Raw genomic sequence first — 72089 nt, 5'->3', positions numbered from 1 at the left:
TGTAGTCACATCATCACACAGATGGAAAAACAAAATGCGAGTCAGGCCCAATCTGAGAAATGTGATTCATATTCCCTGTGAAAAGATAAAGCCCAGTCCCACTGAAACTAGTCTGAAACTTGCTGTGCTAAATATGTGATGTGATGATTCGGTCAGGGCACAGAAAAGGGAGTGCCGCAGGGCCGAACGGAAATGGCGCAAGTCAAAGCTCCAGGTTCAAAAAGAGATTTACAAAGAGAAGCTGAACATGTACAACCTAATCTTATGTAGAACTAGGGAAAGATATTTTTTCTGAAATAATTGGAAGCTGCAGTAACAACTCGCGTGTCCTGTTTGCCACAGTAAACAGATTAACAAACCCTCCAGCTCAGCTGCCATTAGAACTCATTTCCACATCCAAGTGTAATGAGTTTGCATTATTCTTTAATGACAAAGTTCAGGGCATTAAAAATGCTATAAATCCCACAATGCAAAAAATTACCCTAAAACCACCAAGACACTTGCATCTTGCACTTTGCACCAGTAACTGACAAAACTGTCCATGAGATCATCACCAGTCTGAGTTCATCTACATGCTGCCTCGATGTGTTACCCACCAGATTTCTAAAGTCTGTGCTGAACAGTTTGTTAGCACCATTCACTCACATAGTTAACATGTCGCTTCAATCTGGAACATTCCCAATGTCTTTGAAAACTGCGGTCATAAAGCCTCTTCTAAAGAAGAGCAGTCTTGATGCCGCAGTACTGATTAATTACCGGCCCATCTCTAATCTGCCATTTTGGGGCAAAGTCCTTGAAAAGGTTGTTTACCAACAGCTCACAGATTTTCTCTTAATAAACAACTCATTTGATGTTTTTCAGTCAGGTTTTAGACCTCATCACAGCACTGAGACTGCTCTTGTCAAGGTGACAAATGACATCCGCCTGAACACTGACACGGGCAAAGCCTCAGTCTTAATTCTGTTGGATCTGAGTGCTGCTTTTGACACTGTCGATCATGGGACCCTCTTACAGAGACTAGAGGACTCGATGGGCATCACTGGCACTGCCCTAAACTGGCTAAGGTCCTATCTGGAAGACAGGAAGTACTTTGTTGAAATTGGTAGCTGTGTCTCAGACCACATGACCCTGACCTGTGGAGTGCCCCAAGGGTCAGTCCTGGGTCCCCTTCTATTCAACCTCTACATGCTGCCGTTAGGTCAGTTGATACGCAGTGAAAATGTGTCCTATCACAATTATGCAGACGACACTCAGATCTGTGTTTCACTATCGGCAGGTGACTATGGACCAGTAGATTCACTCTGTCACTGCATCCAACAGATCAGTGTGTGGATGCAAAACAACTTTCTCCAGCTGAACTCAGACAAGACTGAAATAATCGTTTTTGGCCCACAGAAACAAAGAGAAAGTGTTAGCGGTCACCTCCAGAGTCTCGCTCTAAAACCTACAAACCAAATTAGAAATCTGGGGGTAATAATGGACTCAGACTTGAACTTTAATAGCCATGTCAAATCGTTAACATCAGCAGCTTTTTACCATCTAAAAAACATTGCCAAAATCAAAAATATAGTGTCAAAACCAGATTTAGAGAGACTTATCCATGCGTTTGTCTCCAGTAGATTAGACTACTGTAACGGCCTGCTCACTGGCCTCTCCAAACGAGCTGTAAAACAGCTGCAGTACATCCAGAACGCTGCTGCTCGGGTCCTGACCAGAACCAGGAAGTATGATCACATTAGTCCTGTTCTCAGGTCTCTGCACTGGCTCCCTGTGGCTCAGAGAATAGACTTTAAAGCAGCTCTGCTTGTGTACAAGTCTCTCCATGGCCTAGCACCAAAGTACATCTTGGATATGTTAGTGCCATATGAACCATCTCGGACTTTGAGGACCTCAGGGACCGGCCTCCTGCTGGTGCCCAGAGTCAGGACAAAACATGGGGAATCTGCGTTTCAGTTTTATGCAGCTAAAATCTGGAACAGTCTTCCTGAGGATGTGAGACAGGCTTCTACTCTGACAATGTTCAAATCGAAGCTAAAAACAGTTTTGTTTAGCTGCGCATATGACTGAAAGGATTTTTTCTTTGCACTCTTCTCTTTTGTTTGTGATTTTATTAGTTTAGACAATCAGTTGGATTGATAATTTTTAATTTATTTAATTTTATTATATTTCTGTTTCTGTAATTTCTTTGTGATTTGAATGCATTTTTCCTGCTGTGTGAAGCACTTTGAATTGCCTTGTGTATGAAATGTGCTCTACAAATAAACTTGCCTTGCCTTGCCTTGCCTATTGTGACCTGAGTAATCACGATTATCGATTAACCAAATAATCTTGACATTTTGGTCCTTTTGAGTCCTGATGTCCACTTGGTTTGTTCCTGTTAATCCAGATTTAGTCCCAGTTTAGTCTCAATTTTGATGTTGTGTGTTTGCAAGTGTAAACACTCCCTTAGGTGTGCACATTTCTAACATAATTCATTGTGAATCCATATTGTGCTTAGAGTATTCGCTTCTCTCCCAAAGATCATTGCCTTGAAAACAGAGTTACTGCAAAAGAGACATCACCTGAATCGATCCTGACGCGACGTGTGGAGGAAATGAGCAGAGATATATCAGAGCGGAGGACGAGGAGAGCGCACAGAGAGAGCAGTGATAATCGATAGGACCCACAAGATGTGTCCACAGCAGGCCATTTATCTCCAGGACAGAGGGGCAAGGAGTCTCACTGGTGGGACGGCCACAGCGGGGCGGTGGAGGCTGCACTCATCACAGTTTTATTAATGAAGACATGAACATGAAGAGGAATCTGAGGTAGTCATTTCAGACATGTGCTAAGGTCGAACAGGAATTATATGTAAATGGTGTAATGGGGTTATAGTACTAGCTAATTATATAGTTTCACTATGCAGTCCCCTATGTATTGGAATAAATTATACAATGGAATTACAGCCTGTCAACAATAAGTTCATTCAAAATGTTCTCTCTCTGATCCAAACACACTCACACGACATCACACATGAACAATGCGACCACACATCTCAATCAGCAATGAGCATTACATATTTACAGTCATGAGTCTTATAAATACATATTTACCTACCATTTTCAGCCTTTCACTATTTCATCAGTCCATAGATTACATCATATAATTACGTATCATACTAAACTATGTTATTTAGAATTCTGGGTTTTCTGCTGCATAACAGGAAATGTTTGGTCTGCTAAGCTTTTGATTGATTTTGTTTTTAGAGCCTAAAAACAGTGCAAAAAAATACCAAATGTTAAGCACATTCTCTTGTATAAGACATCTTAATCTAATCTGAATTTATATAGAATAATTTTAGTTTGAAATGTTTTTATATTAAAAGTTATGGAACATTTCTTGACACATACACACACGTTCTCATGAGCACTAGATATCCATTTATGCAGATTGTTTAACTCGTGGTACAAAGGCAAGGCAGGCTTGACTTCCTTCCTGTTTCAAGTTAGAGACAATAGCTTCTAATGTTCATGCTTGTCAAGTGTATTTTTATGCTTATTGAGGCTAACTTTCATTCTAAATATATTTCTTTGTATTCTGTTCTTCTCCCGTGTCCTTCAGTTGATTCAGCCTCCTGTGTGTTGGGTACATAAGGACTGTCTGTCTGGTGCTGCTGGTCCCTCTCTCTCTCACTGAGTCCAGATGGCAGCGAGGTCTCTGCAGTCTGCCTCCACAGCTGAGAGGAGGAGGACGGATTACTGGGCTAATCGCTTTCAGACCGGCTCATAACCGCTAAAAACATAACTCACTAAAAATATAAATTAAAAAATGAAAGGATTTTAATCATGAACAACTTTATATATACACATGAGCATGATATTAGATGTAAAAACAGTATCTAATGTAGTACTAGGTTTAACCAATAGAGGGCAGATAAACATTGAATGAACTGTTCAGATTAAAAACCATACAAAGCCTTTTCAAATTCAGAATTATAGTTGACATAGCAGTTTCTATTGGAGTGAAGTGCACAATGCTGATGTAACAGGATTTTTACAGGGAACATCAATCACTGGCCATTATCTGGATTTGGCAATCTATAGAAGTCGTTTTTTTTTAAATCCTCTTTTGACATTTTTGGGGCGTTCGTGTTGGGCGAGATTTGTGCACAGTTCTGAAACCTCTACAGAATCTACAAACATGAGACATTGTGGTCATGACGTGTCGTGGTCCTTGGTGTTCATTCATGAAATTGCAGGAGTCACAACAAATAGGATTTTTGTTGTTTAGTTACACTTAGATATAATATTAATTTGCTTCATTTTACATTTATCAACCATGATATATATATATATGTTTCTGCAGCATTGTGTTCTGGCATTATCCGAGGAATCATTGATATTTTCCAACAATTATATTTTTCTTGCAAGTATCCATAGTCTCATCTGAGGTGATTGCATGCATACGTTTCTTACCTTCTGCACTTGATGTGAAGCTGCCTTGAAAATGTAAATTTCTCCACTATGTAATTGATAGTTCCTCTTTATCAAGTTCCTCTTCATCTTATTCCTGAGTTCGATTAGGCAGCAAGTGAACATTTTGTCCTAGATTGTTAAAGGAGACAAAATATGCTTTATTCAGGTATTTAGTATTGAACTATAACATATAAATCATCATGTTATTTTTTTTCATTGTAAACCTCAATATTGATCTAAATCGACTCGAGTAATAGAAACAGAATCATCGACTTCTGTTCAAAACAGCAGAACTGATAGTGACAGTGACACTGTAGCAAGCATCAGATTGTCATTTACATGTTTTGATTTTTGTAAAGTGGCTACATGACATTTTAGAACCTACATGTATTTCTTTGAGTCATACCTTTTCCAAATAATCACAGAGATAGGGGGTAGGTGAAAACAGGACTTTTCTGAGCACTTGAGCCTCAGTTCCTGGACAATACAGGATTAAGCAAACATGCATAAATTAATGCACACAAAAAATGAATTAATAATCTCCTTTTTTATACAAAACCTCTTTTACAATGCATCTGATGTCAAACAAAAAGGGTTCAAGGGGGAATAATGTGGCATGTGGGGTCAGATTTTTGGGCCAGTGCGTTGCACTGAAGGTCAAATTGCTCAAGAGATTTGTTGATAATTCAGAGAGACAAATTAAAAAGAGCATCACGGTTAGTTTTGAATGGGGTTCTGTTGTTCTGTCTCATCATACATTGCAATTTACTCTATATAAATGCAGTCACAATGCTAGACAACAACTGCTGCCCGAGGTGTTGTAATTGTCCCATCTGCCACGGTCAAGGCTGGTTAACCAAAAGATAGAGACAACAAGCTCTCAGTGACTGTACTTTTCACTGGAGACTTTTGGCCATTGACAATCACATAGTTTATTATTATTCTCAAAAACACATCCAGCCACAGAGGTCAGACTTTGACAAGAGTTCATCTGACACTAGTGCAAACATGTATTCATAGTCTTTTCACATACAAAGTGATGGATGCTCTGTCCTCCTGGCACTGGTGAATGTGGATTAGTCACGTGAGGAGCAGAAGGTGGGAGATACCACTGGATGACACTGGACACTGTAGCTAGGCTTTGTGTTCAGTGAGTAGAGAGAATCTATTGTCCTGCCCATTTATGTGAAATGTCCCTGCTTAGCAGTTTAAGTACTGCAGTGGAGAGCGGGAGCTGCAGAATTATGGTCTGTTTATTCGCATATTGATGGAAACTTCTGGGGTGGTATTTTTCATGTTAATATTATAACTACCAAACTGTTTTGTAAACTAAACGTTGTAAAATATTTGTAATAAACAAACAGTTGGGTTCTTTGTGAAGTTGACACTCTCTAGTTTTGACGTCATCTGTTTGGTTTATTCTAATAGTAAGTGAGAGCAAGCTATGCTTTGAATAAAAAAATGATTTCCGATCCTGTCTAGAATTTTTAGGATTAATGTATGAACTGACAGACGGTAGACGTAGCATCTGCTGTATCTTGACAATTCTCATTTCAAAGGTGAAGCGATTCGCTTTATTTATTTTTATTTTTATTGAAAAAAAAAAAAAAAATATATATATATATATATATATATATATATATATATATATATATATATATATATTACAATCAGAGGAGTTAAGATTGACGTCCTTTAGCGATACACGTTTTCTCTGTAACTATCATAAGAAAAGATCAAGTTTCTAAGCCCTGGGTAAATTTTCTTCAGTATCATGTTCTGCTTCAATGCTGAAACAGTCTTTAGTTTGCAGTTTTTCCCACCAATCTGGGACTATTCTGCTGAAGTAAGAGCTGTTATGACTGTACATCTAGCTGACGTATTGTAGATTAATGGTCTTACTTTGTGCATAGTGTGCACAAATGCATTGATCAGAGCGGGAAGCCAGGACCTTTTACAAACTTATGAAGAGGCTTTAAACAGAACAGCTGAAAAGCAGCTGCTCTTACTTCTCCCTGAGCCGCCTTCTGCCTTCAGACAACTGTGTTATTAATCGATAAACACACATTTGCATACCATAATTATCTAGAGTAAGATGTGAAAAAATGGGATTGCTTGATTGTTCTCAACCCAAGGGCACGAGGCACTAATGAGGAGCAGATTTCTTTCTCAATTTATATCAGAGAGACAGAGGCATCATAATAATTATTGAACGTTCCTAATCTCTTCATTGCACTCTCAGGTGTGACGATGAGTATTTGCTTGCAACAAACAGCAATTGTAGAACTTAAACTGGATTGTTTTTCTCCTGTTTTGGATCCGCAAAGACCCAAAGGCACGCAATAATTTATAGTAGTAGTTAAGTAGTTAAGTGCCAAACAAAATAAATCAAAGTCATATTCATCGTGTAGTAAGGTTTACAGTGCCGTGTTTCGTTTTTGTGGCCTTTGTTCACCTCCTCACCATTACCTTCCTTTGTCCCTCAGTGTATCAGATATTACTTTAATCAGACTGAAGCTGAATCAGTATCGATTGTACCGCGTTAAATTCATCACGCTGTCAATATCCATGTTTTTCCTATTGACTTCGCTGTGTTATTTCCTTATCTAGTGAAGAGCAGGGAAGGTTTACCAGCACACTAATAGGCATCCTGTCATCGCGAGAGCAAGGAAGAAAGGCCCATTAGAAGCAAAGGAGAAAAGGGCAAAGAAGGAATAACTAATGAGATGTCACATTTGCAGCCCAGCACCAGAGAGGTAAGTACTTATTTCCCTGTGTGTAGCTGTAATGATGATGCTCGAACAATTGGACAAGCGTCGCCGCAAGTCACAGCCCAATTTGTTTGGTGCACCTGATCCTGATACGGCGTGAGTCGATTTGTCTGTTTACTTTAATCATGGACAGAAAGGAAATGCAGACAAGACGAGGACGGCGTATTCAAAATGTGTAAACATTTTTGTATTACCCTTGGAATAATGTGATTAGTACAGTTAAAGCACAACTAATACTGCATTTTGTCTGGTGGGAAAGTATTGTAATACAGCTTTTATACAATCTAATTCTATTACTACAATTAAAATTATAATTGTTGCTACTATAATTACCACCACAGTGATTACATAAAGTCGCTTCTCCAGTAACGCTTTTAAATCAGGTTCATTAGTAAACTATCAATAAGGCATTAATAAGCACGAGTTACTTGTTTGTATTGTTTTGTCTGCACTGGCTTCCTGTGGCTCAGAGAATAGACTTCAAAACAGCTCTACTTGTGTATAAGTCTCTCCATGGCCTAACACCAAAATACATCTCAGACTTGTGTGTGTCATACGAACCACCTCGGACTCTAAGGACCTCAGGGACCGGCCTCCTGCTGGTGCCCAGAGCCAAGACCAGACACGGAGAATCTGCGTTCCAGGTCTATGAGGCAAAGGTCTGGAATAGCCTCCCCGAAGACGTGAGACAAGCCCCACCCCGACTGTGTTTAAATCCAAACTAAAAACTGTTTCGTTTAGCCGCGCCTATGACTGATTTTACCTGGTTTTTAATATTTTAAAATACTACATTATTTTTATTCTTTACTTTACTCTGATGTAAATTGTTTTCCGTTTTTATAAACTGCATTGTGTTTTTAATTAATACTTGTTTTAAATTGTGTTTTAAACACTGTAAAGCACTTTGAATTGCAGTCTGTATGAATTGTGCTTTATAAATAAATTTAATTTGATTTGATAAGCATTTACAAACATTTTTCACTTGATTTTTGAAAATAGTTTAGTAATAATCTTATTTATGCTGTACATTGTTTATTGTTTTTTCAATGGCTTGAATTTAAATTGTATTATAAGCCATCTACAAATGCTTTATAAGTGCTGCACAAACAGATAACTAATGCTTATTAATGCCTTATAAATAGTTACTAAGGAGCCTTGTTGTCAGTGGTGATATAGAATTGTCAAGACTTTTGGCCAACAAAGGTCAATTCGAAACTATTTCTAAATGTTTTTGTGCAAATTTCATGTGTTTTCTCAAAGCTCGGGCTTGAATTCAAAGCCTCTAGGCAGAATGTCACTATTGACGTTACCTATATTCCTAATAACTTCATCTTCACACAGTGTTCTATCATAAAAAAAAAAAAAAAGAATAAAACTGTAGTCATCTTCATACTTAAGTAAATGCAATCAAAATGTAACTCATTATTGTCATGAACTGTTATTTGATAAGAACACACTTACATCATCTCTCACAGAACAACATCCACTGTTTCAACAACGGTATTACTCCTGCTGCTACACACCCATTAGCACCTGAGTAAAACCACTCGTCATCTTCCATTATGGTGTTTTCCTGGCCCTTTGTGCACAGAAGCTGCTTGGTCGTAGCTGGCACCCTGAAGGGAGTAGCCAAGGTGCTGTTGTATCCAGGACTGCACCATTGAGTCAAACCTGCAGGGGTAACAACGAGGGAAGGAGTGGACTTGTCTGCACAAAAAAACAGCCCTGGGGACGTGATCCAATTTTGGACTCCAGCGATTGTCAGCAGGTTTCATTTGTGACCTGGCAACGCATCTCCCCAAAGGTTACCAAGAAGGAGCTGCTTCAAATGAGCCCTGGGACGTCTCGCTGTCTTATCAAACACTAACCTGAATGTTGTGGAAATTAACACGGGGCAGATCATTCTAATCATGATCAATGATATCTTGCACCTGCTTTTGCCTCTGATGATAATAGATTTAGTTCACCGCCTCCGTGTTTACATAAGTGTGTGTGACGGAGGCTACGATGTTGACTGACCCTTTAAAAGCCAGCGAATCAATGCACGGGATACAAGGATTCATCTGCAAACTGGTGAATATTTACATAGGCTATTTGAAAAGTATTCATGGAGAAAGAATGAATTGTTAACTTCACCAAGCATGTCTGCAATTAACCAAAAATAATGGCAGTGCTTACTCAAAAGCACTGTAATAACATGGTAATAGGACAAAAATAGCAAACAATATGTGAAATCATTTGCTGCTTTGTTTTCTAATGTAAACCATCCTCTTTCCTCTTCATACAGGGTTTAGGTTCATCAGATTATCATGGAAATAAGTGGAATGGGATATTTAATTGCTGATAAAAACTTTCCTTACCATGTTATTTACTTCCTATTTGTGCTTGTTACCGTTAAATTGCCGTCTATTTCACAGTGATTGGTTCGTCACATCCCACAACAAATGACACATCTACTTCAGCATTCATCCATCATCTCAGCCTCATAAACAATCATTCATGGTAACAAAGACAAGCTCTTAAATGTCTGCACATGGATTTCAGAACGGGGAAAAGTTAGGACAGTTAGCGATCAACACATTAAAACTAAAATAATGCCGTTTCTGAATGGTGAAAAGTCCTCAAAATGTTGCTTATTCACACAGGAAGCTGAAACCCATGAACACGTGACAGCACTAGGTCCATGTTATAGTGCTACTGAGGCGAAGCACAGATAATAAACCGGTAATGGCTCATTGCCTCACCGATCTGTTCAAATGAATAACAATTGCTTTATAATACGGTGCGTTTCTATTGCTTTTCTCAACCGCTTTATTAACCCAGGCTATTGTGAGAAGACAGAACACCCCAAGGTCGACGCCGAGTGATGTTTTGACGTCAAAGGAGCGCTTTATTATCGGTGCGTTCTTGACACTTCAGCAGATTTTGAATGAAGCGGTGATGCATTATTTAGAGGTGAGAGATTCTATGTTCTTGCAGAAAGTATAAAGTGTGCACCCGAGGCATAAACTTGTCATTTTTGCAAGCAAAGTTCGGAGGTCCGTTCGTGGTCGTGCGCAGCCAGGGGGAGCGTGGGGGGGAAAGGCTCATAACAGTGAGCAGCAACAAACTGTCATATGATTGGAGGTTACCATGGCAACTGATCCCAGCAGTCAGCCCTTGGAAAGTGAGTCACATGAGTAGATGAAAGGAGACAGGAGGCATATATACGGCTGCAGTTGTAGCTCAGTGGTAGTGAAAGTGGTAGTGTGTGTTTAGAAAAGGTTGGGTCATGTGACTGGAGGCCTCAGGTTCACGTGTGCTTCGGAGAGGAAAGTCTTTTGATTGTTTCTTTATAATGAGAACTCACACCAAATCTGTTTTTAGAACTACAACTAATCAACAACGTTCAATTATTTGGTACACTACATCTTAATTCATCTTAAAAAAGCATGAAGAAATAGTTTATTAAGAATTATTCAGGCTTACTAACTGCTTAATTAAGGGGTTAGGATAAAGCAATTCTGTATCATTTTTCATAAACTATTTTTTCATTATTAACTAAGTATTTTGCTCATGCTTTATTAAGGCTAATAAAAGCGTAATTATTATATAGTGTTACCAATTTCCTTTTTCCCATATATAAGTTTATCAGAGAGGTTGAAAACCTGGTTAAACGCTGCTGTAGATTTGAATTATTACGTTGTAAACAGCCACTTTGATGCACTGCACTTATTATTATGTGCATGTTTCAATCAGAAATCTTCTTGTCTTGGCCATTTTCTCCTATTGTCAAACTTTCTGTAAATCTTACTGATATTTGCCCATTCTTTTGGTTTACTAGCACAGGCTACTATTTAAAGTAAGAGTATTACTTTCAGGAAGTGGAAAGTCACCTGCATGATTCCATGGAAATACAAAACTTAAATCACATTGAAACATTCTGATGTTTTATGCCATAATATGGAATATCATGGTAAAAGAAACAACATTTCCATGGAAACAGACAGATGAAATATAGCCTGCATGGTTAACTCTCATTTAAATGCTGCACTAACACATGTTCAGTAATGTGTCGTGTCCTATATTAAATAAAATAAACATAAAGATAATTAACGAGGCTCTTCCAGAACAAGGTTTGTGGAGATGCAGCTCAGATGACAAAGATGTGTTATTAATGTTCAGCTGCCCCATCTCAATATAACTCTGCAGTTATCTGAGCTCTGATCAGACTTTGTGACAGACTCTTTTTCACTCCCACTGAGATTATCTCCAGTGCTGTGTGTAATCTTTCAGTTTCTAAACTTTTCAGACAGTAACATGTGTTATAATGTGCTGTACATTTCTCACATAATGTCCCACGTCATAACGGTTGACTGCAGGTGGGTAATGCCATCCCACATTTTTGTAATATGTGTAATTTCCTTTTTTTTTCTCAGAGAAGATCCATGTGGGCCTTTTCATAAGAGTGATGTGCATTGCATGATGGGTGTTTTTCCTCCCACTACTTGTAAATGTATGTGTTGTCTTTGGCTGAGTCAACACCACATGCCTTGTCTCTTAAGTTGTCCAATCCAAACATTAAAACAACTAGATAACAATCCAAAATGTCATAGTGATGGATAATAAAGCATAAAACGGCTTCACTGTTGATAAAAGCCACCCAGAGGTGCGGGAGAGGACGGTGCAGGGCTGCCAGATAAATCCAAGAGCAGAATAAATTGCTGGTGTCAAAGAGAAAAATGACTGTGCCACAAATTATATTCACTTGACAACCATTAAAGAAGTTGACTTTTCACGCCTGTATCAGTTCCCACCACGGGACATTGTGGCTCTGCCTGGCACGTGTAAGAGACATTCAGATGATGTCAGGGAGTCAGGTGCTCGCATCATGTCGCTCATGTTGTTATCGATGCTTCACATCATCCACCTGAGAACACTGCAGATGTTTCGGGATCATCTGCTGACGTCCTCACCAGGCGTGTGACTCAAACCTGCGTCAGACACCGTCGTGACTTGCCATAGTAATTCTACCGCCTCATGGGAAACCTGTTTCACAGCCCACACCACGTGGACGCTGTGTGTATGTGGGAGGGAGACGTCGGAGCTGCGCAACATTCGTGCACCTCACTTTCCCCCCCGCTGGTATTGACACTGAGCAAAGTTGGAGCAGGCGGTGTGTTTCTGCGTCAGCCTCTCCGCGCCATGCGCTCTGTGAGTGACGGGGAAGCATCTCTCTTTGCGCGCGCGGCGATGTTGCGCACGGACGCGGAGACTGAATGAAGATAACGGGGTTTAGGAGTCTTTCTGCCACGCTACAGCTTTAACTGCCGTCATAAAGGTGAGTACTGACCGGGGATTTTACCTCTACACATGACGGTTCCATCTGTGTGGTTGTGAGATGCTTTAGGAAACAGAGTGACTTTCCATTGTGCATCAGTCAGATTCACAGCGTCATCTTTCACCTGCCAAATGCCCAACTCGCTGCTGCACCGACTGCGACGCGCGGCTCACAGAATCCTCCCTGATCGCGATGATTGCTTTAGTGCTGCGTGTGCGGCCGAATCCGATGCTCTAAATGGCGTATCCGTCCGCCGCGTGCCGTGTCCCGTGTGCTGCCCGCGTGCATCTCTGCATTAAGATGTGGCGTTGACCTTGGGCAGGCGTCAGAGGTTGCTTCCTCCAACAGCGGCTTTGGGCCTGACTGGACTCGTCTGGGGAGCTTTAGCAGGTATTGTTAGTGCTCACCTGGGCCGTTCACCTTTCCTGTGGCTGGCTCGTGAAATGACTGTCAGAAGGTAACTTGGTACCAAACCTCATCTCTCAGACATTGTAATTGAGGCACCTGCTGTGTGTGTGTGTGGGCTATAAAGGCGTCAGCTTTAGACGCAAGTTATTATCAGCCGTCCTTCAGGGGATATCGTGCTGTCTGTCCATTTAAGATGCTGAGGAGAGAGGCCATTGGTGCTGCTGCGGATGGGGTTTCATTTTTGCAGGAAGAGTCATTGCTTAGCAACCAGACTGAGATAAAAGTAGAGAGCTCATCTTTGTAGAGAAGAGACAACCTGTGCTGCTGCATCATAAACACCCCTGAGGCTGCGGGTACTGTCTAATGTATATGTAAGGTACAGATATATTTTACATATATTAAACTGACTGCTTAGAAACTGCTCGGTCACACTTTTCCCAGGTGTTAAAACTCAACACAGTTTACTGGACTCACAGGCGTCAACACTGTCCGTTGTACATGGCGTCCTGCTGGCAGTGCCATGAGCCATCTGTCTCCAACCGCATCACAAGACACATCCAGTTTTCTACCATTCTTCTAAAACTAGAGCAAAACAAACTTTGAATTGTATGTAAATAGGACAATTAACAATATCTCAATTCTCTGCAAAAGTGGGGCAAGTAACTCTTCAACATTCAACATTCCTCACTCTAAACCTCTTTCTGTTTGCTTTGCTTTCCGTATATGTTTGAGCTGGTTAATTCCTCATAGTTTTGCACAGGTCTGGGATCAGATTAGTCCGTTCAATGCTGCTGCTGCTGCTGCTGCTGCTGCTGCTGCTGCTGCTGCTGCTGCTGCTGCTGCTGCTGCTGCTGCTGCTGCTGCTGCTGGGTCGTGACTGCAGGGCCCCACTGTTGAGGAATGCCATGTGCGTGTTACTACTGAGTGGGTTTAGAAAAGTCACTCACTGGGAATAATACTCAGCAGACTATACTGTTTTTGGCTTCACATCCTGTTTGAGCAAAGGGACTTTTTCTTCTCCTGAGACAAGAACGTTGGGGATTTAATAACAAGCTAAATTGCCAACTGCTTATGAATCAGCAATTGTATTTAATGTATTCATTTTAAATACTGATGTGATGACAATCCCATAAACCAAATAAATCACAATTAAATTTATGTTTGTAGCGGTCAAAATCACAGCAGCAGTTGCCTCGAAGGGCAATTACATCAAAGGGCAGTTTGAATCATTTGGAATTGCAAATTATTGTAAAGTCAAGGTAAATTGAAATCCTTATGAGACCAGTAAAAACTTTCAAGTTCAGATTTCTCATACAATGTAAACATTTTCAGTTATTTATAATTTCTCAAATGTGGAGACAATAAATCCTGACTAGAATTGTAACATAGGTGCAATAGATAAAGTGTAATTGATCATTCACAGGGACTTACATGTGGCTCACGTGAGTTCAGTTCACAAACAAACAGATACATAGTAAGGATTATTTACTTTCATTTTATTGTTTCATTAAATTCTACTAATACTGGTAATGTTCGTTTTCTTTCCTTTAAGTAAGGTTTTCATTGTGCACTGTAGCTTTCCTTTAGTAATCCATAACTCATAGCACACATATCCAAACATGTTCAGTGGTGTTACATCACATGAAGTGGCAGTCTGGCTGTTGTGTACATTTCACAGTTTGACATTTGTGTTAATTAATGAGCTATAAATGCCAACGATTTCAGACTTAATGTAATTTACCAACAGCAGTCTCCTGAAGTCCAGAGCCTGGTGTGAATTTCATGGTTGAACAATGATTGTTAATTGTGAAATGTTTTTTGCTGTGTGGGTGGAAATATATTACAGCAAATTATATAATGCAAGTCAAGCGACTGTGCTGGTATTACATAGAGAACAGCTCCAGTATAAGACCTTTATTTGTCCTTTTTAATGTATTATACTCAAATATTTCATGCTGGAATAATATATTTCTTTCAAATTACTTAACTTGAACTATTGAATGACAGTTCACACCTAATTCCATAACATTACAATTACATAGAACACAAATATGTTTATCCATACATGCGGTTGTGAACTAAATTCACTTGCTCATGGTAACATTGAAATTAGATTGAAATTGTTGAAATTTACTTATTTCCTGAATCCTTCACAACCTTCCTATTGTAGTTTATTGACATGTGAGTAATTTGAGACACTGTCAAAGACAATAATCTACTATGCAAAGTAATGAAGTGAACATAGGCAATTTGATGTAATTGCAGAGCTACATTCAGAACAATAGGAAAGCAACAGATCACATTCTCCATGAACTACAATTGTCACTAATTATTTATGTGTGCAAAATGTTAACACTTTAATCTTATCCGTGTGTCACATGTTGCTTTTCTCTTCTTGGAACAACATTGAATTTGTATGAATGGTCATCACACATCACAAATAAGAGTTATTGAAAGCAGTTGGATTTGATGTTGTTTCGTTTACACACATATTTTCTTAATCTAAATTCAGAGGCTGATTCAAACTATACTACAAACTGAAGGCATTTCCAACACTGAGGCATTTGTGCTCAAAGGGATTTAGTGCATGCTGTTTTGTGGTCACAAAGAGCAGACTGCTGTTCATGAGACGCACATGACTCAATCGCAGTAGCTATAATGGGAATGCAGTAAAATTTATGTAATTTAACCTTCAGGTCTCATTCGCTGTAATTAAGTGAATTAGAGAAATTCTAAAGATCCACCGTTTATCTGCTGCTCCCAAGACAGTTCAGGCTTTCTTGTAAACAAACAATAATAGTCTATATATGAACCGTATCTTCAACAGTGTGGTACAAGGAATGTTGTATATTTAACAAAATTCTCGCTTACAGTAAAGAGGACCGAATCCACATAAAAGTCAGCTCAAGACTTAGATGAGTCATAAATTGCTGCCTGTTTATACAGTATGTGATTTGCTGTTTGGCTTCAAGATGAATGACAACTGAATTGAAAACATAATTCACTACAGGACCGCAACTTCAGAATACAGTGTGTAAATGTGATCATGGTGATATTCGAAGGCCGGTTTTGGGGCTTCTGAGGAGGCGATCGAGTCCTTTGTATCCTCCTCACACCTGAAAGAAAGAAGAAATGAGAAGTAGAAAAGAGGGTGAAAGGGGCACATAAACAAGAACTTGCTATATATAACAGCGATAAAGAAATATGTGTTAAGATATAAAAATGTATTAAAAAACTAGAAGCCGTGCAACGGCAAGAAGCCACTGCGTAATGCATGGCCATATCCTCTACAGGCCATGTTGTTGTTGTTGTTGTTGTTGTTGTGTTGCTTTTAATGGCAGTTGGAAGCCAACTGAAAAGGTGCATTTACCGCCACCTAATGTAGTTGTACGTCTTCAAAGTATGTGTTTTACACTCTCCCTTCAAAAAAGAGAGAGAAAGAGGGCGAGAAAGAAGGGATGAGAGAGGAAGAAAGAGAAAAAAAAGCAGGAAGTCATTACTACTTCTACTTCTTTGGTGTTTCATGGCCGTTGGAATCCAAGGGTTACATTACCACCACCTACTGTAGTTGCACGTCTTAGACTTATTCTTAGACTCTTTAAGACTCTTTTAGACATCTAAAAATATTTTCTTCCATTTGGTGCTGCCAACTATATAAAAAAACAGAAGGCGGAGAGGAAAGGAGTATTAAGTTAGGAACAGAAAGAGGCATGGGTGAGGTGTGGTCCTGCACCCGAAATGAAGATAACTAAACAAGTATGTCCCCTTTAGAGGAAAAACAAAAATCTTTTAGATATACTCGTGTATAAAACCTGCCGCCGGTTTGTCTCTACATGTTCTGTGTAATAGGAACACAAAATACAACAAAGCAGCCATTTTCATTTAGGTCTAGTTAGGGGGCCTATGCTACATTGTCTATATCATATTACATATATATAACACCAAATCAATACTAGTCAATAAAAATAAAGTACATTACAAATGATAGTAGGCCAGAGAGAAACAGTTGTGTTATTACTTACTGTAAGTTACATCATCTAATTAAAAGGGTTGTTCATGTTAGTGTGGAGAGAATGACATTAGTCCAAAGACTTGCCCAGTGCACCGATAATCAACTCAAAAAGGGATAAGACCATGTATTTCAACTAAAGTGTAGTTGTATCTTTGTTTGTACATTTTTTATTTAATTCATGCCTTTTAGTTTTGGTCCAGGTAAATTCTATGTCATTCTAATAAAATAAAAAGTCCACTAAGAATCCATCAACCGATTAATCGACCAAACACAAGGATTGTATCAAGAAGGACATCTTGTATACAATCTTCAAATCAATGTATAAATGACTGCGTACTAGAAGTAATAACGACAGTGTTGTTACTTTGATTTGATTTTTTTATAATTATTTGCACTCAAAAAACAATGTATTCAAAATGTTGTGTCTTTATTTGTCTCCACAGTTGCGACAAAAACCAGTCTCTCGCCTCCCTCCTGACCCCCTCTTGACCTTTGCCCTTCTGGCCCTCCCGCGTCGCCGCCATGCCAAAGAACACTAAAGTGACCCAGAAGGAGCACAGCAATGAACCGGTCACAGAGTCCGTGGCTGACCTCCTGTCGCTGGAGCACCCAATGAGCTTCAAGAGCAGTCAGATGAGCATGGGCCTGAGTCCGGGCTCCACAGCTCCGGTGCGCGCCCTGCTCCCCTCGCCCGACCCGGACCTGGAGGACGGGCGACCGGCCTGGAACAACAAGCTGGAGTACATCCTGGCTCAGGTGGGGTTCTCCGTGGGCCTCGGCAACGTCTGGAGGTTCCCCTACCTGTGCCAGAAGAACGGAGGAGGTAAGATTTTAGTAGGACAATAAAAAAAAAAGTTTGCTAATGAAAGACTAATGTTTTGGAATGGTTTGCTCTGAGTCTAATTGGGCCATCTTAGGGAGCATGTGCTTTGGGCTGCAGATGCTAAATGCTAATGAAAAGTCTGCTGTGCTGAGTCAAGTCAGGGAATTTGGTCTCTATAAATCATTGATAAAAGCAGGGGCCAGATGCTTCAAGATAATTCAGCGGGATACAGTAATATTAGCTTTTTAATAAGATAAGATATTCCTTTATTGTCCCACATGGGGAAATTTCATTGGTGCAACGCAGGTAGATACAGAGGTAGATACAGAAGAACAGATCACTTATAGGAAGTCTGAAAAACACTTTCAGTAGAAGATCTCCTATAAATAAATAAAAACTCCCATAGACAAATAAATAAATAAATACCATTGCATGTGATCCCGACAGTAATTGCACATGAATATGTGTCACGACAGCACATAGATTGCACATGAATTTCACAGTAATTTCACAGTAATTGCACATATGACAGAATTGCACATCAGTATTAGGTTAGGTCAGTATTGCGAGTGTTCAGTACTAACAGTTTTTGTTATAAAGTCTGACAGCAGCAGGAAGGAAAGACCTACGGAACCTTTCCTTCGCACATCGAGGGTGGATCAGTCTGTCACTGAAGCTGCTCTCCAGAGCGGAGACTCTGTGCAGGGGGTGACACTCATGGTCCAGCATAGATGTGAATCTAGCCAGGACCCTCCTGTCCCCCACCTCCTGCACCGAGTCCAGAGCACAGCCCAGGACGGAGCTGGACTTCTTGATGACTCTGTCCAGCCTCTTCCTCTCCCTCTCTGTGATGCTGCTGCTCCAGCAGGCCACACCGTACAGGAGGGCTGATGCCACCACAGAGTCGTAGAAGGTCTTCAGGAGTGGCCCTGTCACTCCAAAAGACCTGGGTCTCCTCAGGAGGTAGAGCCGACTCTGGCTCTTCCTGTACAGTGCGTCTGTGTTATGAGTCCAGTCCAGTTTGTGGTTCAGATGAACACCCAGGTACTTGTATGAGTCCACTCTCTCAATGTCCCGTCCCTGGATGTTCACTGGTGAGGGGGCAGTGGGGTGGCGTCTGCGGAAATCCACCACCATCTCCTTGGTCTTCCCCGCGTTGATGAGGAGGTGGTTCCGCTGACACCAGTCCACAAAGTCCTGCTCCAGTCCCCTGTGCTCCGCATCATCGTCGTCCGTGATGAGTCCGACGATGGCAGAGTCGTCAGAGAACTTTTGCAGGACACAGCTGTCCGTGTCATGTCTGAAGTCTGCAGTGTAAAGGGTGAAGAGAAAGGGCGCGAGGACAGTGCCCTGGGGCGCCCCCACACTGCAGGTCCGAGTGTCAGACACACAGTTCCGGGCTCTCACAAACTGGGGTCGGTCTGTGAGGTAGTCCAGGATCCACTCTGCCAGCTCATACTCCACACCAGCCGTCTCCAGCTTGTCCCTCAGGAGCAGCGGCTGGATGGTGTTGAAGGCGCTGGAAAGATCGAAGAACAGAATCCTCACAGAGCTGCCAGGCTTTTCCAGGTGAGAGAGAGAGCAGTGCAGCAGGGAGATGACGGCGTCCTCCACTCCGATGCCAGACCGATATGCAAACTGCAGCGGGTCCATGGCTGAGCTCACGGTGGAGCGGAGGTGGTCCAGGACTAGCCGCTCCAGTGTCTTCATCAGGTGGGACGTGAGAGCCACTGGCCTGAAGCTGTTGAGGTCTTTGGCGCGCGGTGTCTTAGGCACAGGTACCAGACAGGAGGTCTTCCAGACCTGTGGTACCACCCTCAGCTTCAGGCTCATGTTGAAGACATGCTCCACAACTCCACACAGTTCATCTGCGCAGGACTTAAGGAGCCTGGGGCTGATGCCATCAGGTCCTGCTGCCTTCCTCACTTTAATCCTCTTCAGCTCACTCCTCACCTGTACTGCTGTGACAGTCAGTGGTTGGCAGAGGGACCGTGTGCTGGGGGGATGGGTGAGTCCAGGCGAAGTGGGGAGCTGATGGTCCGGGGCAGATAAGCGAAGAGGAACAGATGCAGGGCATTGTCCAGCTGTGGAAGAGGGAGCATGCAGCTGTGCAGGGGGAGGAACGGGTGATCGATCAAACCTCAAGAAGTGAGCATTTAAATCATTCACCCACTGTAGATCCCCCTCTGTCTGGGCAGGGGGGATTTTGAAGCCCGAGATGGTTTTCAGGCTCCTCCACACTCCCTGAATGTTCTTTTGCTGCAGCTGCTCCTCCATCCTCCTCTTGTAGCCGGCCTCAGCCTGCCTGATCTTCCTCCTCAGCTCCTTCTGCACAGTCCTCAGCTCCTCCTTGTTCCCTGACCTGAAGGCTCTCTTCTTCTCCTTCAGCAGAGCCTTCAGTTCACGGTTAATCCATGGCTTATTGTTTGGAAAACACTGCACCGTCCGGGAGGGAACAATGTTCTCAAAACAGAAGTTGATGTAGTCTGTGATGCACTCTGTGATGGTGTTGATGTCCTCCCCATGTGGGTCATAAAGCTCAGTCCAGACAGTGGTGCTGAAGCAGTCCCTCAGAGCCTCCTCGCTCTCAGCAGACCACATCCTCACCTCACGGGACACCACAGGCTGCCTGCGCATGATGGGTTCATACACAGGCCTCAGATGTACAAGGTTGTGGTCCGAGCTGCCCAGGGGAGGGAGGGGGGAAGAAGAATAAGCCTCCTTGGTGTTGGCAAAAAACAAGTCCAATGTTCTATTCTCTCTGGTGGGGCAGGTAACATACTGAGTGTATGTTGGTAGAACAGAAGAGGGAGAAGCGTGGTTAAAGTCACCAGAGATGAGGAAGAGAGCCTGTGGATGCTGTGTTTGCAGCCTACAAGTGCAGGAGAGCAGTGCTTCACAAGCATTTTCAGCATTGGCAGACGGGGCCACATAGACTGCGATCAAAATCACATGTGAGAACTTCCGGGGCAGATAATATGGCCTCATGCCAATAGCCAATAGTTCAATATCATTGTTACATAGCTGCTCCCTCACTGTGCAGTGTTCGGGTTTGGACCAGCTCGTGTTCACATACACCGCCAGACCTCCACCTCTTTTCTTCAAGCATTCTCTCGTTCTGTCCGCCCGCAGCAGATGAAAATTGTCCAAACCTACAATAGAGTCTGGCATTTCTGCTGTTAACCAGGTCTCTGTGAAAATCAAGACGCTGCTGTCCCTATAAATCCTCTGGGACCGCATGAGGCTCGCTATACTGGTTATGTTAGAACAAGGGTTTGCTTTAAAACCATGAAAACACCATATATTTCTTTTGGGGTTTGTACAGCATAATGTTTAGTCACTCTAAAGCCTTAATGTAAGAGGGAGTGGCCTGTATAACTCTATGGGAGATTTACTGTTTCTGAAAGAGAAATAGCCAAACTTATGATCTACAAATGTTGAATATGATCTGTTTGGGATTGGCTTCACAAACTTGTTACATTAAGATTATGCCTTGAAGTCTTTTAAACTGACAACAATCAACATTAACACTACTTTCTGAAGCTATTGTGAAAAAATAATTACACTTTTGTTTGTTAACGCTGACAGAAGATGCTAAACTCTTGTGTCATGGGGATAGGTCCAGAAATTACACAGATATTAACCATAAACCAGGTCAACACATCTGCAATCTGGCCTGTTTCTCCTGCTCAATTTGAAACTATCGGGATTCAGGATTTAAATGAAATGTCTTCTGTACTTTTTCACACATTAGAGACATGGAGACCCCTTTCTTTGTTAATTCTCTTGTTATATTCAAGACCTCTTTGCTGTGAGACACCAAACACCCCACCAAAGTACCATTGTAGCCCGTTTAAGCTTTAGCAGTGCATCGTTGGGAATGAGCTTTGTTTCAGATGACATTTTATTGACCATATCATGTTTATTAGGCATGTGGAGCGGGTGGAGCAGTTAAAATGACTCTTGTTATAAGGCAGAATATTTATGTTTATTCAGTAAGTTCAAGGGCCCAGTCACTAATACAATACAATAGAATTTTTATGACCTAGAATTTTATGTCTGTATTTATCGTTTCTATAAATGATCAATGGAAGCCAACTCCAACTGCAATCCAACTCTAGTAAAGAAATGCAGTGCACTATTATACAAAGTAGAAAATGTTATCTTCTTGAACCACTAAGTGAGAAGACATAATTGACAAAAATGCACTGAGAAGAAACCCCCTTTAACAGAGAGAGTGTCACTTCCTGTCAGTGTTGTGAACCTGTTACCTGCTGCTCGGCTCAGAAAGCGTCAGACAGAAAATTTTCCCAAGACTCATCACTCCCACTGTCCTATTAAACTCAAGGACAACTGGAGCATGCACCATTTGAAGGGCCAGAATCAAATAAAAATGGATTGCTTTCCTGAAAATGTTCCCGATCCACTTTACACGTCATTCTGATCCACTTACCCCCATAATGTGTGTCTTATTTTTAGAACCGGTCCGTCACCCGCTGGTGTTTCCATGTTTCTATTTCTACGCTGGTTAATTACATGTCTGGGTCTCCCCTGCTGAACTTCTTACCCTTGTGCAAAGTTTCTTCATTCAAAAGGCTGCGGCGTCATTCCTTTCTGTGATAGATTGCGTCCTGTCAAACAATTAGCGAGTCAGCGGCGCCAACCAGGGCACTTGTTCTGGTGTCTTCAGCTAAATCAGACGTGAGAGGAGACAGAGGCGGAGCTTCACTGACCTTATGCAGTGACAAAAACGAACTAGATATTATATGTTTCATTTCAATTTCACTTTGATTGGCTACACTTGTTTGTTCTTGCACTGGCACATACAGTCTTCTATATGGGAGAATATGTGTCCGTTATGGTCCCTTCTATTTATACAAGGTTGCTAATGAATTATTGAAAGAAAACAGATTAACATTAATGCATTTAAAGCAGTAGATGCCAAGTAGCACTGGTAGGCCTCACTCAACAACACCCTTCTTTTTATTCTAATGCTTTTATATGTCTTTTAAGTTCAGATCGTGTGTATGGCTTTTGGGTTTAACTGCAGTGTTTTATTATGCTGAGTCTGAGTTGGAACCAAAATGGCGACGAAGCAGTTGAACGTGTAAAGTGTGCTTTCCTGAGCTCTCAGACGTTTGTTTGTGTTGTGAGGTGTAACATGTAGAGAGTACAATAGCCCAGAGCATGTGTGTGTTTGCTCTCGTTAATCACACAATGCTGTTCACTGCACAACGTCTCAGGCCTCTGTGTCTGAGTCCGGGTTCATACGCTCGGCTCGTCTGCTCTTCGTATCATTATTAAACATTTGAAGTGCAGTTGACACATGGTCCAGTGCTGCTCTGGTAACCTGTCGACGGCAGTGCAGCGTTTTGGTCAGGGTAATTTAGCCAGAGCATAGGCCTACTGTGCGTGAATACAGTGGCCCCTCCCTGTCTGGGAATAAAACCTCGGACCTTCTGCAGTGAGGGTGTCGCTCAGCCACGTGACCGATTGTCTCAATTGTTATTAAATCAGGACAATGTTGGAGGAGTAAGCTTGGCGCATTTACAGGACTGTGGCTGTTATTGAACACGTATTAATTTGAATTCATACGAAATTTGTATTTGAAGTCATATCCTCTGCTCCAGAGCTGCAATATTTTTCCATTGGAGAACTTGTCACAACAGCCCCAATTATTCCAATATATAACAATTCTTCTATATTTTATGGAACAGCTTTTTTTTTCACTCCTGTTTCTCAAAATAACCTTCAAAGCGTTCTGAAAACAGGCGGCTCATGAGCAGTCACTTCTAACATCCAGATAATAATACCTGCCTTTGTTTGCCTGCTATTATCTTCAATAGCCAGCACAAAGTCAGTGTATTTTTCACTTTCGAAGCGAGCGTCACAAGGCCATTTGTCTTTTGCCCCTTGTGGCTGCCCATCTGTGAGGTTTGTCGCCATGGTACTGTCGGGGTCTGACGTCAGCACGGGTGGACGTGACCGCTCCTCTCGCTCCGTCTGCAGAAACATGCTCGTATCTGTCAAAGCAGTGAACGAGGATGGACAGAATATAAAGGTTGGAGTGATACGTGTTGAGAGGACAGAGTGAGAGGGATAGAGCTTCGTCCTTCAGCACAGATTGGATGTGTATCAGTGGTGGAGGTTTGTACATTCATCTCCTGCCACTTGTTCTCTCTAGAGCTGTGATGACTCAAGTATGGCCTCGCAACTATATTTTTATTCAGTTCGGAAACTATAACATTACATCATGTCTTTGAGGATGTTTTCAAACTGCAAAACAAATATCTGTAATGTACATTTAAACAAAAATATATTGTCCCATGTATAATTTTTTGTAAATCATATTAAATCAATAAAGTAATGATTGTGACCTACTATTGGGAAGTAACTAAATATGTGTGGCAAGATATGAGTTCAGAATGCTAATTGTGAGTAACTCTATTCGGTACAATACAGTTACTTTCCTAAAATCAAATAAATACATTCCAAGTCAATTATGCCCCGTATAAGTGAGAACAATAGAAAACACTGCTCTTGTGCATGTGCGATTCGTCCTTTGCCACCAGTGATAAATAAATGCGTAATAAACTGTGAAACAAACATAAAGCTAGCTGTTTTTGTCCTATATAAATGCTTTACACTATAATGTAATGCAACTCGATGGGAAAGTATCAGAATACAGTACTCTGATTGGGCCGTGTTACGGAATACATTACAAAACACATTTTAATGTGGTTATTCAGTATTCTGTAACTAAATACATTTTACACACGTATTCTTTCTAATACTGGCCTTGTCTTAAGTATAATATCTGCTCTTCCTGTTTTTAAGATCACAACAATAATGTTCTGAAATGTCCAAATCGTTCTTTTAACAAAACAATGTTCAAATGTTGAAATGTTTATGTTTTGGAGGTCTTTTTGGCAAACCAGATAGATAAACCAACCGAACAACATGACATGGAGAGACAAAAAACAGCAGTAAATTGCTGTTATTTCCTGGCAAATGGTGATTTCACAGCGTTTTCACACAGCGTTCTGCAGCGTTGTTAATCTTCCCGTGTCCTGTTTGTGTCGCAGGAGCCTATCTGGTGCCCTACTTCATCCTGCTGCTTCTCATCGGGATCCCTCTGTTCTTCCTGGAGCTCGCAGTGGGGCAGAGGATCAGACGGGGCAGTATCGGGGTGTGGAACTACGTGTACCCTCAGCTGGGGGGCATAGGCGTGTCCAGCCTCATGGTGGGTCACGTGATCACGCCGGTGTGAATAGACCACTGTGTCAAGAGTGTTTCTGTCATACACGAGTACAGGATGGTTTACATTAGTATTACGATTTATTAATGATTATTCACAATTAATGTTTTTATACATTATCACCTCGATTGACAAAAACAGTTCACATTTAGGTTTAGATTAAATTGAAATGAATTGAATTTACTTATATCGTTAATGGTCACAATTATATATTTTAAGTCCTTTTAGGCTTATATTGAGGCCTGAATAATTACGAGTATTCATTTTTGGATTAATTTTATATATCCCTAAACATTCTAAAAAACTACCCCAAGAGGTAAACAAATCGAATAATCTGAAATCTCTCATTTTGTTTTATTATTTACTTTGACCTAATCCTTATTGAACCATCTCCTTATTGTAATAGCTTTACAAATCCTTTTTGATCACGCTAGGCAAAATATTGTCTAAATAATTTGCTCATTCATTCTTTATTTAAAGTGGCTGAAGCTGCGGTTGCCATAGCAGCAGAGGAAAGTGGCAGTCTTGTATCTAGTCATTAATATTTATGAGGAACCAAAAATGATTAATTACTGTATGTAAGTCACTATTGCTGCACATCAGGCAAATTACATAAGTTTATACAATACCATAATAATGAAACATTTTGTAAGCACATTTTCATGAAAATGGGACATAAACTGTTGTTTCTATGAATTCTCAAAACTGTCTTTATAAAAACCCTCCACATGTTGAAGAACAGTAACCACAGAGCTATTTCACGATGTTATTTGCTTAAACAGCCCAATGATCTCGACGGGCCTTGTGTTCCGAGTTTTAAGCGTGCGCTGAATTTCCCGGCTCTGATCCCCGGCATAATCCATCCACAGCAGTTCCAGGAGTGGTGACCCTTGGAGTGCCCATCCCATCAGCCTCATCAGTGTAAAACCGGCCTCATAAATGTGCCTGCAGGTCGCCCGTTTGCCTGTTAGCCATGTGATCACTCTATTGTGCAAGTGAGTGAGGGAGAGGCTAGGTTTGGGGCAGTGAGGCGTGTGGCAGCTTCGATGTGGCACACCGAGAGTCAAAGCTATAAATACCTCATCATCCAGGGCCGGTCTGAGCTGCAGAGAGCAAACAGTTCAATAATTCATGTGGCTTGGAGCTGTGTGCTTTTGGGGGCGCAAGAAAAGACATGCGCCTCGGAAAACTGCAGCCGGTCAGTGCACCGGTTTTAGTGTTGGTTTGGTGGATCCTTCTCACTCCAGATACAACAAATACAATCTGGTGCTCCAGGAACACAATTGTGGGTTTGAAACTGGCTGATTTATGTTGTAGTTTTGGAGAAGCACTACATTAGCTCCATGGAGACAAGCAGGTGACATGCCGGAAAGACCAGGCCAAGTTACAGGTCAGGTTTGTGGAGATGCAGGCCTGTTGACAGTGGGGACGCAATGAAATCACCCAAAGTTTTTTAAAAAAGGCTTTTATTTTTGTGTATTTTACATCTGAAATCCTCCACGTGGGGGCTGAACTATTTGTATTTGAATTTAGAAGTCCAATGTCTTATTTATGACAGATTCATGATTTAGTTAAAGATGATTTTTCTGACAAAAAATGATGAGGTTCAACATTTGTGAATCATAAATCCCTGATACTTACACAGACCCATCAGCAAATTCTAACACAACATTGAGGACATCATAGTTGTGTTTATTTAAGGCGAGTCCTCTTTCATCTGATAACCTTGTCTCCTCGCTCCTGCAGGTCTGTGGTTTTGTGGGACTCTACTACAACGTCATCATCGGATGGAGTATCTTCTACTTTTTCCAGTCGTTCCAATATCCACTGCCCTGGGCCGAGTGTCCTTTCGTAAGGAACGGGAGCCAAGCCAGTGAGTCCAGAGAAAACGTGCCATAGAAAGAGAAAACGTGCTACAGTGCCATGCTCAGCTTAAAAAGTATTAATAATAACATACTATAATATAGTATGTTATTATTAATACTTATGGTTATGTAAGCAGGAAACAAACTATGTGAAAGCAAACAAACAGATAATGTTGATTAGTCGACTATAACAAATAATTGTAGTTCCATCCATCCATCCATCTTCTGCCGCTTTATCCGGGGCCGGGTCGCGGGGGCAGCAGTCTGAGCAGGGACTCCCAGACTTCCTTCTCCCCAGACACTTCCTCTAACTCCTCCGGGGGGATCCCGAGGCGTTCCCAGGCCAGCCGAGAGACATAGTCTCTCCAGCGTGTCCTGGGTCTTCCCCGGGGCCTCTTCCCGGTGGGACATGCCTGAAACACCTCCCGAGGGAGGCGGCCAGGAGGCATCCGGAACAGATGCCCGAGCCACCTCAGCTGGCTCCTCTCGACGTGGAGGAGCAGCGGCTCTACTCCAAGCTCCCCCCGTGTGGCCGAGCTCCTCACCTTATCTCTAAGGGAGCGCCCAGCCACACGGCGGAGGAAACTCATTTCGACCGCTTGTATCCGCGATCTTGTTCTTTCGGTCACTACCCAAAGCTCATGACCATAGGTGAGGGTAGGAACGTAGACCGACCGGTAAATAGAGAGCTTTGCCTTTCGGCTCAGCTCCCTCTTTACCACAACGGTCCGATGCAGCGACTGCATCACTGCAGCCGCTGCACCGATCCGCCTGTCGATCTCACGCTCCATCCTACCCTCACTCGTGAACAAGACCCCGAGATACTTGAACTCCTCCACTTGGGGCAAGGACACCCCACCCACCTGGAGAGGGCAAGCCACCTTTTTCCGGTCGAGAACCATGGCCTCGGATTTGGAGGTGCTGATTCTCATCCCAGCCGCTTCACACTCGGCTGCAAACCGTCCCAGTGCATGTTGCAGGTCCGGGTTTGCCATCAGGACAGCATCGTCTGCAAACAGCAGAGATGAGATCCTGTGGTCCCCAAACCGGACACCCTCCGACCCCTGACTGCGCCTAGAAATTCTGTCCATAAAAACTATGAACAGAACCGGTGACAAAGGGCAGCCCTGGCGGAGTCCAACATGCACTGGGAACAGGTCTGACTTACTGCCGGCAATGCGAACACAGCTCCTGCTCCGGTCATACAGGGACCGGACAGCCCTGAGCAAAGGGCCCCGGACCCCGTACTCCCGGAGCACCCCCCAAAGGACACCCCGAGGGACACGGTCGAAAGCCTTCTCCAGATCCACAAAGCACATGTGGACTGGTTGGGCAAACTCCCATGAGCCCTCGAGCACCCGATGGAGGGTATAGAGCTGGTCCAGTGTTCCACGACCGGGACGAAAACCACTCTGCTCCTCCTGAATCCGAGGTTCGACTATCGGTCGGATTCTCCTCTCCAGTACCTTGGAATAGACCTTACCCGGGAGGCTGAGGAGTGTGATCCCTCTGTAGTTGGAACACACCCTCCGGTCCCCCTTCTTGAACAGAGGGACCACCACCCCGGTCTGCCAGTCCGGAGGCACGGTCCCCGAACGCCACGCGATGTTGCAGAGACGTGTCAACCAAGACAGTCCTACAACATCCAGATACTTTAGGTACTCAGGGCGGATCTCATCCACCCCCGGAGCCCTGCCACCGAGGAGTTTGCGAACAACCTCAGTGACTTCAGCTTGGGTGATGGATGAGCCAGCCTCCGAGTCCCCGGTCTCTACTTCCTCTTCGGAAGACGTGACTGAGGGATTAAGGAGATCCTCAAAGTATTCCTTCCACCGTCCGACGACGTCCCCAGTTGAGGTCAGCAGGCCTCCACCCGCACCGTAAACGGTGTTGGTGAGACACTGCTTCCCCCTCCTGAGGCGCCGGACGGTTTGCCAGAATTTCTTTGGTGCCGACCAATAGTCCTCCTCCATGGCCTCCCCGAACTCCTCCCAGGCCCGGATTTTTGCCTCTGCGACAGCACGAGCCGCGGCTCGCTTGGCCTGCCGATACCCGTCGATGACCTCCGGAGACCTACAAGCCAGAGTGGCCTGATAGGCCTCCTTCTTCAGTCTGACGGCATCCCTTACTTCCGGTGTCCACCACCGGGTTCGGGGGTTGCCGCCACGACAGGCACCGGAGACCTTGCGACCACAACTCCGAGCAGCCGCATCAACAATGGAGGCGGAGAACATGGTCCACTCGGACTCAATGTCCCCAACCTCCCCCGGGACATGGGAGAAGCTCTCCCGGAGGTGCGAGTTGAATACCCTACTGACAGAGGGCTCCACTAGACGTTCCCAACAGACCCTCACAATGCGCTTGGGTCTGCCAAGTCTGTCCGGCTTCCTCCTCCGCCAGCGGATCCAACTCACCACCAGGTGGTGATCGGTTGACAACTCTGCCCCTCTCTTCACCCGAGTGTCCAAAACACGCGGCCGGAGGTCTGATGACACGACAACAAATTCGATCATTGACCTCCGGCCTAGGGTGTCCTGGTGCCATGTGCACTGATGGACACCCTTGTGCTTGAACATGGTGTTCGTTATGGACAATCCGTGGCTAGCACAGAAGTCCAATAACTGAACACCGCTCGGGTTCAGATCGGGGAAGCCGTTCTTCCCGATCACCCCTCTCCAGGTGTCACTGTCATTGCCCACGTGGGCGTTGAAGTAGAACAACGGAGTCCCCGGTCGGTGCACTGTCCAGTACCCCTCCCAAGGACTCCAAGAAGGCCGGGTACTCTGCACTGCTGTTCGGCCCGTAGGCCGCCACAACAGTGAGAGACCTGTCCCCCACCCGAAGGCGGAGGGACGCGACCCTCTCGTTCACCGGGGTAAACTCCAACACGTGGCGGCTGAGCTGAGGGGCTATCAGCAAGCCCACACCAGCCCGCCGCCTCTCCCCGCGGGCAACACCAGAGAAGTGGAGCGTCCAGCCCCTCTCGAGGAGATGGGTTCCAGAGCCCAAACTGTGCGTGGAGGTGAGGCCGACTATATCTAGTCGGTATCGCTCAACCTCCCGCACAAGCTCAGGCTCTTTCCCCCCCAGCGAGGTGACATTCCATGTCCCCAGAGTTAGTCTCTGTGTCTGGAGATCTGGTCGCCGAGGCCCCTGCCGTCGACTGCCGCCCAGATCTCTCTGCACCGGCCCCTTATGGATCCTCCTGCGGGTGGTGGGCCCACGGGAGGGCGGCCCCACGTCGCTCTTTCGGGCTGTGCCCGTGGGGTAAGACCCGGCCACCAGGCGCTCGCCATGGAGCACCCATCCCAGGCCTGGCTCCAGGATGGGGCCCCGGTGACGCCGATCCGGGCGACGTAAACGGCCTTGTTCGTGTCGTCGTCATAAGAGGCTTCTGAACCGATCTTTGTCTGACCCGTCACCTAGGACCTGTTTGCCTTGGGAGACCCTACCAGGGGCATGAAGCCCCGGACAACATAGCTCCCGGGATCATTCGGGCACTCAAACCCCTCCACCACGTTAAGGTGTCGGTTCAAGGAGAGGATAATTGTAGTTGTATATTGATAATCATTATTGTGATCTGGACTAAACTGAAACACATATGAAATAAGTTTTTAATGACGACAGACACATTTTTCAATCAAAATCTCAAAAATAATAAACAGATTTTCGATAATTCGTAAATATTCCCTTTGTAAACGCCTTCAGTCACGATATTTTAATCTTTAATTGGTTGAAAAGTCTGAATGTAAAATGGAAATATTCCTTTGACTAGTCGACTTATTGAAAAAATAATTGCTGACTAGTGCTGCTGACTAATCGTATACAGTAAATCCCTTTGCAAAAATGTGCTGAAAGGAATGCTAGAAATGACTTTTCTAATGCACTTGGGTCAAATAGAACAGAACTAGAAGAGTAACACGAGCCATGTATTCTGCACTTGACTATTCTCACTTTGTCCTGACCTTTTCCTCTGCTCCACACTCAGACTAAAGAGTTGTTAACGACTCCAAATTATGAGTCGGATTCGGTGTTGGACAGAATCGCAGACGGGGGCAGAGAGACGGGGGCAGAGAGACAGGGGCAGAGAGACGGGGGCAGAGAGACGGGGGCAGAGGGGGGGGGGCAGAGAGACGGGGGCAGAGAGACGGGGCAGAGAGAGACGGGGGCAGAGAGACGGGGGCAGAGAGGGCTCGGCCAGAGAGACGGGGGCAGAGAGACGGGGGCAGAGAGGGCTCGGCCAGAGAGACGGGGGCAGAGAGACGGGGCAGAGAGGGCGAGGGCAGAGAGGCGGGGTCAAAGAGACGGGGGCAGAGAGACGGGGTCAAAGAGACGGGGTCAAAGAGACGGGGGCAGAGAGACGGGGGCAGAGAGAGACAGGGGCAGAGAGACGGGGGCAGAGAGACGGGGTCAAAGAGACGGGGTCAAAGAGACGGGGGCAGAGAGACAGGGGCAGAGAGACGGGGGCAGAGAGACGGGGGCAGAGAGGGCGGGGGCAGAGAGACGGGGTCAAAGAGACGGGGGCAGAGAGACGGGGGCAGAGAGGGCAGAGAGGGCGGGAGCAGAGAGGGCGGGAGCAGAGAGGGCAGGGCCAGAGAGACGGGGGCAGAGGGGGGGGCAGAGAGGCGGGGGCAGAGAGAGACAGGGGCAGAGAGACGGGGGCAGAGAGACGGGGGCAGAGAGACGGGGGCAGAGAGAGACAGGGGCAGAGAGACGGGGGCAGAGAGAGACAGGGGCAGAGAGACGGGGGCAGAGAGACGGGGGCAGAGAGGGCTCGGCCAGAGAGACGGGGGCAGAGAGACGGGGCAGAGAGACGGGGGCAGAGAGGGCTCGGCCAGAGAGACGGGGGCAGAGAGACGGGGCAGAGAGGGCGAGGGCAGAGAGGCGGGGTCAAAGAGACGGGGGCAGAGAGACGGGGGCAGAGAGACGGGGTCAAAGAGACGGGGTCAAAGAGACGGGGGCAGAGAGACGGGGGCAGAGAGAGACGGGGGCAGAGAGACAGGGTCAAAGAGACGGGGGCAGAGAGACGGGGGCAGAGAGGGCGGGGGCAGAGAGACGGGGTCAAAGAGACGGGGGCAGAGAGACGGGGGCAGAGAGGGCAGAGAGGGCGGGAGCAGAGAGGGCGGGGCCAGAGAGACGGGGGCAGAGAGACGGGGGCAGAGAGACGGGGGCAGAGAGGGCAGAGAGGGCGGGAGCAGAGAGGGCGGGGCCAGAGAGACGGGGGCAGAGAGACGGGGGCAGAGAGACGGGGGCAGAGAGGGCAGAGAGGGCGGGAGCAGAGAGGGCGGGGCCAGAGAGACGGGGGCAGAGAGACGGGGGCAGAGAGACGGGGGCAGAGAGACGGGGGCAGAGAGGGCAGAGAGGGCGGGAGCAGAGAGGGCGGGGCCAGAGAGACGGGGGCAGAGAGGGCAGAGAGGGCGGGAGCAGAGAGGGCGGGGCCAGAGAGACGGGGGCAGAGAGGGCGGGGCCAGAGAGACGGGGGCAGAGAGGGCGAGCTGTGTGCGTCAGAGCAGCAGGACTGAGACTGCATCGGAGCAGCTCGTCTGAACATGACACGGCGACAAAACTGAAAACTTGCCTTAATTTACACTTCATCTGGTGCTAAATATGTTTGTGAGCGGAAGGACAGGACGGGGGGGCATTAGTTTGTCTGGTCCATGTTGCTGCTCATGATTATGGATGTGAAAGGATTACTGCACTAATCTTTGCTATTTATGGTTGTAACTCAGGACATTTGCTCCAGTCCTCTGCTTCGGTACTTTTAGATTAAGTTGCAATTTCTCCACAATTGTCATGCAATGTTTGTTGACAACAAATGTAATATTTCCTACATTTATATTCTCTAATCAAATGAAGAATTTAATGGTAAATCATTAACCCGCTAAATATATTCTTATTACTCCCTAATATTTGAACACGTTTAAAAAATGTAATTAAGTAATATGCATGATTTTGCTTAACATTTTAAATGGAGCTTTGTGTAAAGGAGGACATCTGGCACACACACACACACGCACGCACGCGCACACACACGCACGCACGCGCACACACACGCACGCACGCGCACACACACACACGCACGCACGCACACACAAAATAGCTCACTGCAGACGATAAAGTGCATTTTGTCTCATTCCAGTGAGATTCCTTGTGTGTGAGTTGTGTAATGCACATGTCTGTTTGCAGTTGTGGAGCCGGAGTGTGAAAAGAGCTCGGCCACCACATATTTCTGGTACAGACAGGCCCTGAACACCACCAGCACCATCGACGACACCGGCGGACTCAACTGGAAGATGACGCTGTCACTGTTCGTGGCCTGGATCATGGTCTGTCTCGCCGTGATCAAGGGCATCCAATCCTCAGGGAAGGTACGGGCTCTACCAGGGGCCTCCACAGGGGCAGATCTGTATTCAATCACTGCTTATCTGAGGGTTGAGTTACTAACTCTTTTTCTGTAATTGTACCATTTGATTTGTTTTAAATAAATTAGTACAATGTTTTTTTCCTTATTGATTCTGGAACATAATGTAGTTTCAATGGGTAAATTGAGATTGTTTGCATAATATCCTAAAATGTGAAGAATAAAGATGGTTTTGGCAAATAAGCAGAGCGTGGGTAGGAAACCTTGAAAAATGCTAAAGGCACTATCTTTTAGGTTTTACTGGACAAATAGACTGGACTTTCATAAATGTTGACCACATAATAGTTTTTCGTTACATCTAAAGAATTAATACAGCCTCCAGAAGAAAACTAACTAACAATTTTGAAGTTTTATCTAATTATATGTTAAAAACAATACTCCTGTGACATATCATTTTAAAAGGTCTTTTTCAGCAGCAGTTTTCAATATTTGCTCTTTTAGTTTTACCACATTGTTATAACCTTACAACATTTCGCCACTCCACCTAAAGTGCTCCATGCTGGAATTGCTGACGCGTTTTTGATCAGGGTTTAGGATATTTTAGAGCCGCGGCATCTGCACCAGGCTATTTTTGTCGCCCATCTGTATTATGGAGGAGAGTGACATGCAACATTAATAAGCTTAAGCTAAACCAGGCAGAGGCGGGTTCACGGTTTAGATGGAAAATGCTCTCTTTGGCAAAAACTATAGCAGCGTCCTGTAATCGTGATCCATGATGATTCAGAAACCGCAGCAAAACGACCAGCCCACACCTCAACAACTAAACACTCAAATGAGCAATGAAGGCTGCTTTTTTTTATAGTGTATCGGTGCTGGGAAAATGCATAAAGTCTATAACATTACACTCCCATCGTGATTTTAGTAATGATTTTCAGAATGATAGGGTGAACAATTGAAAACTGAATATCTTTTGAATGGTGAAAAGTCCTCAAAATGATGCCTATAACGGGAAGCTGAGAGCCATGATTAGGCTTCCCTATTATATGTTCACAATGCATTATTATCTGTAACTTAAAGGTACACTATATGATGGTGGATGTAATAACAAGCTGTAGTCCTAATTGAGATTTATTTCGTAGCATGTGTCCGTGGTTGTTTTTTTTTAAATATATAACTTAATAGTCATATATTTGCTGTGATGTCCTAATACAAAGCTGTTATGTAGGTGATGTACTTCAGCTCGTTGTTCCCCTACGTCGTGCTGGTCTGTTTCCTGGTTCGAGGTCTGATGCTGAAGGGAGCCCTGGACGGGATCGCGCACATGTTCACCCCAAAGGTCAGCGCAAAATGACGCAGTAATCAGGAAAATACACGTACAGTATGTTGCAGTGGAAGTAGTTGGTCAGAAAGATGGTCAGATTTAGTCAACCTCAGAATAAAGGGCATGTTGTTTCTGCTTTAATGCCAGAACTCTGAAGTCACTGCCCTTGTGTGTGGATCACAAATCAATTTTCATCTAAGATTTCCAAGTTCATAACAAACAGTAAAATGTGTTAAATGGCAGAATGTCAGAAATGCTGATAGTTTCTTTAGTAACGCTACATTAAGGCAGCACTCACCACGATGACACTGCAGTGTAATGACATCCACTGCTTGTAAAAGGCCTATCACTCACTGTCCTTGTTCCTAACCCTCTTTCATCGTCGGCTCATTTGACAGTTTTGTGAGTTTAGTAACACTTTGTCAGTGCTTCTTGGTGCGTGTTTGATGGAGCTGTCGGGAGCTATAAAGCAGTTCAGACTCATTCAATGGAAAATGATCCCTCCAGAGTCATACCGCCCTCTTGTGGTGTGTGATTGGTTCTACAGTAGTGATTTTTAATATGATTATGACTGACATTAGTATAATGTTACATGTGTACAAGTTCATTTTAAACGTTGTTGCAACATTGAATGTAATGACTGGTTTTGTTTTCTTGTTTGTAGTTAGAGAAGATGTTAGAGCCACAGGTTTGGAGAGAAGCTGCGACTCAGGTGTTCTTTGCCCTTGGTCTGGGCTTTGGAGGAGTCATCGCCTTTTCCAGTTACAACAAAAGGGACAATAACTGCCACTTTGATGCTGCTCTGGTCTCCATTATAAACTTTGTGACTTCCATCCTGGCCACACTTGTGGTGTTTGCGGTGCTCGGGTTCAAAGCAAACGTCATGAATGAGAAGTGTGTCATCGAGTAAGTCTTATCTCTCTTTCATGTTTTATGCTGATTTGGGGGAATTATGACCCAACATGTAACTCAATGTGACATTACTTCATTAACTCCTAAAACACATACTTTGAAGACGTACAACAACAGTAGGTGGCGGTAAATGCACCTTTTCAGTTGGCTTCCAACTGCCATTAAAGTAACACCACAACAACAACAACAACAACCAACCAACCACCCTAAGACATGCTTGTGTTAGGTCAAATTGACAATAGGCCCTAGTGAATGAATGCGAGAGTCAATGTTTGTATGTGTCTATGTCTCTACGTTAACCCTGCGACGAGCTGGCCCCTGCCCAGGGTGTATCCCGCCTAAGGCCCAAAGTCACTGGGATAAGCTCTAGTCACTCCCCTAACAGGAACAAGCGGTAGAAAATGAATGAATGAATAACAAGTATGATAAAACTCCACCACTCATCGTTGTGGGAAGCGTTCTGTCTGTTCAGAGCCTCAGCTTCCACTGCTGAAGACTGTGGAGTGAGTTCAGTTTGTGTTCTGATTTGATGACATCACATATGAAGATATGATGTCCCCCCGGCTCATCAGACTTCCCGTGTTTATGTGCTCTCTGTAGAATTAGGTAACAAACTGTCGTGTTCATTTAATTAGCTCTGGAGTCTTGTTACAGATACTCCTAGTGCAGCTGGGAACAGAGACTATTTTAGGCAGATATATATTCCCAATGTCACAAACTTGTGCAGTTGAACACATAATGTTGCTGTAGTTAATCACATGATAAATGTTTTTCTTTTGTGCAGAAATGCAGAGAAGATCCTGGGCTACGTGAACACGGGGGTGCTCAGCAAAGACCTCATTCCTCCTCACATAAACTTCTCGCACTTGTCGACCCAGGACTACAAAGAAATGTACAGCGTCATAAAAACAGTGAAGGACGACAGCTTTGGGCAGCTGGGGCTGGACTCCTGTCTTCTGGAGGATGAACTCAACAAGGTCAGATTTGAACAGCATTAATAAGCTAAAAGCACTAGTTCAATACATATAAAACACTGCAGCGTCATCACTGTGTCTGTGTTTTCATGCTCCAGGCGGTGCAGGGCACTGGGCTGGCCTTCATCGCCTTCACAGAGGCCATGACACACTTTCCCGGCAGCCCCTTCTGGTCAGTCATGTTCTTCTTTATGCTCATCAATCTGGGGTTAGGCAGCATGATTGGCACCATGACCGGCATCACCACTCCCATCCTGGACACCTTCAAGATCCGGAAAGAGATTCTCTGTGGTGAGACATGTGTTGGATAATATAGTTTATTGCAAGTTAATTCAAACCAAGTATAACTCTTGTATTTTCTGCCTCTTAGTGGTTTGCTGCATCATCGCCTTCCTGTTAGGTCTTCTGTTTGTGCAACGCTCAGGGAACTACTTTGTCACAATGTTTGACGACTACTCGGCCGGACTGCCTCTCACTGTGGTGGTGATCCTAGAAAACGTCTCTGTCGCCTGGATCTATGGCAGCAAGAGGTGAGCGTACACAGATCAGCACATTAGTATTGTCCATGTTATTTGATGCAATTCTTATTTAAATAATGTTCAAATCCATCACTCTTCTTCTCCCAGGTTCATGCAGGACTTGGAGGACATGCTTGGCTTCAGGCCCTATTCGTTTTACTATTACATGTGGACTTATGTGTCACCTGCGATCCTCATATTGCTCATCATTGCTACTGTCATAGAGATGGCCGTGAGTCCTGCAGGATACAACGCCTGGTCGCAGTCAGAGGTATTACTTCAGCTACAGTGACTTTTGTTTATGTCCCAGGATCACTACAATAAGTAAGAGAGTGAATAGCTCTCTGTATTTTGTACTGATTCTGTATTTTCTTCTCAAATGTATTTATGATGAAAAAGTGAATGAAGAATTTAAGAAATGATTAAAAAAAGGCAACCTTTAGCATTTCAGTGGTCAATAAACATCCTGATTTGCGACGATCCAACCATAGCTGCAAATTTGTAGCTGTGTTTCTCAATGTGGAAGATATTCTAGCATAATAAACCTCAGATACATGAGAGTTTACTTATCTATTATTATTATTTAGTTTGGACATGGAACAGATCATGCGTTTCTCTGATTGTTCAATATTTTTCAAATCAGAGAGACGGTATAGTTCCAGACCCAAATGACTTGTAAAGTATTGTCAAAGCGTCTGATCTTGGCCAGGCAACCATCTCCCGTGTTTCTCTCACGCTCTCACTCTTTCTCCAGGGTATGGAACACTTCCAGAGCTATCCTCCCTGGGCTATCATCATGGCCTATTCCCTCATCGTCTTAGCCATGCTCCCTCTGCCTCTGGTCTACATCGCGCGCCGCTTTAACCTCCTCTCTGACGGCTCCAATAAGCTCTCCGTGTCCTACCGCAAAGGCATGATGAATGACATCTCCAACCTAGAGGAGCAGGACGAGCAGCGCTTCATTTTGGGCAAAGGCCCCAGCGAGGCCCCCTCTCCCCTGCCGCCTCAGCGTGCTTACCTGGGCCCCGGAGGTACTCAAGAGATGACCAACACTAACTACGGCACCAGCACCAAGACGGGATACCAGAACATAGGGTCTCCCGAGTCCGAACTATGATCTGCTGTAAGATCAAGAAAATCCCTGCTGCAAATGAAGAACGGCCAAGGATGTGTTCACTGCCCACTGTTTCGCACACTTTTACCCTGAAATCTCTCAGTCTTGCCTCACAAAAAGACTGCTACCTGAATATTGCCTGCCCCCGTGCTGCCAAGAAGCTGCCAATCCCCACATGTAATAAAGGGATCAAGACGCGGTGAGGTTTAGCCAACACAATCATGTTTCCATCTAGTTAAGTACTAGACACTTAGAAGCACACAACGTATACAGCACATTCATGGTCTGCTAAGAATGTTTATGAGGCTGAGGTGTGTGCAACATTGTCCACGAACCAAAAGGTTATAGTTAAAATATTTTTCAAGGCGTATTGTTGCTCCCTGGATTGGGGGGCTCTTCACTTTAATGTACTGTCATTTTAGAGGATGTGGGGAAAGGATAGAAGGAAAATATGTTATTTCAAGTTAAGGGACTATGAACGTGTAGAAAGCATTAGTGTTTCCAGTAGTGAAAATAGTATTACAACTTACAGCTAAACACATTTCTCAAAGTCATTGTGCCTATCACACATCAGCAATAACCAGTCTCCTTCTGTGCATTCCCCATAGCTGTAGATTACTGTAAATATGAATGTGCAATATAACGTTATAACGATTGAACAATGTATAATACCACACCACTAGGGGGCGCATCTTCACCAGGTTCCACCCGTGCACAAGCAGGCTATTCCGCGTCTCTGAGCCTTTAACGCAGAGCATCTATTTTATTTTTAATTCATCCTTTTTTCCCCTATTAAAATCAATAGTTCTGTGTGAGTCATTGAAAGCGCGGGGGTGTTGTGTTCTCAGCCCATTGCCTGTGCTAAGATGGACACCATATATCTGGAGGTGTTGTACCATTGTGTCTGTCTGCCGTTGAATGAGAGCGCCCCGTGACCCTGCCTCTGGTTAAAAATAGCTCCGCGTTACACGGGGAAAAGACGCGCCATAGTTACCGGTCCGTGTCTGGTGGAGAGGAGGAGACACCATCCTCCCGTTGCTTCACCTTCACGTCTGTCGATCAGCAATATTCATCGTTTTTGTTTTTGTGTAGGCCTCGTAGGATTTCCTCAGTGTTTGTAACGGGTTCACTGCCATTTGCTGTGCTGTGGAATAATCATGTCTTTAGATTTTGTCCCTCCTGACATCATCTCATTTAAGGGCACTACACGGTTTTGATGTCTTTCTGTGACATGTAAACACTTTATTTTTATGTTAATTATTGTTGGGAAATGCTTGGGATATTGTGAAAAACGTACTGTGCGCTATTGGTGTTTACTAAATGGTAATACTCGGCTTTGACCACTAGGTGTCTCTGTTGGCCACGAGCGCTCCTCTTATGACCGCTCAACGAAACGGACTTGTCCAGCACATGGACTCCAGCACAAGCCTCACGTTGTTTGGTGCCTGCAGAGCATCTCTGTCTTCTCTTGGCCTTATGCTTTTGTTGTTATTGTTAATTTAGTACAAGTAGTTCAAGTTTGGACCAATGTCTTGTTGCAGTCACTTGAGCACTTTAGGTTTGAGGTCCTGGAGTTGGTTGTCAAGCACACAAATGACACAAATGATCCACTTCAATAGTCATTGCAAGTACAAATTAGCACATTATTGTTCACACAGTGTTTGGAAAGTACTGTGCGTTCAGAAATTGCCTATGAGGCTTCTCCAACATTTTGACCGCACCTGTTCTTCCTGAAGTTTAAGTTTGTTAAAAGTTTAAGATTGTAACTGCTCGGAGGATAATAGGAGCCGTCATTTAGAACAGCACAAGTCTAAAGTGTGGATTGTAAAAGCACATATCGTAGCACATGTAGGTGAGCACAAGAGCATATGGGTGTCTGAAGGACCTGAGTCTGAATCAATACTGACTAAACTGTTACCCTGAGATGACAGATCTCATTATCCACGCTGTGCAGTGTCATCCGAGGCGTCATCAACCTCAACACATGCAGCTCTGGCACAATGACAATGACAAATCATATCCTATTTGGTCTATATATGGTCTATATATTTTATTAACATGACAATGTGGACAATATAGCACAATTATATAATAAATATATTTAGACTACTGTGTTCATGCTGGAGGAAAAAGTACCCTGTTTTTGGATGTCACTCAATTAATCAATCAATCAATCTTTAGTGTTAAAAAAGTGTATAAAAGTGTTTTTTATACATAAAAAATAACACAAAGTCCATACTAAGATCTGATCTCTAATCTGAGTACTATGCACCAGTGGTTTACTTAAAGTATATGAAGTATTCACTTTGATATTAGAATATAATCACAGGAGACTTCACTTCAGTCACAGTTATGTTGAGGTTTGCAACATCTATAAGAACACAAGAAGAATACACAAGAAACATGAATAATATCAGTTATTTTATACAATTAAAGTTTTTTTTTTTAAACGTGTGAGGTGAAGAAAAGGGCTGACGTGGTTATTTAAAAATGGGTCTTTCTCCTTTGGCTTGGACACCTTTGGCCAGTGTGAACACGGTCTTCCCCACGTGTCGTTTTTACGGCACAATCCTTTCACTAATCCTTTGTGAAATTAGCTTTTGTTGTATTGGTCCATTTTAGGTCCAACTCCAGGGCCTCCGTGTGTCATTCATGTGTGTTGCGTATGTAATTCAGGTTAAAGTCTGCCTCAGTTATAACACTGAGCTCTTATCAACAACAGTAGAGTAAAATCATATTTATGATACAGATTTAGTATGTGACCAAACCATAGTTCTATTTATAGTATTTAAGATAATGTATTTAAACTGTACATATGGGTGTACATTCGCAATGAGTGTCTATAGTGAGAGTGGCAGGGTGTAAATAATAATTGTATATTTTAAACTATTTTTTGATTTTTGTACTGTAATGTTACGTTGGTGTCCGTTGCTTTGTGGCGTTGGTGCGTGGTTGTGTTACAGTTAGCCGGGCGACTGTGGAGTAACTGACGTGTGCATCAGACCAGGTAAATGTATCCGTTTTGGTGTTTAATGTGTCTTTTCTTCTCTCAGTGTTGTGTGCTGCTGATCTCCTCCACTATTATAGTTAACGTGTGGTGTTGTTGTTGTTGTTGTTGTGTGAACTGGGGCCACAGCAATCTCCTCGTGTTTGTGACTGGGACGATACAGTGGCTCCTGTCACAGCCAACAACAATCAAAGGTCGACCAATAGTTTGAGCGGAATGTTTTCTGAGTCAAAAGCAAATGTAAACTGTTCAAACACAGCGGAATTAAACACTTTTATGAAACTGAACACATGGGCGTCTTTTTATTCTCATCAATTGCTTTTATAAATATATTAAGATTTGTTTGTTAACTGTATTCGACACATCCAAGACTTTTTAACATACATATCACTGCAACAATGATCTAACACCTTCCAGAACTTGCTGTGCCGCCTTTTCATAGTGGCAAACGGCAGCTTTTCATCATTTTGTTCTGACTTTTGTTCCTATTGTTGAAACCTTTCAGTGGGTGGAGATGGTGGTATAGGTGAGAACGGCACTTCGAGGCTGAGCACTTGAACCTCAAATGCAGCACAATACAGGATTACTCAAACATGCAAGAATCTCTCCCGAAAATACAACTCTGAATAAGGATGATGACAAGGTTAAAAGCTCAATAAAGTCAGTTTGACACAATGCGTCCCCTTTGAATGCTGCTAAGCTTATTATTCAGGCTTTTTGTATGTCAACTTAGGCTCTACCGTCTTGTCCATTTGTTCATAATGATTACTTAAAGGAGCACTGCGTATCCGTGGAGCATCTGCCTCTGCTTTGCCTGAAATGTTACACAATATGGCATTAACACATCAATTTTAGCCTCGGTTTCAATAAAGGTGTTTTTTCATTCGTCGTAAATACGATGGGAAAACAGGCGTTCCACAGTGAGGGAGCTGGCCTCTCCACAGAGCTGACCTGTAACCTGGCCTGGTGTTGTCTCCATGGGGATAGATGAGTTGAATGCCTCGTGATGGTACATTCAAGGCAGAGCAATATCATCTTTAAGGAGATGAAAGTGTGACACGTACACTAGGGAAGAAAAGTTACATAAATACTCCATAATGTTCATAGACAAAGTACTTCTTATTGTACTTTTGTGGCTCTCTTTCACATTGTGTCTCAAAGTCCCAAACATTACTGTGTGGTTTGAATAAAAATGAGCTCAACTGTCTTAAACAGCATCGTCTGCATTAATATGTCACAGTGGAATAATTCACAAGTCAAGGCAACTGTTAAAACGTGATCGTGAAAGTAAATATACAACGTTCATGTGGTTAAAATGCAGCGCTTTGGACGAGAACAAACAGATCACGATTGAACAAAATAGATCATACCTTTGGCTTGTTGAACGATATAACGGTGGGAAGTATGGGCTATTGTTCAACCTCTGAAATCCAAATAAAGTCTTTGGGCTGTGCTCCAGTTGTCCGACATGAATTGCACCTCTTGTTTCTGTTGTGTTGCTTTTGGACGTACATCTTGTGTTCCGGCCTCCGTCACACTTCCTCGAACGACTTGGCACTTGACTCTTGCGCTTTAAAGCCGTCCGCACAACTCTGCATCCTGTCAACACAAGTTTCCCACCGAAAGCACGTCCCCGTGGAAGTCGCAGCCGGGTTTCAAACGATTTTGGTCTAAAAACAGCAGATGCAGAGGAGGCCATTTCCCATTTGCCCACTAGCTCTCACACCTGACGCAGGAAGAGGACGTTTCTGATGCTGAGCGGAGTATTTCTGGATGTGGGGTCGGCGTGGGCAGACATCCATCAGTCAGGATTGAAAAGCAAGGAATTGATGAAACACAAGCTTGTAATGGTCCTTAGACGTGATTCCATAACCGTCAGATCTTATTGTCTACTCAACTGAATTACCAATAAACCAACACAAGTGAAATCAATGATGGAGAATTGGCCACACGAAGGAAATTTGAGAAGAAGGTTGCATGAATAATAAGAAGAAGAAGAAAAAGTTGGACGCAGATCATTCCAGTGTAAGGCGTATCTTTAAAATAACATCCTTCAGCTTATTGAAGTCTTCTTTACTTTCATACTTCAAACCCTCTTGCTGAATCTTTTAGTTTAGATTAGTTCTCTACATTCCAATATTTCTGCAATATGTATTATCTGCCGTGACGATGCTATGCTATCATTAGTGGTAAGTAAGATGAGATAATCCTTTATCGTCCACATATGGGGAAATTTCGGTGTTACAACGCAGTAAATACAGGGGGAAAGGACAGATAACTTATAAGAACTCTTATAAACAAAACAAAAAACTATTATTAACAAAACTCCTCTCATATCTTAATAAGGAATGGAGGGGGGGAAGATTAAAATAAAATAATAATAAAATAAAATAATAATACAATAAAGTAAAGTAAAAAAAAAGCTAGCAAAAGACTAAATAATACTAATACTAATGGTAAGTAAACACTCTTATTTACATCCTTTATATGCACATGAAAATGGCCTTAATTGCTTGTGAGTATGACAGAAATTGCACATAAATATGACGGTATTGCACAAGTAGTAGTAGTAGTAGTAGTAGTAGTAGTAGTAGTAGTAGCAGTAGTAGAAGTAGCAGTAGTAGTAGCAGTAGTAGTAGCAGTAGTAGCAGCAGTAGTAGTAGTAGTAGTAGTAGTAGTAGTAGTAGCAGTAGTAGTAGTAGTAGTAGTAGTAGTAGTAGTAGTAGTAGTAGTAGTAGTAGTAGTAGTAGTAGTAGTAGTAGAAGAAGTAGCAGTAGTAGTAGTATTTTTATTTTGTTTTTTGTTTATGGAAAGTGCTGGGAAGTAACTCAAATAGAAGATACGGTATCTCTTTGCAGTTTATGCGTGTAAGTGTATTCCCCATTCCTGTATGTGAGTTCTAAACATCTCATCTGGACAATGTTTTATTCAGTTTGTGATTGCTATGGATCACTCCTGCACTACTGAAGGTCTACTACATTCATATGTAACTCTGATGTCAAAAGTACTCTGGCGGGAGAGAGAGTCTTGTAAAATATGTACTGTATACTGTCTAATGTATTGTATGTATAACAATGTCTTTTTACTCTGTGGTTTGGGCCCCCTCGAAAATGTTAAGGAGCTTTCCACTAAATAAATACATAAAATATAAATGAAAATGTATTTATTTCACATTGTAATGGTGTGGTTGTTTTCGTTTCACAGAGGACAAAATAAACAGTGTCCTCTTATCCACCTCTGCCTCAATAACGCTGCATTAAATTAAAACTACATGTTTTAGCTGTTGTTTATATCACAGTTTATCTGATTTTCATATTTTCTTATGATTAATCTTCTTGCGGTTTGGTATTATGTAAACAACCCCAACCAATGTGGAATAGTTGTGGTTGTTTTTTATGACAATCTTGTGAAAAGCAGTTCTTGCTACTGGATAAAATGGAACCAATTTAAATTTCACAATCACCAAAAAATTGCATTCAGCACATCATCAATACCACAAAAGTAATGTGCTTTTGTTTTCTAATTTTTACAGTGGGCATTTTTTGCTTTTACTTACATTTGAGAGCAGTAGCTGTACTTTCTACTCCACTACGTGTTTTTACTGGACTGAAAAGTAGAAAGTACGTCGTGTAAATGTCAGGCCAAACAGAAATATAGAGTTGTGGAAATAAGAAACATGGCAAGAACCATTGACCTGAAAAATGCAAACTACTGCACATTCAGTTCCTCGTGGCAAACTACAGAGTGAAGTTTATTTTTCCAGTTATTTCTGTGTTAGTTTATGTTTAAACTAACTGGAAAAGTAGAAAAGTACTTTGTGTAAATGTCAAGCCAAACAGAAATACATCAAATCAATCATCAAAATTTGGAAATGTATTCAAATTGACCTTTGTGTTGAGTAAAGATCTGCACAATTCTTTATCAAAAACGCCACATTTAACTATTCTAAAAATGTGTGTCAAATACTTTTTTTAGTTTTGAAACAGGTACAAAATGTGATACTTTTTATTTTCACATCTGTATTTGTGCTTTTACTTAAATAGTATTTCCTCCATCACAGATCAATGCGCATAACTCGCAAAGAATTGGCGAGCACAGACCTCCACTAAGTTGTTAATCAAATCCTGTAACCAAGAAACATCTAATTAGGGAGTTTTATGTTATATTATAAAGATTAATATATATTCAGTTGCAAATAATCGATTTTGATCGCTTGTTCTCCTGGCCCTTTCAGCTTGTCTTAAAATCTTTTCATATAATGTAAAAAGTGTGACCAAATTCTAATCTTTCCCCTCAATCTTGCACAACTGATAATAAAAATAGATGCTGGTGATAATAGATGTGTTAAATGCAGAGTGAATTGAGACGCAAATGTGTAAATGAAGGGACTTACAGTGTTCACACCCAGAGAATCTGAACCCAAGATGAAATCAAATAAAATGTTTTGTGCCTTGTCTTTGTCACACCCAGAAAATGTTTTTTAACAGAAACCATAGCAACACTTTATAATAACCACTTTATTCAATGCAGAAATCAAAGCAACAGATAGATCCAGAGCCTCTCAAAAGGACAGACCAATACTCCTCTTCCTCGCTGTGGATTCCGCTTGATTTATTCTTAAAGGTGCGTTATGTAACTTCTGGTGGGGGTTTTGCTTGCTCGTTTCCATGGATATGTCATTGCGTTGTCTGGAATGTTCCACTGTATGGCATTGGGCTGATCTATCTTGCATTTATGCAGTTATAGTTTGCTTTAATGCTCAAAATGAACATTGTGCATTCTACTGTGGGCTTGCCTCTCCACAGATCTGAACTGAAACTTAGACCTGGAGGACCTTCCAACAGAAAAGATACTTAATGCAGCTTTGAGGAAATATTGTAACTTGATTATGTAAAACATTATTAACACAAATTCAATTAAATTCAATGTATTTTTGTAAAGCCCAAAATCACAACAGCAGTTTCTTCGAAGAAGCAACAGTGAAATACAGATTAAACAATGTTCACAGTGAAAACAACAAGCAACATTCCATCAAAATGCAGGAAACATTTTGACACGACACATAATGCTCTCTCTTTCTCTCTCTCACTCTGAAAAACATACTTTGAAGACAAACAACAACAACAGACACAATTTCTGACAGTTTAAACAATTTACAAGACAAAGGTGTTCTCTCTAACCTGCCATGTGCACTTTACACTCCAGTCATATAACATCAGATGAGAATAAGAAAATTAAATACATGTTTTGTTCTGTTCTTATTATTTATCTCTCTCCAGTGACTGAAAGGTCTCATAAGCATCTTGGCTATTTGTAACATGATGCTAACAGCAAGATCCCAGCTAACAATTTTTAGTTTCCATAACTTTGTGGGAAGGTTTTAGCAGCTTGTGCAACATGACATTCCCTAATTGTTCTCTAACTGTAACATAGGCAACAATTACTGTACGTTCCCTCTAACCCAGGATGTCCAAACTATGGCCTGGGGGCCAAACGCAGCCCTCAGACCAATATGTCCAAGTTGGTCGAAACAACAAAATGTATAACTTTTTACTGTAAAATAGGAAAAAATGCAAGCATTTTGATGTTATACCAACCTGGTCTCTTATTAAAGGTGTGGAGGCGCATTGAAACAATGTCAAATGCAACATTTTGAATGGTTCACTTGGACATTGTCGGCCCTCTGCTCTGTATAAGTTTCAAAATGCGGCCCTCTGTGAAAAAGACGTGGACGCCCCTGCTCTAACCTACAAGCAACAAACCTGCAGCTAACCTTTACAATGTTCCCTGAACATTCCCTCTTTGCTAGGATTCTTCTTGAAGAGTGAAGGAGTGTGGAGGGAAAGAGCCTCTGCATGCTCTGCATCTGCATCATTTTGAAAACATGATATAGTTTACATAAAGTTAAAAGAATAATGCAAGCAAAACAATGATAAAGTGTCTTTGGGCCTCTTGTAAGATGGCAGAATATGGCAGAACATGGCAGAACATGGCAGTATGGTAGTGTTGACTGGAGGGCTCCTGCCAGGATCAGCCGAGGCTCAGTGTGAGTCTGCAGATGGTGCCACCCGCTGCCTCTTCTGTCACAACTCATCTCAGACACATTGTGTCCTGCACAGACTGTTTAGAAAAGTTGTGTTTGGCAGTACATCAGTTAAGATGCAATTGTACATAAATATATCTATTCCTCACAAGTTCACAAAGATATTTTGTGGTCAGACCAACATAAAGTGTCTAAATGGCCAAATCTGAGCATTAGACCAGTTGGTGGAGTGTTTGTCCAAAGATCAGCAGTTTAATCCCAGCTCCCACTTCATTTGGATTATGAATGTGTTGCCAATGTAAGTAAGTGGTAACTCATAATGCGTGAGTGGCGTTCTTTAATGTGAGTTCCCAATGTAGAAAGAACTAAACGTGACTATTTAGTGTCCATAAATTAGGTCTAGTGTCAGTAAATAATGTGCCAAATGATGGAAAGAGGAATTATAATGTCACGCACATGAATTGTTGCTGACAGATCTTTGCATCCGTTCAGTAGTGTCTCTGTGTAACTGCGCGGTCTCCTCAGAGTGCAGCGATTCTTATGTAAGAGCCCAGCGATAAGTGACTCATAATTATGCCCTTTACATGTGCATTTGGCCTTTCAAGTCTTGTAGCTTATTTAATTTCAATAAAGTTACAGTAATGATCAGCTCAGCAAATGTTAGCGAACTTTGGAACGACACGTGAATATAATTGCCAAACAGTGGCTTCTGCTGTTTTGAGGAACCAAATGTGGCGAGTGGATAAAAAGGGAGGACAATGTAACGTTCATGTCGGCATTTTCATCAAGATTTCACTGTAAACGAGCTCAAAGGGTCTTCTTGCACAACACACAATCCAATGACAAGTTATTAAACACAAATACACTTCTAATCGTTGGTAAAATATGTGTGTTTGTGGCTCTTGATGAGACTTTGAAGGGAGAAGTCAGAAAGGAAGGAAGGAGGTGCACCATTTCTCACAATCTTATCTAAAAAATAAACAACACTGAACAAGGAGACTAGACACTGCATTAACAACGTTGAAATATATGTTAATTCAATAAAAGAAAGTAAGCTCTATGTGCATTATGTAGTTTTAGTGTTGATTCAAGAGAAGAGCACTCCTGCATCTCCCAAACAGGATGTATCCAAACTAAATAATTCAAACAGCAACCCAGTGAACCTGTGTGAACCCACCAACTGCCCCGTTTATGGAAGCTTAGGGGCAAATCAAATGAAGAACGTATCCAGCTCCATGGACACAAGAGTCTGACTCCACCAGGCCACGTTACAGGTCAAGATGAGACTCATTCATGAAACTTAACATGCAAATGCTCTAAAACCTACAAACCAAGTTAGAAATCTGGGGGTAATAATGGACTCAGACTTGAACTTTAATAGCCACGTCAAATCAATAACATCAGCAGCTTTTTACCATCTAAAAAACATTGCCAAAATCAAAAATATAGTGTCAAAACCAGATTTAGAGAGACTTATCCATGCGTTTGTCTCCAGTAGATTAGACTGTAACGGCCTGCTCACTGGTCTCTCCAAACGAGCTGTAAAACAGCTGCAGTACATCCAGAACGCTGCTGCTCGGGTCCTGACTAGAACCAGGAAGTATGATCACATTAGTCCTGTTCTCAGGTCTCTGCACTGGCTCCCTGTGGCTCAGAGAATAGACTTTAAAGCAGCTCTGCTTGTGTACAAGTCTCTCCATGGCCTAGCACCAAAGTACATCTTGGATATGTTAGTGCCATATGAACCATCTCGGACTCTGAGGACCTCAGGGACCGGCCTCCTGCTGGTGCCCAGAGTCAGGACAAAACATGGGGAATCTGCGTTTCAGTTTTATGCAGCTAAAATCTGGAACAGTCTTCCTGAGGATGTGAGACAGGCTTCTACTCTGACAATGTTCAAATCTAAGCTAAAAACAGTTTTGTTTAGCTGCGCATATGACTGAAACAATTTTTTCTTTGCACTCTTCTCTTTTGTTTGTGATTTTATTAGTTTAGAAAATCAGTTGGATTGATAATTTTTAATTTAGTTAATTTTATTGTATTTCTGTTTCTGTAATTTCTTTGTGATTTGAATGCATTTTTCCTGCTGTGTGAAGCACTTTGAATTGCCTTGTGTATGAAATGTGCTCTACAAATAAACTTGCCTTGCCTTGCCTTGCCAAATCTTTGTATGAAATGTACATACGGACGAAACACTGCCGTAATTACCTCAAACTCAGTCAAACCTCGTGAAAACCCTGACGCTCAAAGTTCAGTTCAGTTTGTGGACCGCACCGCTTCTCTGCTTGCTACAGGGTTTTTTTTTTTAGATCACAAACTTAACACTTAAAATTGGTATGTAAGTATGAAACGTTTTATTTTTTGTACGTACATTTTAAGACAAGGCTTGGCACGTTTGCAAAAGAGGTCTCGATCTCAATTTGTAATATTAAGATCGATAAACAATGATACGTTTATTTGTAGAGTACAGTTTATACATGAGGTGATTCAGTGTGCTTTACAGAACAGGAACAGATGCATTGAAATTACAACACGAAACATACATCATCATTGTTTATTTTACATTAAAAGACAAAAGTGCATATAAAATCCATGTCAGTCACAGTTTAGAGCCTAGATTTGAACCTTGTCAGAGTAGAAGATAATTGCACATCTTCAGGACAGACAGTTCCAGATTTTAGCTGCATAAAACAGAAATGCACATTCTCCATGTTTTGTCCTGACTAGAGGTGATCGCAAACACTTTCTCTTTGTGTCAGTGGGACAAAGACGATGATTTCAGTCTTGTCTGAGTTCAGCTGGAGGACGTCGTTTTGCGTCACTGATCTGTTGGATGCAGTGACAGAGTGAATCCACTGGTCCATATTCACCTGCCGACAGTGAAATATAGATCCGAGTGTCGTCTGCTGTAAGTCTGACACTTTTAAATTCCTCTGCGAATTGCTGCCGCAGCACAGTTCTTCAGCGTTGGTGTCATCGGTTTGTCTTAATGCCATGCGGTGAACCATTTCAGGCAAAGAAATAACATCTCCACAATTATTAAGGGTATGGAAAAACCTACAAGAAAGTGAATTATTGTTATCATCTGGGGTCAAAGATGAACATGAGCAAGATGCCGGTTTGGAACTGGATTTGATTCATTTGAACATAAATTACACATCGATTTTATGACATACAGCAGTAAGTTAGAGACAGTGATTTAGTTTAATCATGTGTAACCAAGGGAAACCTGAAAGTCTGATCTTCCTTGCCATATCTTTTCTAGTGGGAGGCCCGAGTGGTTGAATTGAGTTTGTGATTGGAGCTCAAGGGCCTTTGATTAATCCCTGTGTGGGCTCCGGACACTGATTTGACAAAGTTGGTTTGTGGTATTAAAAGTATAGGAACATGGTTGTTTTTATTTTATATTATTGTGAAAATTAATAGTATTACCAAAAATGATCTATTGCATAAACCCGAGTGATAAATACCTTTTGCACCTGCTCCAAGCCTCAATAACAATAATACTGATGGGGAAAAAAGATCAGGAAGTGAGTCTGATCAAATCAAAATGCAAATTACTCATTAGGGTTCAAGAAGCAAATAAATATAGACATTTTGTGACATTCTGCAGTAGCTCTTTCCCTTGAGTGACATCTAGGATTAACCTCAATTAAAGCCGCGGCAGCGGCGATGATGGCTCTCGCCTCCCGCGCGACCGCCTTCCCGCCCGTCCATGTTTTCTGCTGCGTTTTGCGGCATACCAAACGAACCTCAGTAATTCACCTTTGTTTGCAATTCAAATAGTAGTTTGTCCTGACAAATTGCAAGATCGTGCTGAATGCAGACCTGAGCAGGGAGAAAGAGAGAGAGCCTCGGTGACCCGCGACTTTTCATTGATGTTCAGGGGGTCAAAAATACCTGAGTTGTGTCAGAAAGAATAAAGCCTAAAGAATAAAGTCAAAATAATTAAGTCTAATGTATAAAGTCTAAAGTCTAAAGAATAAAGCCTAAAGAATAAAGTCTAAAGAATAATAATTCTAATGCTAATGCTAATGCTAATGCTAAGACTGCGGCACGAGAGGAAATGTCCCATCAAAATAAAAGAGGAAGAGGAAGTGAAGGCATTCATTGTGCCTCTGCTGGCCAATTGTGAAAATACACAATATCTGCAATGCACTTTTTTCATGGCGTCTCGAGGAGAATATAATCCATGAGTTTCAAACAAATCAGACAATGTTGAGTTTTTCACACAATGGGTAGGGGGCGCTATAAAGTACATTTGTTACATGGGTATTCATTATTTCCAAGCAGACCATAAAAACGCATTAGTGAGTGAAATATGAGCTCCGTAGATCAATTCCAATAGGCGTGACTTGTCCTTGAAAAAACAGAAAATTAACCTTTTTTTGAGGGCCGTGGCTGGAGAGCCGCGGCGCGGTCAAATGGCCGCGCAGTTTCAGGGACTTTCCCTTATAGCCCGTTATAGCCTCATGGCTAACGCTAACCCTAACCTTAACCTTAACCTTAACCTTAACCTTAACCTTAACCTTAACCCTAACCCTAACCCTAACCCTAACCCTAACCCTAACCCTAACCTTAACCTTAACCTTAACCCTAACCCTAACCCTAACCCTAACCCTAACCTTAACCTTAACCTTAACCCTAACCCTAACCCTAACCCTAACCTTAACCCTAACTTTAACCCGGCGCGGTCAAAAACGGCGCTAAAACGCGGGCAAATAGCGGCGCAGTTTCAGGAGCCGCGGTGTGCGGCCGGCACAAAAATAACATGGCAGTTTCGGCCGCGCGCCGCGGCACTGCAGACCGTAAAGAATATCAACATTCTTTTGAATATTTATTAAATTTCAATGTCTTTAGATGCAAAAGGTGTTGTTTTGAGCTCGATCGGACAAAAAAACCTAGGACAAGTATGATTTTGAAAAAAAAAAGTCAAGCGTGGCAGTGGCACTTTGATTCAACATGGCTGACTTCCTGTTTATCATAGAGCGATGCTGCCTAGGCCAAAGATTAAGTGTTTCATGTTTTTTCTATTTTGAACTAGTAGGCGCTGTTGCGACGGGCGTTCTCGCAACCTCCATTTTATTGGAGTTCGTGCCGAGCCGATCGCGTCTATGTCCCCATGTGACCTATGACCCCATGTGTGACATTCATCAATGTTCAGGGGGTCAAAAATGCCAGAGTGGCAAAATGACCATGCAAGAATAAGAATAAGAATAAAAATAAGAAACATGGCAAGAACAAAGACTCGTCGCATTCTCGTCGCATTCCATGGAATGGAATGGCTCGAGCCAATAACTGGCGCTTTGTAACGCGACATATTTTTAATATCAAATACCAGTAACTCTTTTTGACCTCGAATGCACTTTTACTGGTGGAAAAGTGAAGTTCAATTGACCTGAAAAATGCAAACTACTGCACATTCAGTTCCTCGTGGCAAACTACAGAGTGAAGTTTATTTTTCCAGTTATTTCTGTGTTAGTTTATGTTTTTCAAATGTTTAGAATACAAAGGTTTAATGTCACTTTAGAGCACAATGATTTGCCTCTCTTGCTGCATGATGATGGCTCTCGCTTCCCGCGCGACCACCTTCCTGTCCGTCCATGTTTTCTGCTGCGTTTTGTGGCATACCAAACGAAGCTCAGTAATTCACCGTTGATGATTGCGCAGTTTGCGATTCAAATAGTAGTTTGTCCTGACAAATTGCAAAATTGTGTTGACACAAGACCTGACGCAGACCTGAGCAGGGAGAAAGAGAGAGAGCCTCGGTGACCCGTGATTTTTCATTGATGTTCAGGGGGTCAAAAATACCCGAGTTGTGGCAGAAATAATAAAGTCTAAAGAATAAAGTTGGCGTACTGGCGCTGCTTATTCCGTGCCTGACCTGGGGCTGGCGGTCAAGAAGAGGCTAACAGATCGCCTTTCTGTTTTCGCATCGGAACTCATAGCGATACGGTTTGCATTGGAATGGGCGGAAACTGCTTTAAAGTGTTGCGGCATTGTGGTGGCCTCTGACAGCCTTTCTGCATTGCAAAGCATTAAATCTGGGAAATCGGATTGGAGACAGGATGTGTGGAATGGCATCTTCTGTCTGATACTCTCCCTGTCCAGGAAGGATGTGAGGATTTGGGTTCCTGCTGTTTTTCAGACTTCCTATAAGTGATCTGTTCTTCTGTATCTACCTCTGTATCTACCTGTGTTGCACCAATGAAATTTCCCCATGTGGGACAATAAAGGAATATCTTATCTTATCTTATGTGGGGGTGGATGGTAACGAAATGGCTGATTCACTGGCTAAACGTTTCCTTAGATTGATGTGGCGGTTGAGTTAAGCAAATCTGAAATCAAGCCTCTTATCAAGAGTCACGTGGTCGGCCTTTGGCAGGAATTTTGGAGCCACTGTGATACTGGACGGCATCTCTATCACATTCAGGGTAGTGTGGGTCCTTGCGGGTCCATGGGCAGGAACGCGAGGGAGGAAAGGGCCTTTGCCCGCATGAGGATTGGCCATACTGGACTCAATTGATCACTGAGTAGGATAGGCAAACATCAGACCGGCCTGTGTGGTCACTGTTGGGTGCCAGAGACTGTCGAGCACGTGCTGATTCGCTGTGCGGCTTATGAAAGAGAAAGGGCCGGGTTGGCCTTGTGGTTTCGGAATAATGGGCGGGAGTTCAATCTGCGGAACGTTCTTACGATCCAGTTACAGGGTGAGGTTGTGGTTGCTTACTTATATACCACAGGGTTGGGTAAAACGGGCTTTCTTCTGGACCTGTCAGTGAAGGTTCCTCCTCGATACCAGCCGCCAGTCTGGTCTGGTCTCCGGTCTGGAGAGAAGAGAGATAGCGGAGGAGAGTGGATCGGTGGTCGAAAGCGTTCTGGACGGCGTGGAGGAGCAGCCTTTTCTGGCTGCACGTGCCCGGAAACGTAAAAAGTCCCTTAGCTCGTCCGAGGGTTCTGGGAATGAGCAGCAGGATGAGGCTGAAGCTACTGATATCCGGAGTGAGAGCAGAGACTGTAAGGTGATCATAAAGCTTGCACAGGATAGTGCATCCTTTAAGGAGTGGAATTCAGTGGCATTGTCAAAGAGCCTAACTGTAGCTGTGGGAGTGATCAAGAGTGCGAGTGTCCTTAGAGATGGCTCGCTGCTAGTCATGTGCAAGGACGCGGCTCAGCAACGGAAGGCGATTGGAACTAAACGTCTGGGTGGAAAGGACATTCTTGTGTCTGATGCTGAAAGAAACACGGTCAGAGGAGTTATCGTAGGTGTCCCTACGGCGACATCTGTGGATGAAGTTAAGGAGAATTTGACTGGAGCTAAGGTGGTGGACCCCAGGCGGTTGAAGGTGACCCGGTCTGGGGTAAGATGTGACAGCTTGTCGGTAATGGTAACACTTGAAGGGAGGTGCCTGCCTAGTAAGGTGTTCATTGGGGTCATGTGCCATGACGTTAGGCCATATGTTCCACCGCCCCTGCGTTGCTTTAAGTGCCAGCGCTTTGGGCATATTGCAGCGGTCTGCAGAGGGAAGCAAAGATGTGGTAAATGTGCAGGAGATCACGAGTATGGGAAGTGTGACGTGGGAGCAAAACTGAAGTGCTGTAACTGTGGGGAAGAACATAGCTCTGCCTACGGGGGATGCAGGTTTAGCAAAAGAGCTGCTGAGGTGCATAAAATAAAGGTCTCTCAAGGTATATCCTATGCAGATGCAGTCAAGAAAGTTTCAAGTAACGAGTTTAGAGTAAATACAGAGAGAGGAGCCAGCGCTGCTCCCAGCCAGGGCGAAATGAGAAAGGCCAGCGTGGCTTCCAAGAAGTGTGAAGGTTTCAAGAGTGGAGGTCCCAAGTGTGCAGGTTCCAGAATTAATGAGAATACCCTGGTTGTGGATAGAGAGGATTTTGTACTCTTTATGGTGGATGTTGTAAACTGTGCTGCTCAGACTCAAAGCAGAACTGAAAGGATCAGGATCATTGCTAAAGCTGCAGGGAGATTCCTTGGAACAAAGGAGCTTGATTGGGCATAAATAGAAAACAGGCTAAAGGCGCTAAATGGGAGTCGGAGTGATGGAGGTCTACTTTTGGGCAATCAGAGTGATCAGAGTGAAGAAATGGAGGTGGGGGTGGTCTCCTGTCCTCGCCCAGTCTAGTAGAGGCACGGCTACCAAGCAGCGACATCAGTGGAAATATCAAAGCCTAAAGAATGAAGCCTAAAGAATAAAGCTGTACGGCGAAGCACCAAACATCAAAGAAGGAGAGGAAAATGAAGAGTCAGCCCTGGAATAAAGTCGGACTCTGAAAGATGAAGTTGAAAGAATAAAGTCTGGCGGTAATGCAACGCTTGGATACCAACCACCATAAAACAACAACAACAGCAGCAACACTCGGATGCCAACCGCCATAAAACAACAACAACAACAACGTCTGGCGGTAATGCAATACTCGGATGCCAACCGCCATAAAACAAAGACAACAACAATAACAACTCGGGTATTTTTGACCTCCTGAACATCAATGAAAAGTCGCGGGTCACCGAGGCTCTCTCTCTTTCTCCCTGCTCAGGTCTGCGTTCAGCACAATCTTGCAATTTGTCAGGACAAACTACTATTTGAATCGCAAACTACGCAATCATCAACGGTAAATTACTGAGCTTCGTTTGGTATGCCGCAAAATGTAGCAGAAAACATGGCCGGGCGGGAAGGCGGTCGCGCGGGAAGGGGAAGGCGGTCGCGCGGGAGGCGAGAGCCATCATCGCCGCTACCGCAGCTTTAATTGTTTTTTTTTGTTTTTTTCTGCTTTTTAATGCCAGATAAAAGTCTAAATCTGTAAAGATATATCTAATATGTCCAGAAAATGGATCGGTTGAGGTTATGTGGATAGTGGTGACCACTATCCACATAACCTCAACCGATCCATTTAGTAGCCATCCTGACCATGCACCACTCAGGATGGCTATAAGGTCTACGTCAGTTTGCCGCAGGGCATCTGTAGTATCAGAATTATCTTTCCAGCTCTAGAGGAGTGAATGAATAATGTAATGTAATTAAAAAACAACTTTGGCCAGAAATGGTAATTGGAAAAGTTCCTTGTTTGTAGTTTAAAATCTGCTGTATAAAATCTTTGTACAGCTTTTACCATATTGTAAAGTAGGTTCCTTTTCAATAATATACTTGCATAATAATCAAGTGTGCCTAATTGTTTTTTCAAGCCAAACACCTTCACAAGTACTCAAAATGTTTATACATATGCTTACTCTTCTAAAACATGAAAATCAGAACTGGTTTACTGTTTGTACTTAATTCCTCCCTTTTCTTATTGATTCCAATGTGGTTCACAACTTTCAGAGGCCAGAGCAAAGATTTGGATGCAGCCATCACACAGTGGTCTTATTTTAACCCTAAGAGCTTCTTCTACACTATATCTGTACTGGGGCAGAAAAAAATTTACTTGAATTAATGAAATTGGGTACCGCCCTTTTAAATTCCTTCCCTCGTTATGTGTACATTCATTTCAGCAGTAAAACATGGATTACCCTTACCTTATATACCATAACCCGAGTCCCAAAATGTGTCATGATAAGAAGAGAATCTGGCATCAAACTTCACCCTAACACCATGATATCCACATCGTTATATGCCACAAAATAAACAAATATACATCTTTCCTTGTGTCTTTTCACAGATTATAAAGACTAACATTGACCAAGAGACTGTATCTTTGATTCAGATCACTGTCAACTTTGTAGAGCCAACAAAAGAACTTATGGAGACTTTCACAACATGGTCAACCATCCTTGGATTCCAACTTTCTATTTTTTCCAAATCAGGATTTTATTGACTTCTTTGTAAACCACATGACTGAACAGACTATATCTGAACATTTCGGCCATTGCCAATCTCCACTAAGATGATGAAATTTCCCCATGTGTGGACAACAAAAAGGATTATCTTATGACCTGGACATTCAAACGCTCCTTGTTCCACACTCATGTAGCCGGCTTGCTATCACTTGCTTTACTTTTCACTTTATTTTATTTTTTTAGCCATCAGCATTGGCTACCGGGACGCAATGGACCAAGAGACAACCCATTAGCCTACACCATAAGGGGATTTCAAAGTCCCAAAGTCGATACAAACCAGAATATCTCATTAAGAAGTTTGTTTAAGGATGTTAATGTGGCGGCTAAACCTTTGCTCAATCAAGCCGAGGCCGGATATACAGGTGGAAATTCAGGTCGCGTGATGGGTCTTGGCGATGCTATCAACAGTTTACAAAAAGAAATGGACGTAACGGGAAAGCTAAGCACCCAACCGTATCGCTACATCCTGAACGAGCCACTAAAATGCAAAGATATCACGCCGTTTCTTGTATTGCTTATTACGGCCAAATCGCGGCAAAAGGACGCCCGAAATGCAATTCGTCAAACATGGGGGAATGAAAGCGTTGCAGCGGGATTGGGGTTTGTCCGATTGTTCCTGCTGTGTGAAGCACTTTGAATTGCCTTGTGTATGAAATGTGCTCAACAAATAAACTTGCCTTGCCTATGAGCTGGGTGGCGACACATTGCCCGCATGTTTCATATGTCATGAAAACGGACAGCGATATGTTCGTCAATACAGAATATCTAATCCAGAAGCTGCTCAAACCGGAATTACCTCCGAAACAAAGGTATTTTACGGGGCCTTTGATGCGCGGCGAAGCACCATTTCGAAACAAAGACAGCAAATGGTACATGCCACCAGAGTTGTACCCTAGCGAGCAATATCCAATTTTCTGCTCAGGAACAGGGTATGTGTTTTCAGGCGATTTAACTGAATTAATCTACCAGGCATCGCTCAGCATACGGAGGTTGCATTTAGAGGATGTTTACGTGGGGATTTGTCTGGCCAAGTTGCGCATAGAACCGCAACCGCCGCCAAATGAATTTCTCTTCAATAATTGGAGGGTTCCGTATTCAAGCTGCAAGTATAGCCACCTCATCACGTCGCATCGGCTCAAGCCAAGCAAATTGATCAGGTACTGGTCTCACCTACAAACCAACAAGCAAAATGCGTGTTTTGGAATGCAACTATGACTATGGGAAGACATGTTAAAGTATATGGGAAAAAGCACATTGTTTCTTTATGTGGATTATTCAAAATTATTTCTTTAATTTGAAGAAATATGTACATATAATGTGATACTTATGAAAGGGATGTGGAAGTCGGGTGGATTTATGGAGATTCAAAGTTGGTCTAATGTTGAATGGAAGAGCGTCAGAATCTGCACAAGTAAGCAGTACTTTTCTTTTGAGTTTTTGACAAATGAAGCCTGCGTAAATTCAGCCTGGAAGACCTAACTCCATCCATCTACGTCAACGCCTCCATGGAAGGACCCCTCTCCCCAGCGCCATCATCGCACTCAAGCGGGCGCCCGCCTGTCCGTCTGTGAGAGTCAGATCCCTCCTTTACCATGGACTCTCCCAGGTTTCTGCGCTTATCCCAAAGAGGTTATGCAGTTTTTCCTGGCCAAAGAAGTAGGGTGAAAGGTCAGGGGGCGTCTGTACCATGGCCCTCGCACCTGCTCCTCATCCCCAATCAACGCTCTCAAGTGACTCCTCCCCTGCTCCCAATCAGCACCCAGGCGGTCACATTTAAGCCCTCAGGCTGATGGCTCGGCAGCTCAAACCGTACTGCGACCCACCACCTCCCCTGCTCCTCCTCTGCATTCCCCTCATCCTCTACCTCCTCTTAACATCTACCACCACCAGTCTCCAGGCTCCGGGGGGAGACATCTAATACAAATAGATCATGGAGTGCCCATGATTGCAACGTCTTCCGCCGGGGTCTGAGCGCCAAATAACTCTCGAATAAAGCTTGCTCAACAGTCCATTCTCGTGGTCTCTTTGTCTCTCCAGGGTGAAATGATATATTTAATGCTACATCATTGTCATAGTCATACACTGACAATGAGGATTGTCTTGCTCCAGTACACAACCGCAGTATGTGATGCCAATAGCAGAGTTTCACATCAAACTTGCATCACTGGTATTTTTATTTTTTTCTGAAGAACAGCTTTTAATGTCATGTCATGTTAATTTCCGCACGTCTTTTGGGCCAGTGGCTGCTGTGGTTCAGTGCAGTGGCTCTGCAGCTCTGCAGCTCTCTGTGCGCTCTCCACGGCCTCAGCGATGACAGCTGACAGCCCTCTGCTCTGTTTCTTTCACTGATTGGCTGCTCTGGCTGTCTCTTCTCTATCTCTGATTGGCTGCAAGTTTTACAAACAACCATGGACTAGATAGACTGGAGCAAAGACGTATTTGAGACATGTGCTGTAAAACAGTCAGTTATGGACAAACATGATAAAAAATAAAAAAAAATCAGCCCCATCTAAATGCAAATTAAAAGCTAAAAGCAAATTAAAAGCTAAATATTGTGAATAAAAGTTCTGTATTTTTGGTAGGCTTTGTGGCAGTGGCTCAGAGAAGAGGTTATATTCATCACTAAAGCTACAGAACTAACAGCATGTGTGTCTGCTAAAGGTGGGACTGTTTTTTACTTGGATTCACAATGAGTGAAAATCTAAGTGAAGGGACCTTTGATAAAAACAACCCACTTTTTTTTTGATTTATGCACAACAAATAATTTTGTTGAGGTATTGGAAAATACAGTTTGACTAAATTTGAGAGCTGGTGCTTTATAGGATTGTCCAAAGTATTGAAACATCTGATACTAATCGATAATGGATTTGAGTGTCGATACTAAAAAAGGTCACTTAAGCATAATAAAATTAGACTTCCTGGACAGTGCTGAAATGACCTTGGATAATCTATTATTTTTGTTCATTTAAAATCAGTTTTTTTCATTAACATTTTAGTATTGAGATTTAGTAGAGTCTATTCCTTAGTATTCATTCATTTTATTTATGTATACAGGGGTACCCTGTTAAAAAGACAACAGAATAAACAACAAACAAACACAGGACACTAAAACACAAATAAACATTCAATAAATTACAACAAGAGCACTTGCTCCGCGGGTAGTCCTTGACCCGTACTTTAAAACCACTAAAAGGCATATAATTATTTAATATAAACAGTCTGTGTTTCACAGGAGCAAAGCTGTTAAAGGCTTTTTTTTTTCTGTCTCGGTCTTATTACAATGGGACTGTAAGACAAAAATGTCCTGAGTCCTCAAGCGGGGACCTGAGGTGTAACACATTGATAAATAATCAGGCAAAATGCCAACTAGAGCCTTATACACCAATAAAAGGCAGTGTTGTTCTCACATCCAATGAGTGCCATTCTACTTTACAATATAATTTACAGTTGTGAGTTCTGTCTCCTTCTCTTGTAATGAACCTTAATGCTGAATGATAAATCGAGTTCAAAGCTGTATAATGCATTATATATGTCATAATCCAGGACTGAGAAATGTAGCCTGGATGAACTGTTTTCTACAATTATGAGAAAAACACGTTTTATTTCTAAAGAAGAATGACAGTCTGCCTCTTGTATGTGTTTGTTGAAAGAGTTTATCATCGATGCAGATGCCCAAGTATTTGTATTAGGGTACAAGTTAAAGTACCATCAAGTAGATATCTCTTTTTGGTTCACTAGAGTGTATTTTGGAGAACAGCATTATCGTTTATTTTTTATTTTAATACATTAACAATTTTAAAATAACACAGTTTTGTTGGATGGTGTGAAAATCCTATTGATCCTCACAGGAAGGTGCCTTAGCTTACAGAACTCCATCATCTGCAGAATCAAAATCAAGTTTGAAATGTTTCTTGTTAACACTAATGCTTTGACACCTGCTGCAGTGACTGAGGGCAAATACATTAGCATGTTCATTGTACTACAAAATATAAATGTTCAGGATGATTTAAGAAATCAGTACTATCACTTCAGCACAACTTACTTGTACCTTTGTGTGAGTATTGATTTATTTTGCATCTGTACTTTTACTGAACTCACACAATTGAACACTTCTCCAATCCAATACTATATCCAATAAAATACTAGATGATTACCTAATGACATCACAAGTTAGGATATTGCATTTTGAGGTAAAGAGAGGGGAACCTGCTAAAGATTGTTTAAACATTTTGGGGAAAAAAATTGTGTTTTTGGATGAGGGTAAACTTCAAAACTCAAAAAGTAGCTCTCTGTGGAATGCGTAATAATGACCTTTAATAACCATATATTATGAACACAAAACATTATTACATTATAATGATTCAACAGAGGCTGCTTCACACTGATTTCCATTCAACACTTCTGAACTTACTGACCTAACGAACTATTCAAGACAGTGTTCATCCAGATGCCAAGAAGAAAACAACGTAAAGAGAAAAGTTTAAAATGTCGCACTATTTATCAAATGTATAAATCCTGTACGCCACCATGTGTTTACAGACAAACGGAAATGTCTTTTGTTCAACCTCACACTACCTACTTCTGAAGAAAGTAACTGTGGCCTCCTTTAGGTCCTAGGATTGAAGTAAAGACATATTTTTGTGTGTATTGGACAGGAGCAATGACACATGACGCTTCAATTCAAGGTATTAAGTATACAAATTCAAAATACAGACATTTTCAGACAAGGTGGCAGGGAAACGTCTTGCAAAAGGACACAACAAAATATACTTGGATTTGAACCTCCAACCTCCATGTTAATAAACATACAAAAATGATAGTGTTATATCTTGACATTTCAGCAGAATCCTGTTGTACCTGCATGTCTCAACCAATGGCTAGCTCAGTGTTTGCATCACTATTTCCTGTACAGTTCTATCTCGATGTTGGTTTTTTGCTAAATCAGGCTAATATTTATAAATGCTCAAAGATTTGACTGAACTCCGAGTTGTTGGTGGATGTCACTGACAACACGATGAAGACTTCACAAATAAGGTTTATGGTTAGCTGACAGTTTTGTGGGGAGATGTTTGTGGGACAGTGCTAATAGTAATTTTGAGGCATGACAGATTTATAACACTATAACAAATTAAGAGAAAAACAACTTGTGTTTACTTTAAAATTTAGTTGTTTGATGTTTTGTATGTTCTATACTAATAAAAGTTTGCATTAGCTGTGATAGCCAGTTAGCATGCCAATGGGGTCATTACACAATTTGGAACATGAGTTATATTTGTAACGCTTTAAAATGTGTACTGTGGGTGTCACCTCAAGTAGTTGTTATTTTGAATGCAGTTACTGTATATCAAAATGTGACTATTTTACAGAGTTTAATCTTAGAAAGAGTAACAAAGTGTTTAGCTCATTATCATCAAACTTAGCCATTTTTCATAAGTCAGAATTACTCAGCTCTTTTCCGTTCTCTAACGTTCATCCACAGCTCAAATGTATCATATTGGCCTTGGGCACATATTTATCAGGAAACTGTCCAAAATGGTTACTGTAGCTACTTCAGTGCATATGTATCTGGGCATCTAAATTTGGTAATGAGTCTGTTCAGCTAGTTAACCGGTTTTACGGCTATGACATTGCTCCTGTCATGCTAGCTATCTAAAAATATAGAGAAGCCCATTGACGAAATACTGATCTATTAAACATTTTACACATTTTACCTCATGTTCTAAAGGAGGCCACTGACTTTTATGCTGCCCTCTCGTTCTGTTTACCAAGTTTTCACTCCTTAAGAAATGTTTGTTGCATATTACGATGATTATGAAATCACCTGAATCCTGCAGATGGAGATTGTATTTTTTAAAGCTTTAAAGTGACTGCCCTTGAGCAAACGTGCAATGAATCAAACAACAATTAAACGTATTGGATTCAACTGTGTGCTGTGTCTCATTGGGGGTCGAGAGTCCAACCCACAACCTCCTGACTGAGAGGAAACAGGATAACCACTCTGCCACAGTAACAAAGGGAGGACATGCACACTCCACTCAAATCAAGAGTCTAAATCTTTTGATTGTGAGGTGGTACCACTCTGCTATTCTCACCTAAATAAAAGTTTGTCAGCTCTAAATGACAAATAAGCTTCTTTTGTAATAGACTTTTAGAATTAAGTAGAATTTAACACAGTTTTGCACATGAACATTACATAGTAGAAAAAAAAAAGCTTCAGTTGTAGTCATCTGGACTCAGTTTGAAAAAACAGACGTTTCGACTCTCATCCAAGAGTCATTGTCAATAAAAGAATTTAGATCGAGAACTCCGATATTAATACTGTTCTGTGGTAAGACCCACCCATTGGGAGGAGCCTTCCTGAAGTAGAAAGAGTTGTTTGTTTCAACAGAAACTCCCCCCTTGTATCTACCGAGCTAGCCTATTCAGAATCTTAATGGGCTATTAGAATCCTCTTTGTCTTTGTGAGACCCTGGCTCAACCACCCTGAGTACCTGATTAGCATCTAAATGTCCTTGTCCTGGTCCTGGTCCTCTACCTTTCCAGGGGTTCAGAATCCCATTATAAATAACAGGAAGATTAAACCTTAGCCCTCCATTTCTGTTTAAAGAAGGACTTTCTTTTTTAACAAAAATAGCTTCCTTGACTCCTCTTTCAAACCATCTTTTCTCCCTGCTTAAAACCTTCACCTCACCGTCTTCAAACGAGTGATTAGAGGCTTCAAGATGGGTGGGTCTTACCACAGAACAGTATTAATATCGGAGTTCTCGATCTAAATTCTTTTATTGACAATGACTCTTGGATGAGAGTCGAAACGTCTATTTTTTCAAACTGAGTCCAGATGACTACAACTGAAGCTTTTTTTTTTTTTTTTTCTACTATGGAACACGCCTGGACGAATGAGGGATTACAACGACACATGAACATTACAGTGTAAGCAGTGTTCACTGTCAGCATTAGGCAATCAACAGCGTCCCTTGTTGAAATCAGTTCCCCAGAATACAGCTGCAGAAGTAAGATAAGATAAGATAAGATAAGATAAGATATTCCTTTATTGTCCCACATGGGGAAATTTCATTGGTGCAACGCAGGTAGATCCAGAGGTAGATACAGAAGAACAGATCACTTATAGGAAGTCTGAAAAACACTTTCAGTAGAAGATCTCCTATAAATAAATAAAAACTCCCATAGACAAATAAATAGATAAATAAATACCATTGCATGTGATCCCGACAGTAATTGCACATGAATATGTGTCACGACAGCACATAGATTACACATGAATTTCACAGTAATTGCACATGAATTCCAACAGCAATTGCACATACGACAGAATTGCACATCAGTATTAGGTTAGGTCAGTATTGCGAGTGTTCAGTACTAACAGTTTTTGTTATAAAGTCTGACAGCAGCAGGAAGGAAAGACCTACGGAACCTTTCCTTCACACAGCGAGGGTGGATCAGTCTCTCACTGAAGCTGCTCTCCAGAGCGGAGAGAGTGTCCTGCAGGGGGTGACACTCATGGTCCAGCATAGATGTGAATCTAGCCAGGACCCTCCTGTCCCCCACCTCCTGCACCGAGTCCAGAGCACAGCCCAGGACGGAGCTGGACTTCTTGATGACTCTGTCCAGCCTCTTCCTCTCCCTCTCTGTGATGCTGCTGCTCCAGCAGGCCACACCTACAGGAGCTGATGCCACCACAGAGTCGTAGAAGGTCTTCAGGAGTGGCCCTGTCACTCCAAAAGACCTGTGTCTCCTCAGGAGGTAGAGCCGACTCTGGCTCTTCCTGTACAGTGCGTCCGTGTTATGAGTCCAGTCCAGTTTGTGGTTCAGATGAACACCCAGGTACTTGTATGAGTCCACTCTCTCAATGTCCCGTCCCTGGATGTTCACTGGTGAGGGGGCAGTGGGGTGGCGTCTGCGGAAGTCCACCACCATCTCCTTGGTCGCGTTGATGAGGAGGTGGTTCCGCTGACACCAGTCCACAAAGTCCTGCTCCAGTCCTCTGTACTCCGCGTCATCGTCGTCCGTGATGAGTCCGATGATGGCAGAGTCGTCAGAGAACTTTTGTAGGACACAGCTGTCCGTGTCGTGTCTGAGGTCTGCAGTGTAAAGGGTGAAGAGAAAGGGCGCGAGGACAGTGCCCTGGGGCGCCCCCAACACTGCAGGTCCGAGTGTCAGACACACAGTTCCGGGCTCTCACAAACTGGGGTCGGTCTGTGAGGTAGTCCAGGATAAGTGTTTTTCCCGTCAGTATTACATTACAACATTATTATGTATTATACAGAGATTACATATAAGAGCGATGGGAATGACTTGTCCCTAGGGATGCATACCTAAACCCACGTTCAGGTTCAAGTCCAGATTCGAATCCAGAGGTTTAGGTTCAGGTCCGGACCTAATGAGTCCGGCTGAACTCATGCCATTTTTGCATAATGTTATAACAGCATAACACAAGCTACTTGGCTCAATTAAGTTGAAGATGCATGAACAAGGACTTCTATCAAACACAAGGCTTAACTGCAGACTGAAATAAACTCAATTTCTCTGGTTTATTCACTGTTTATTAACAGAAGTTACAACTTACAAATCACAAGCTACTAGCTAGCACACATTCATGTGTTTTACTAGAGGAACAACTTCTGAACAAGAGCAAGTTGAGTATTGGTATTGTGGCAGCTGTTTCAGCTGATACTATGTTTGTCAAGTGTGTTACTGGTTTGACTGGGCTGTTCCCCACACTTGAAGTTTAATGCCTTTAGACACATTTCCACTCTTTAATTTTGCAGATCCATTGGCATCAAAGTCAGATAAACCTTCAAAAACTAGCATAACCGTCAACTAGAACCACTATAAATCCATCAACTTAGCAGTATCAAAAATAGAATATGAAAATATTTTATACTACACACAATACATCATATTAACAGCATTAAACACAAGACCATATTTAACAACTGTAGAATACAAATAATATTACAAAATATAAACTCCAATGAATTAATCCAGCAATTAAACAATATTACTTTGACTTAGTATTTACTTAGATGTATAAATATGTATATTGCACATTAACCACCTAAATAAATGCTACATCACACCACAACATAACAGTTATTTTATTCATATTGTAGCGACCCTAGTCTCTAGTGCGCGTGCGCGGTCTCTGGGGCGGAGCTAAGAGCGGGCTCAGGAGACGAGGTAGTTTTTGATGTTCCTGTTCCATCACCATGGTTACGGCCAACAGTAACCAACTCTGTTCAAGAAATAAAGTGACAACTTGTGAGCACTAAACCAGCATTACTGACCTGAGCGAGAAGTTACAATATTTACACCCAAACCAAAGCACAACCCGCTCCTTTAACGTCTTAAACTAACTCACGGAGCGGCACAAGCGGCGACGCACGCGGCGGCTTCAAACGCTTCAATTAAACCAGTGATCTTCCCGAAGGTTCGGTCTCTCGCGTCTTTAAACTCATTGCACCGGCTTCAACTTCTGCCGCGCGGAAGACGCGTGCGTCGCTGATGCTCCGGGCGCGCCATTGACAGCGATGTCAGTGTTTACGTCTTTTCCAGCGCGAATTTCGCGATCTATGGAAGGTTTAGGATGGTCTAGATTCTAGAACGTAAAGGATATAGAATGTGAGTGGTAGATTTTTAATGAGTCCAGAACCGAATCACCGGGGTTTCGGTTTTTTGGACCTGAACCGAAACGTTTTACAAGTCCGGATCCGGTCAGTCGTAGCGGTACGCATCCCTACTTGTCCCAAAATGAGGCCCAAGTAGTGGTGGAAATGAACAAGGTACAAAAGTAAGAATTGTACTTAAGTAACATTTTGAGGTAGATATAGAAAGGTTTGAGACGCCTGAAATGGCCATGGGGACATTTTGCTGCCAGATTCAAGTTCAAGTTTTGACAAAAATATAGAAAAATCCTGAAGCTCTCGATTCTGTCACTTCCTTTGAGAAAAAAATCCTTACAATTCACAAAGTCTTTATCAGGATCTCTTTGATGCATTAACAGTTCTGTGAAATACTCTAAAAGTTCATTTTCAACCTGTACGTCAAGATTGTTTACTTGATACTTTTACTTTATTTTTCCCCCTGGATCTGTTTTTACTTCAGTTACAACATTGCATATACACCACTGAACCCAGGAAACAATCACTCACAATGTATTGTTTTCATACAGCGATAATATTGAATTCTTAAGTATTTCTTAGTGTTAGCTCTAAATGACAAATAAGCTTATTTTATAATACTCTCCTTTACACTGCCAAGGTGACACTAAACATTTTAATTCATATATTATTAATGAGAGTTTTAAACCTCTTGTTCTTTTGCTGGTCCTCTGCAAAAATAACCTCTCTTTGGGGATGAATAAAAGTGATTCTGATTTAAACAAAAATACTGGAGATAGTCTGCCCATTGCTTTAATCCAACGGCCTGAGTCACAGTCTGTGGATTTAATCTCTCCATCAGATCAATTTTAATTTTCTCTTGTTTGTCGTTAAGCTCCAACTCTAACGTGATGGAGCACTTTCTCAGTTTAAATCAGCGTGATAGAGAACGACCTATTAGATCTTTTGTGTTGTGAGACCCTCGTGCTAATGCAAAAGCTGCCAGCGATTCTGTCTTTCAGATTTCTTGGCAATAACAACAACAGCGTCCCTTGTTGAAATCAGTTCCCCAGAATACAGCTGCAGAAGTGTTTTTTTCCCGTCAGTATTACATTACAACATTATTATGTATTATACAGAGATTACATATAAGAGCGATGGGAATGACTTGTCCCAAAATGAGGCCCAAGTAGTGGTGGAAATGAACAAGGTACAAAAGTAATAATTGTACTTAAGTATCATTTTGAGGTAGATATAGAAAGGTTTGAGACGCCTGAAATGGCCATGGGGACATGCCAGATTTTGAGTTCAAGTTCAAGTTTTGACAAAAATATAGAAAAATCCTGAAGCTCTCGATTCTGTCACTTCCTTTGAGAAAAAAAATCCTTACAATTCACAAAGTCTTTATCAGGATCTCTTTGATGCATTAACAGTTCTGTGAAATACTCTAAAAGTTCATTTTCAACCTGTACGTCAAGATTGTTTACTTGATACTTTTACTTTATTTTCCCCCCTGGATCTGTTTTTACTTCAGTTACAACATTGCATATACACCACTGAACCCAGGAAACAATCACTCACAATGTATTGTTTTCATACAGTGATAATATTGAATTCTTAAGCATTTCTTAGTGTTATTCTATTTATTAATGTATTTATATATGTGTTTTTTTATTTTTCTATTTATTGATTGATTGCTTGTTGGACATTTCTACAGAATGTAAAAGCAAGTTACGTTTTCTTTCACTCTAACTTATAGAACCCATAAAAGGTTAAATAAGATCTTATAAATAGCTATAGAATATTGTAAATCACTGCTTTCATTCCACAGTGCCGCTGCTCCTCTCTTCATCTGAGCTCTCTTCCATCATCTCCGTCCTGAGGTTAAACTTGGACAGTGACAAAACTGAAGCTTGAATAAGAGGTGATCATGCTGTGAGCTGTGCACCTAATGATGTGTAACGCCTGAGGGAGTACGATGTGTCTGACCACTGTGTCATCATTGGCCCCTCACTGTTTGAGTGAGGGGCCGGTCTCTGCGCGTCTGTGTGTAATGTACAGCACTCCTCTCTGATCCACCGTGCAGGAGGAGGAAGAGGCAAGAGCTGGAGTGAAATTGCCCCTAAATGCCCTGCAGTGAATGTTGGCCTCCATCGACGCTGACCGTGCGGACAATAAAGGACAAACCAATGGACCACAAACAAACTGCAACAAGTGCTTGTGCTTGTGAGATTGTCTGGAGTCCACGGACTTCTTCACGGAGTTGCTGGTACATTTCAGGACCAATTGTGTTATTGCAAATTCCACCTGAAATAAATACTGTTTTCTTTCTTTTTTTTTATTATGAAAAGTGTGTGTTTGGGGCAGAGCTGGAGCAGGACTCAAACCCACAATGATCTGGACACTGTGATAGCACTCAGCTCAAAACCTTTTACATTTACAACCTTTGAACCAAAATTGTACAGCGATAAAAGTTGAATCTACCTCAGAATTCTTAACACTCTTAGACTAAAAACTGTTCAATTATCAATGAAACTTCCCTTCATCTAGGCCAAGGATCTGTCTCGAGAGCTGCGTGTTTTTAAAGCCTCTCTGCACTTTCATTGAAGACTCTGGGCTCGGGGCGTCCTAATAACAAATCTGTGTCCAGTATTTAAAGTTTGTCGTTTTTACTGGTGCGTTTGCTCTAGTTTGTGTAAATGCCCTGCTCATGTTTCAAAAGCAGCCCCAAGATTGGTAAGAATACAGATTATTTGTAGATCGCTATGTATGCACCAGAATGCAATTTACTCATAGGTTTTCCCCAACCCCAGACCTCCCACACTTGCATTAAATCTGCAAAGTTGATCAATACAAATTGTTACATTTATTTTACAGTTGCAAACAGCTGACCTACTTGTTTAAGATTATTTTGTTCATCAATTTGTCTCATTATTTGTATCAAAATAATACCCGCAGCTCTTTCTGGCTTTCATTTGGTTTGAAAAAATGTAAATAAATTGACTAAACTCTACATGATTAAGTGTACAGTGGGGAGGGGATAGCGCACATTGTTATTATGGTATTTCTGATTTTGAAATTACAATTTATGTATATGCTTTACATTGTCTTGCATTGTTTGTGTCTTTGGAGCTGCAGATTGAACTGGCTCTGAGAGATAAAGCATATATGTTTTTTTTTCTTTGATTAATGCTCCTGTACATGGTTCAGTGAAATAAACTAAATAAACTAAACTAAACTGGTTCTTTTTAAACTATGCGGACCCCTGATCAAGAGGCAAGCAATGCAAACTACAAGCTGGATTGTGGTTCTATGTTGCAGGGGCGAGGAGGAGTCAAGATGGCGGTTGTGCATCCTCAGTTCTGAGACATCGGGCCTAATCCCCTCTCCATGGAAACTGCTCAGCATCGTCATGACAACCTTCAACAGAGGAAATCAAACGCAGAAAGGGGACAGGCCTGGGCACATTCACCAATGTTTTGTTCATGTAATGGTTCATATCACTGCACTGTCTCCGTCAAAGCCTCCTGGAGGACACTAATGGAGGTTTTCAACAATAATCCAGACAGAAATGTACGCTGAACAAAACAGATATGCAATTATCACCTCTGAGACAGGAATGCACAAAACACAAAACGCTGCTATTCAGATGCTTCAAGCTCTTTTTGTTATTACAATTTGATATGATGATATGCTCAATCTTTTCCTCTTGAGCATACTTGAGGCAAATACTGGTGTGAGTGTCTTGCCCAGGGGCACAATGATAATACACACTGGTCAATTCTTCTTTATTTGTTTATGTTATGGTTTTGATGTGATTTTATGCCTTATCTTCAGCCTCCGTGACCAAGTTTTTCTCATATAATGGGGGACATTGTTAGGAAAGTTGTATTACTAAGCTTTAGATGTATTTTACTGTTGTGTGTGTGTTTACACATATTAAATAAAGCTTATTCTACTTTGAATATGTTTAAAATTGCCCCTTTAATCGTGCAATAGTTGCAAAACTTGCATTAATGATGTCAGCTAAATACTGATGTATCCATGTAACTGTGATGTCATGGTGATTTATGCAGACCTGCTGTTGAGCGTTCAATCAGGCTGTGAAAAAAATATCAAGCAGAAAATACACTTGTCAGTGATATATTATGCCATAGGCCACACCTGCTTGTTCATGCCAGGTGCCACAGTGGGGCGCTAGAGGGAATGTTGTTGTGTAAGAAAGAACTTCACCCACATTGCCTGGTCTGGATCAGGTGTGAGAGTGAATGGTTGGTGGTGGTCAGAGGGGCCCATGGTGCAGATTGCAAGCCTTGCTTCAGTCAGTCTGCCCCAGGGCAGCTGTGGCTACAATAGTGGCTTATCACCACCAAGTGTGGAGTGAATGAATAATACAATGTGAAACATCTTTGGGTGTTCTGAAAAGGGCTATATAAATGCTTTGTATATACATGTGTTTAAATGATGAGTTTAAGTAAATTGGTGAACAAAAACACATGAATATGTCAATAATGCTGCAAATAAAGAGTAAGAACAAGATGTCTAGTCTAGTCTAGTCTCATCATAATTACCGCTATTCACTCAGACGTCGCAGCTTTAGAGGGTGAGTCATACACGGCCTGCAGTCAGTTTTTCAACAACAAAAGTCAAAGTTTGTCATGTAACACAAAATCAAGTCATATTCCCTGCACTCATATTCTAGAACTATAGTGATAAATCCATCAAAAGGTTTTTCATGTTAAGACATTATGCAGAGCTCCAGTTTCAATGATGCAACTGCTGATGTTGAATTTACTGCAAAGAGGAGTCAAAGAGAACTTTGTTTGTTCGTTTTAGAATAAATTACATAACATAACACTAATAACACAGTTTTTTTGCTAAGGAAAGAAGTGTTAAAGGGACACATTATGCAAAATCAACTTTAATGAGCTTTTAACCTTTTTACAACTGTGTTTATTCAATATCACATTACATTTTCAACTACCCCTATGCGCCCACCTCCCTGAACTTTGCACGATTATTTGAACATCAAAGATACACATAGGTTCTAAAATTTCACATGCCGCTTTTCAAAAATAAAATCACATGAATGACAATCTATTGATTGCTGTAAAAAGAGGCTTATCAGTTCTGCATTTTTGACCATGTCAATGGAGAAATTTCCATAAGCCGTTTTAAGATCAATACTGCAGTTTATAATGAACAAAATCTACTTATGTTACAGTTCAATATTATATCAATATTATAAATATTATCATAACAGAAAAAAGCATATATATGTCTCTGTTAATGTCCTTTCCACTGTGAGCATGTGTTTTAATTCTTCAGTGCACCATATTGTTTTAAAAAGATACATTAAATCCATTATATTTACATTTTACTTAATGTGTGTTGCCTTAGTTTGTCTTTAGAAAACATTGACAAACTAAGGCAACACATATTAAGTCAAATGTAAATA

The 72089-nt window shown here is 42.3% G+C and overlaps 1 protein-coding gene and 1 pseudogene across 1 annotated transcript; both read left to right on the top strand.

The window, feature by feature from the left end:
* The first annotated feature begins 17415 nt into the window (after positions 1–17415).
* slc6a17 (solute carrier family 6 member 17) lies at positions 17416–41405 on the top strand. The gene is made up of 11 exons (XM_072450072.1): positions 17416–17788; positions 24874–25031; positions 26793–26919; positions 33098–33279; positions 34498–34608; positions 35258–35499; positions 36290–36482; positions 36578–36770; positions 36850–37009; positions 37106–37268; positions 37752–41405. The coding sequence occupies exons 1-11, from the start codon at positions 17488–17490 to the stop codon at positions 38112–38114; spliced, it is 2193 nt and encodes a 730-aa protein (XP_072306173.1). The 5' UTR covers positions 17416–17487; the 3' UTR covers positions 38115–41405.
* Positions 41406–57396: 15991 nt separating this feature from the next.
* On the top strand, positions 57397–58229 carry LOC140363618 (beta-1,3-galactosyltransferase 2-like; annotated as a pseudogene).
* Positions 58230–72089: the final 13860 nt, after the last annotated feature.

The sequence above is a fragment of the Eucyclogobius newberryi genome, unplaced genomic scaffold, assembly GCF_026437365.1.
Source record: "Eucyclogobius newberryi isolate DKJ021-1_F unplaced genomic scaffold, fEucNew1.0.hap1 SCAF_17, whole genome shotgun sequence".
Lineage (NCBI taxonomy): Eukaryota > Metazoa > Chordata > Actinopteri > Gobiiformes > Gobiidae > Eucyclogobius > Eucyclogobius newberryi.
The sequence above is the reverse complement of the archived record's forward strand: the minus strand, read 5'-3'. Positions and strand labels throughout refer to the sequence as shown.

Excerpts from the sequence above, each read along its gene's own strand:
- slc6a17 (XM_072450072.1), top strand. The coding sequence starts at position 17,488 with ATGCCAAAGAACACTAAAGTGACCCAGAAGGAGCACAGCAATGAACCG. Across the intron at positions 26,920-33,097 it reads AAGGAACGGGAGCCAAGCCA|TTGTGGAGCCGGAGTGTGAA; the intron begins GTGAGTCCAGAG and ends GTCTGTTTGCAG. Across the intron at positions 34,609-35,257 it reads CGCACATGTTCACCCCAAAG|TTAGAGAAGATGTTAGAGCC; the intron begins GTCAGCGCAAAA and ends TCTTGTTTGTAG.